Source organism: Canis aureus, chromosome 1, assembly GCF_053574225.1.
Source record: "Canis aureus isolate CA01 chromosome 1, VMU_Caureus_v.1.0, whole genome shotgun sequence".
NCBI lineage: Eukaryota > Metazoa > Chordata > Mammalia > Carnivora > Canidae > Canis > Canis aureus.
In genome coordinates, this window is record NC_135611.1 from 23,818,462 (window position 1) to 23,890,550 (window position 72,089).

Consider the following 72,089-nt stretch of genomic DNA (forward strand, 5'->3'; position numbering starts at 1 on the left):
AAAATTCACCTTAGATATCACTATCCTAAGATTAGACATTAATTACAAGGAACTCTTATTGCTTTTAAGTGTTGGGCCATGTTCCAAGTGTTTTACATGCAATTCCTTAAATAACAATTCAATGAGGTAGGTAATAATATTACTTCAATGGGAAAACTGAGGCCAAGAGATTAGGTAACTTACAGATTGATGAACTAGTAATTACTAGAAATAGAAGTTGGAGTCAATACTTTCTGCCTTGGAGTCAATACTTTCAGCTACCTTGCTGAAATGCATAATACTTTGTTCTTGCAAATATTCTGTTCTGTGTGGATACATGTGCCATTCATCTTTGGGTCTTTAGCTCTTACCACACTGTATGACACAAAGGTCTCCGCAAATACTTGTGGAGCTGACCTGACTAGCACTCACTTATGTTCTATGATCTTACATTGTCATTTACAAGAATGGTATGTGATACAACTGGGTCTCCATTTCTTCAGAGGACAATCCTGAACTAGATAAGTATTTCTGAGTTTGTTTCTACAGGATAAACTTCTATCATTCTGCAGCCTTCAGTTTTGACCTTTGCGTTCATCTTTGGTCAATGAATGCTAATTGCCTATAAACTGTTGCTATGAGATAGCTCATTTCCCCTATATTGGCCCTCCAAACCATGGCTTTCCACCCATCAGCAAGCCCACTCAAATCACACATTATTTGTAAAGTTGTTTTTTATAATTTGTAAAAATTATAAAATTTTGTGTAACTGTGTACAGCATCTACTTGAAGGAATATTTCACATTGTTAGGTTTTCTTTTAATATTGGAACATCCTGATTTGATTTTAGACATATTTCATTGAATACTGTAGAAATTTCTCCCTAATTCTAAATATTGTTTTCAACTCTGGCAGTTAAATATAGATAGATATCTTTCTAGACAATAATCTGTTTGTTATCCTTAATATTTAGATGTGCTAAGAAAATCTATTCTCTAACAACAACTAGATATTTATGATAGTTAACATCATCATGGATAGAGGGGGAAAAAAATCAATGAATTTCCTCAAGTAAAATCTGAGAAGTTTAGCATTTTAGTCCAAGGGGCGGGGGGTGGAGAGTGGGGGGTAATCAAAGGGGAAGTACATGTGGAAATAAGAGCCTTCATCTTTTTACAACTTTTGGAGGTTTTTTTCCTTCCTTATTTTTTACAGTATGTGCATTTTTAAACTAGAAAGTCTAAAACATAAAAATTATGTTATTAAGAATCAGATTAGGTCAGGGAAATAGAGTAATTCTTTTATTGTAAAAGACTACTGTTGCAGTGCATTTTCTGAAGCAGATTGCCCCTGGAGATGCTTAAAATGAAACAAAATAAATACTAGTCATCCTGTCCAAAGTGGAAGAGATAAGGCCTGCCTGAGGAACTGTACAATTGCATATGACAAGCTGGAAATCTACTCCTACATATGCATTTCTTTCAGAAGTGATTGGAGGTATGTGTCACTTCCAGAACCAGGGCCCAGGGAAATGGAAACACAATTCTGACCAGAGGAGGGTACATACACACAAAGAAACGTATAGACCTGGTTAAAGACTGACAAAACGTGGACTTAATGCTAAGGTTGAAATTTGAAGGAAATTTTATTCTAAGGCCTAGAAATCCATCTGAAGGAAGCAGTTGAATAGAAGGATTTGCAGAAGGACTCCACCAAGTTACCGATGGAGGGTGTCCACCCAAGCTGCTCCGGGCAGTTCCCTGGCTAGTATGAGGAAGAGTCACCAGCAGGTACAGGGCCAAGGAATACCATTCTGGAGGAATGAACACTTAAGACAGGAACACCTTTGCTAGAAGGAGGTATAACCCAGTTACTGAACATGGGAAAGGCAAGAGATGGTCACAAGGATAGAGACTGAAGCCCTGGTCCATGGCACTAGAAGGTCCCCAGCACGTGATGAGTGGTAAGGCAGGGCCAGGCAAGTTACTGGCTCCTTCAACTTCAGCCACCCACAAATAGGACTGGGGGGTAAGGGGGGAGGGTTGACACTAAATGGATGTGACTTCAGCAATGGGGGCTACAGGGCCAAAGAGCCCAGCAATTGAACCAAAAGATCTGAAGGACATTAATGACCCAAACTACAGGGCAGTAGCAGCTCTTCCTTTTCCTCCCACTTACTTCCCTCTCCAGTCTGGAATTTACTCCAGTTGTAACCCTCATAATTCAATTCTGAGGTCTACTTCATGTTACTCTTACCCAGCAGATAAGCTGTGTGAGAGCTAGGCCAATGTCTATTGTGGCAACTGTCGAATCTCAAACATCAGTTGAATAAGTGAATAAATCTCCCATGTGAGAGAGTCCTATGGCTAAACACACAGAACTCTCTCACAGTAACAAGGACCCTATACTTTGTTCTACTAGGTACCAAAATGAAAATACACACCAGAACACCTAAAATACAATGCACTGCACTGATAGTATATATGTGCATGTATCCATATGGATATATTAATTAACCAAAAGCTTAAAATGCTGATTATTTCCACGTAGTTTCATAAATTCATCGAGCTGAATGACTAATGTGATATGGTCAAATGTTTAGCTGCCATTCGTACTAATTTGAAGGTCAGAAATTCTATCCTACCAGAGTTTAAGAGAACTTTATGATTAAATCCTAGGGCTATTCATGGTACTGTAGCCACACAATCCTTTGATACACATTTACCCCCTTAGTGATAGAAATGCTCCAAGTAGTTCCATGGAGGGCTGAGGGGCAGGCTCAATGTACATGAGGCATTATCCAATGCCAGAGAAAACTAGCAAGCATTATTCCCACAATGCTTTATAGAAAGGCTGTGTTGGCAGTAAAACCACTATTTAAGGTAGATCTGTATAGTGTATGCATTAAACAGATTCCGGTCAGTTGCATGCTCACCCCTGATCATTCTCAATCTTAAAGGAAAATGAACCCCTAAAACTGAGGTCACACCAACATAGACACAATTACATTAATCATACTCAGACACGTGAAAACAATACTGGAGCTCTCGTAGGAAGACAATCACAGAGCAGAGTCAGCGTACATGTGCAAATTGCTCTGCTGTATACATAAAGTGTCAGGACCGTATAGGCCTTCATTTGGTAAAATCAAATTAAATTTGGCTCTGCTCTCCACCTGCCTCATATCATTACAGTCTCCAGCATGATTAACCCATCCTCTACAAGAGGTCTTTCAGCCTACAATTGCAGTGCTAGCTATTGTTGCCATAGCCTCATGATGCGCCATTGGCACCAGGTTTTACCATCTGCCGGCACTGTTGTTCCATCTAAAGCAGGATCTCACTCACCCAGTTGCTGCCAAAGTCATGGTTGTCCATTTGGAGCTGGGCAGCCTCGCAAATTGCTTGACTTTCTCTGCAGAGAGTCCTCTGCTCAGATTCTCGAGGCAACAGTACTTAATGGATGGCTTTTCCAGGTACCCATGCTGGTTGCCAGCCCTGCCTCGGAGGCATTCTCAGGGGCCTGTCCTCTCATCCTCCGGCCTACAACCGCCTCACCTGAACAATGTGGCAATAGCTGCTGTTCAGCCTGAAGCACAAAGTCTCCCTTTCCCTCCTCCTGAGACTATCCCGTCTAATTGCCCCAAAGGACTTTTCATTTGGTAGGGGGTGGGGTGGGGGTGGCTCATGGAACTTGACCTCTAAGCAGCTTTTAGCAAAAGCTGGTACTTACTATCTTGTCTGAATCAGAATCATTTTCCCCTTCAGCTTTAATGCTACACTCCCCTGGGTTTCCTTCTTTGTGGGCTACTCTTCCTCAGTCTTGCCAGGTCTCTAAGAGTTCAGATCACTTTCATAAACACTTAGACAGCACTTATCAACACTCGCTATATAACATTCTCTCTGAGTGCTTTGCAGAGACCACCTCATTGATGCCTCCAGCCTTTTTAGATTTCTTCCCTATTTTTCAATTCTCTAGGTCATCTCACTCCATCTCACGGCCTTAAGTACCATGGATTCACTGACTCTCAATTTAGGTCTCCGGCCACAGTGTTTCTTTGGAATCCCAGATCTGTTTACTAACCAACTCCGCTGCTCAATGTTTCCACTTGCACATCGTGCACATTTGATAGGAATCTCCAACTTGTGTCCATAGTTAAATTCTTCCCCTGCCCAGCTAGGCCACTTCCCACCACCACCACGCCTCCCACAGGGCAAACAGCAAGTCCATTCATATGAAGATGCTCAGGCCAAAAATTCAGTTATATTTGGTTCCTTTCTCTCTCTAAACCCACAGCTAACTTGTCCTATCCTTCTGGTTCTATATGTTGTCAGAAGTAGACTCTGGCCACTTCACCTCAGACATCCTGATCTAAGTCATCATCATCTCTTGTCTGGATAAATGGAAGAGCCTTCCAGCACAATGCTCACCTTCCACTCTTGCCTTGCCATTGTCTATCTTCCACGCAACAGCCAGAGAGGTCAAAAATCTTCCACTAGCTTATCATCATAAAAGAGTGTATCCAAAGTCCATTCTGTAGCTCTAAGGCTATAGATCTCCCTGGCCACCTCCTGCACCTCTCTCCTGACTCCCTTTGACCACCCTGCTTTACAATTCTTCCCTCTGCTTGGAATGTTTCTTCCTGAGACCTTTGTGCAGTTCACTCCTTGGTTCCATTCAGGCCTCTGCTCATTACTTCTTCCAAGAGCTTCTGTGACACTTTCCAAGACAGCAGCTTCCTTTACACTCTTCTGCCTCCCTTCATACTACTTACTTTAGCCCTAAACTATTACTTTGACTTTCTCTTCCTAATGCTCATCCTGCTCATGTATCTACCCTACTTAGTGTATTTGTTAGGATTTGTATTGAGTCTCTCAATGTCTGTCTTATTATTTTGTCCTCAGTGCTTAAGAACCTAGTATCCATATTTTTTAAAAGATTTTATCTGAGAGCTAGAGCAAGAGTGAGAGCACACATAAGAAGGGCAGAGGGCCAGTGGGAAAGGAAGAAAAGCAGACTCCCCACTGAGCAGGTAGCCGAACATGGAGCTCCATTCCAGGACCCTGGGATCATGACCTGAGCCAAAGGCAGATGCTTAACCAAGTGAGCCACAGATGCCCCTTACTCATAATCTTTTAATGGATAAGTTTTTTCATTAATTTCCCCTTTTGGCTTAAGCCAGTTAGTGTTACTGCCCTCAGAAAACAAAAGATTCAAGCTAAAAAAGAAACATTTGTTGTTGTTGTTGTTCTTACTTAACCAAATGAAGAGATAATCCTAACCCAATTATAACTCCAATAACACAGAGACCAGGTTGGTGAATCTCTTCTAAAACTCTTCTGTTGAATGGGAAACAGATGCAGAGAACAAAATTCCAAGTAATTTTGAAAATAATGGAACAATATAAGGGATTTTAAATTCAGAACTCTCTCCCTAATACAACAGGTGATTGCTATTTCTCAACATGAGATTCCAGCTTTTCTAGCATCTCTCCTTTAGGCTTTATAATTACAGGAGGGATGGAGAGACAGAGGGTGGTTCATCACTCCTTAAAACTGGCCACTTTATCATACTGTGATTCTCTAGAATGGCAAATTAGGAACAGCTAGCATTCATTTATTCAAAGCATATTTAATACTTGGGTACTCAATTCATTCCACTTGGCCTAAAACTTACCTGCGTATAGCACTGAAAGTCCCAGGTCTTGGGAAAACTAGTCAAACCAGGAGGGCTGGTAATCCTATGAAAATTGCTCTTAGGATTTGGGCCTGGACAACAGTGTAAATAGTAGTTGGTAAAACTCTTAGGTGGAGGGCAGCCCGGGTGGCTCAGTGGTTTAGCGCCGCCTTCAGGCCAGGGTGTGATCCTGGAGACCTGGGATCCAGTCCCAAGTCAGGCTCCCCGCAGGAGCCTGCTTCTCCCTCTGCCTGTGTCTCTGCCTCTCTCTCTGTGTCTCTCATGAATAAATAAATAAAATATTTAAAAAAATAAAATAAAACTCTTAGGTGGTAACATAGGTGTGAATTTCATAGCTTTGGATTAGACAATGGTTTCTTAAATATAATACCAAATGCAAAAGCAATCAAAGAAAAAAAAAGACATATTGAACTTAAAATTTAAAACACTGGACTTCAAAGGACACTGCCAAGGAAGTGAAAAGACAACCCAAAGAGGGATAGAAAATATTGGCACATTGTATACCTGATAAGGGTCTAGTATAAAGAATATATCAAGAACGATTACAATTCAACAACGGAAAGACACCCCAACTAAAATGGGCAAAGGATTGAAATAGACATTTCTTCAAAGAAGATATATAAATAGGCAGCAACTACAGGAAAACATGCTTAACACCATTAGTCATTAGGGAAGTGTTCATCAAAACCACAATGAGATATCCACTAGGTTGGCTACAATGAAAAAGACAAGAGTTGGTGAAAACGTGAGAAAATTGGAACCCTCAAGCAATGCTGGTGGGAATATAAAGTGGTGCAGCTGCTTTGGAAAACATCCTGGCGTTCACTCAAACTGTCAAGCATAAAGTTACTACACAACCCACTAGTCCAGTTCTAGGTATATAGACAAGAGAAATGAACACCTATGTCCCACACAAAAACTTGTCGTCAAATGCTCCTAGCAACATTATTCATGATAACCCAAAAGTGGAGGTAACCCAAAGGTCTACAAACTGATGAGTGGATAGACAGAATGTGCATATCTGTATGCGTATTCCACAATGGAGTGTTCCTCAACTATTAAAAGAATAATGTTCTGATACAATCTACAACATGGATAAACCTTGAGAACATTATGCTGAGTAAAAGAAGCCACAAAAACTACATATTATTGGGATGCCTGAATAGCATGGTGGTTGGATGTCTTCTTCAGCTCAAGCATGATCCTGAGGTCCCGGGATCGAGTGCCATGTTAGGCTCCCTGCAGGGAGCCTGCTTCTCCTCTGCCTGTGTCTCTGCCTCTCTCTGTGTGTCTCCCATGGATAAATAAATACAATCTTTACAAACAAACAAAAAAACTATGTATTATTGATTTCATTGATATGAAATGTCCAGAATAGGTGAATCTATAGAGATAATAATTACCTTAGTGGTTGAGAGGAGCTGTAGAAAAGAGGGCAAAGGGTATAACCCCGATGAGTATGAAGTCTCTTTGGAAGATGACAAAAATGTTCTGGAATTTGATAGCTGTGACAAATAGACAATTTCTAATATAATAATAACCATGGAATTATACACTTTTAAACTATGTGAGTTATGTCTCAATAAAGCCAGACTTAAAAAAAAAAAAGAAGATAACATTTTAAAAGAATTTTGATCAAAAAATACCCCAAAACACTAACATATTTAGTGAGGGTAGATGAAGTAAAATTGTGTTCAACTTCTCACAGATTAGCATTTTCCTTTTGATTTTGACATTTGGAGAACGTTTGTAAAAAATAAAGACAATGAGATAAAAGACTCCTCCCCCCTAAAAATAAAAAAGGACAATGGAGAAAAACATAGAAAACTTGTTCCAAAAGTAGAACAACTGTTAAACTTAAAAAAAAAAAAAAGAGAGAGATAAAAATACCCCTTAGTCTTCACCTATTTTGCCCTTCCCACCCTTTGGTTATAAAATAAATAAGTCATAGGGATGAAACTTAAGCATAGGAAATTCTCACCAACAATATTGCAAGAGCTCTATATGGTGACAGATGGTAACCACACTCACTGTAGTGAGCATTTCATAATGTAGATTATTACTGAATCACTATGTTGTACACCTGAAACATAATATTATATGTCAGCTATACTTCAATTAAGAAAATGAAGAGTAAAACAAATATACCAGGGATCCCAATATAGCTAAATTGGTTCAATTCTCCCACTAAAGGCAAACATCCTCAAACTGGGCAAAGCTAAAACCCAACGGTAAGTTGTTTATTATTATTATAGAAACCTATATTCAAGTTGGAATGAAGTGAATTTTACTGAAAAGCAGATTTTAAAATCTATTTCATCCCCCTGTTTGTGTCTTTTTGAGAAATCTTCATTCCTAGAGTCACCTCAGCTTGACACTGACCTTTATCTGTTGCTCATTCTAGACCTCCTGATGGGAAATTAATGTTGCTCATGGTAGACACTATTGGCTGCTTCAACAACAGCCATTGCTTCTCCTCCCCTGATAACCCACCTCTGGTTTTGTTAAGGCATCAACCAGGCCAGTGCTGAGAAGGTCAAACAACTAACTTACCCCATCCCCCAGTCCCTGCCCCCAAGAAGAAGAATCCTGATTATTCTAAGGTTAGAAGTATTACCTGTTTGTTCCCTTTGCCAGTCACTGCTTTAGGAAGAGACAATTGACATAATTCTGGTCAAAAACTTGAGTGAAAATCTACTGGGAAAGTTTTCCTTTGTAAAAAATAGGTTTCATGCCCCTTGAATAATATTGTGTAACACAGGAGGCACCTGAAGTTGCTAGGACACTCCTGCAAACATGGTAGGAGGATGAGGGTATAGAGGACATGTGAAGATTAGGTACAGCAGGAAGATAAGGAAAATCTGGGTCCATTATTTGGGACCATAAACTGAACCCCTAGAAGAGCCATGGTTTGGAATTTGAAAGATAATACATCTTTTTGTTATTATTCAATCACATTTTTTAAAACCTTCCAGACAAAATTATCTTAGCTCACTCATTCTTTACTTGATATATAAATATTCATAACTTAGGATAGTTTTATCCTAAGGTGGATTTAGGGAGGATCCACATGGAATTGAATTATTTGGGAGTTCAACAATGTTGGAAATACTAGAAATAATCTGTCTAATTAGTGGGGTAAAGAGCGTGGGCAATCAAAATAAAAAAGCAACCTTCCAAAAGCAAACCTTGGAGTGTTCCCTAGGTCTTTATTGATTAGTGACTTCAGTTATTTACTGTGGATTTGTGTGAGTTTGTGGTATTTATGACCATGGATTTAACCTTGGGGATGGAGATTAGGAAGACGTTCGAGAAAAAGTAGAGGGGCACCTGGATGGCTCAGTCAGTTAAGCATCTGACTTCAACTCAGGTCATGATCTCGGGGTCCTGGGATTGAGCCCCGAGTCGCAGAGCCCCACAGCCTCCACCCAAGCGGTGTTGCATCCAGCCCCAGCAGCCTTGGGCTCCCTGCTCAGCATGGAGTCTGCTTCTCCCTCTCCCTCCGCACCTCTCCTGCTCGTGCTCTCTCTCTCTCAAATAAATAAATAATTTTTTTAAGTGGAAATATTTAGCAGGTGGATTCATCTATAGCACCCTGTGAAATTGTATCTCTCTCTCTTTTTTTTTTAACGTCTTGAAATTTGGTAGAGTCGGCCCCCATATTTTCTCAAAACATCTTGAAGCCAGTAAAATCCTGTAATATTATGTGACCAGACTCTCCTCCAATTTCCTTTTATATGTTGAGACCCTCATGTATCATGAGTACAATGTAGTTGAACCATGTGATAAGAAAAGATCAACAAAAACAAATTTGATGACATGGAAATAAAGATAAACACACACACATACACAGCAAATGCATACCCCTAAATTAGTTCTGGTTGGAAGAAATAATCTAAACTGCAGTTGCAAACTATTAGAAAACAACATATTGAGAAAGCAGCATATTGAAACTTAAGTGATAGGGCAAAAGCTGCACTGAATAAAAAATCCACAGCCCAAATACTTTCATTATTATTTTCAAAGAATAAAATTGATTCTAGAAGCTAAAAAAAATCACAATAAAATATATCTAAGAGAAATGGAAATGAGAAAATTATAATAGAAAAAAAGAGCAATGAAATATTAAAAGGATAGATTGTATAATTTTTTTTAAAAAATCCAAGATCTTGAGGCAATCCTCTTGGATCCTCTCCCCATTTGAGAGTTTTCAATGAATTTTAAAAAACTTAAAGGATAAATAAATGATAAAGATAAAAATTCAAGCTCTTGGTCCTTTAAAAACACGTAGTAGGGAAATTTTTGCTGGGGATTGATCAGGAAATAAATGAAAGCATAAATATCTAACATGAGAAATGATGCAAATTTTCTAGAAAAACATAAGCAAACAAAATGTACCTAATCACAGGTAGACAAATTGCTTAGAGCAAGAACTATAGAAGAAATAAATTGTTTCCAATGAATTATTTCAATAAAGATTAGTCCCAGACAGTTGTCCTGGTAAGTTGGATCACATATTTAAGGATGAGATGATTCCATTTCAATTCCTTCTCAATTTATTTTGCAAACAAGGCATAACCTTTGCATAAAAATTTTAGAAAGCAAAGCAAAATTAAAACCACAGACTAATTGTACCTGAACTCTAAAACTCAAGCTTTAATAGAAACCATTCTCGGAGTCCTGAGACCCAATAAGCCATATTTTAACCATCCACTTAGCTACAGCGCAGGAGGGATGGCCACCTTTCCAGCCCAGAACCCATCCGACTCTACCTGTTGCTGCGAGCTGACACTTGCCACACTCCACTTCCATTTACCAAGAGCAAGACTCGTTTGATTGTGACCTCTCACTTCCTTGAGCAGAAAGGGAAATTATGGATTCGCGTAATGGCAAAGTCTAAGGATATGGTGGCTGCCGGAATGGCTGGATCCAGGTATGCGAGAAGTGGCAACAGACTGGGTCACCGCATGAGGTCATTTAGTGTGTGTGCTGCACGTATGTGCTCAGTGTTTATTGGTTCACAAACCTGGGAGTTCCCTGGGTGAAATCTGAAGCTGGGCCCCATACATAGAGGGCAAGGACTGGAGGAAGAGGCCGACCCCAGCCAGATGGGTAGGAAGGTGGCAGTTTGAACAAACAAGGGAACTTACATAGAAGCCTGGTTGTGTCCAGCAGCTGCAAGATGAGAAGGTTTCTGTGCCTACCAGGGTCCTACAACTCCACGTAGAGGCCTAACTGGGTGCAGTCCCGTATATGGACGCCGTTTCGATGCTCTCAACAAAGCATTGCTCTTTCAAGGCCGTGTCCTTGAAAACAGTTCCTAGAACTCACATTCCGAGGCCAGGGAGGCTGTGAGTGGCCTCCAGTTGCCTGGGCCCAGCTCTCGGGTCAACTGGAGGTCACGTCCTCTCCGCGACCTCCTCCAGCAGCGTTTCTTTGCCAAGCTTCACTCATCTAAAGGAGACACCTTCCTCTCATTATCAGAAATTTTCCATATAGGCAGGCTAAGGCCACACTTTCAGCAGCCTGACTCTCTCTCTCTCTTCCATTTTGCTATGCTCTCTGGTGGCTTCATGCACCGACAGGCCGACCGTGTACTTAGCAGGAAGATGCCAAGAGCTCTAAGCTTGCTTCACCTTGGTGCCTACACTCGACAAAGGCCAATGTACTCTCTTCCAGATGATTCTATTTTAAATGTCCCTTGATATATTCTCATTGGCTAAACCTGAATCATGATAATTGGTTAGCAACTCATGAATCACGTAGACTCAAGAGCCAGAAAAAGCTTTGAAAACATGAAATGCTGTGACCAAAGATGAGGATAAGGATAGTAGGCAAACAAATATTACAGATGGCATTCCCTTGTTTCTACCAATCATCAAAGCCATTATCTTCTTACTTGACATTTGCACACCCCGCTTTATTGGCTAGGTTTTCTTCACAGTGTTAATGGAAGATCAAAGAAGATGTCCTGCAAAACAAGACTCCGTAACCAAGCTGTGAATAGATGCAAGAGACTGTTGACACGTCAAACCTCCTACACACACACACACACACACACACACACACATATCATCTTGAGTCTTACCATTGCCAGGTATAAAAAGGTACATTTTATATACCAAAAGGTTGGCTGACTATTCCTTCACATCCAAAGACCTAAGGCAGCCAGCTTCTCCTTCTAGATAATCAAAACTCTGCCAAAGGAACTTCATTTATGGAATCAAAATTTGTGGAGGGTTGTGTTTATCCAGCAAAACTCATTTTTATATTTCGAACTGTTTTTTTTTAAAGATTTTATTTATTTATTCTTGAGAGACACAAAGAGGGAGAGAGGCAGAGACACAGGCAGAGGGAGAAGAAGGCTCCATGCAGGGAGCCCAACGTGGGACTTGATCCTGGGACTTCAGGATCAGGCCCCAGGCCCAAGGCAGGTGCTAAACTGCTGAGCCGCCCAGGCTGCCCTTATATTTCAAACTGTTAAGTGACATTTCCTTCTGGGTATGAAAATGTCCAGATCTGTGGTCGTCAGTTCAGAGGACAAGGAAGAGTGCTGTGTAAATAGAACAGTGTTGTGAAAATGGCTCTGTCTTCCTCTGTCCCTGGCAAGCGCGGAGTCACTCGAATTCCACGCTTCCTTCACTTCCTTGGTGAGATGGCCAGAGCTCTGGACCTGAGGTCTGCTCTAAGACCGCAGCAGGCTAATAAATGACCCAAGTTCAAAGTTGCAAGGCGTGAGGTTTGAAGTGGGGCAAATAGCACACTTTTCTACAAATACGCTAAAAATACATCCGTGGTACCGGAGAAACAGACTGAAGGAAGTTCACTTTAAAAAGCTAGCAAAGTAATATTTGTCTGGACACTGTGCATGTTAAGAAAGCACGTAATGTCCCAGCAAGTTTCCATCGGACTCCTGCAGAATCAGCGACATCCGTGTGGCATAAGTCAATTACAGGTGACTCTGGATCAGAGTGATTCCCGGATCCAGCAGGTTCCAGGGCGCCAGGCCCCCCGACCCTGGGCAGGGCTTCATGGGGTTCCCAGAGCATGGCTGGGCCAGAACCTTCTCTTGAGTCACCCATCCTCCCCCAGATGCCCTTAACACTTCTCACGGCACGTCCTGCTGTCCTAAAGGCACTTGCATGAACCCTGCACCGTGACCTTCTCACAGCCGCCTGGAGGGAGAGCTTAAACCCGAGGAAAGTGAGACTTAGAGTAGTCATCCTACGCCCTTCGCCTTGTGTCAGAGCCAGAACTCAGATCCTCTGAGTGCATGTCTCAGGCTCTTTTAGCCCACGAAGGTGCTTACTTGCTCCTAGACTGTAGCATTTACAGGACTAGGTCTCTTTGGGGCTTTATGGAGGCATAACTGGCAATACTGGGAAAGCCCATGTTCTTATCGGTGTTTGCCATTAACGCAGGGGAGAGACACCTTCCTGCGGGGTAAACCAAGGCACGCAGTCTCCAGGTGTGTCCTGGGACACTTGGGACACACTACGTGCTCATCGTGTCAGCGTTTTCAGTGGTCAGCAGTCGCCTGGTCCCCGCGGAGAGCAGGTCAGGCCCACCGAGCGCTGGGTGGTCTCCGGTGGACACTGCAACAGGACATCTGGCCAGCTGGCTTTTTGGGCCCCGAGTTTCCAGGTGGCATCCCCCTCCGAGCATCCTCTCCTCCCTGCTCCCTCTCTCAGCCGCATTCCTCTGACGGTATTTTTCCACTAACAGAAACATCTCTGCTTGGACCATCTTGACTTTGCAGATTTCCTTCCTCTGAGCTGTCTCTTCCCAGTTGCTCTGGGCTGTCTCTGCCTAAGTTCGCGTCCTTGCAATTGTCCCAGGAAAAGAGCAGCCCCAGACCTGCAAGTACGTCACGCTACACTTGCTTCTATTAATGTAGGTCTTTTCCATGTGAGGGTAGAGGCGTAGTTATGTCGACATGCATATGTATGGAAAATGGATTTTCTTCATGCAGATCTGCCTGGCTTTCCATCTCTTCGATGGAGCCTTATAACCTCCAGGCAGATTGTACCCACGCTTCATCCGACTTCCATGTCCAGGCCTCGGACAACAGTCTGAATAACCCAGAGGAGAGTCACTACCTGCCCGTGGGCAGGCGGATGGCGCTCCCAGCTGTCTGGCGCGTTGTCGCTGACTTGTTTGATTCCAGCACCCGGCAACGAAAGTGTTTTGATCCTTCAAAGCAGAATGTGTGCTGCACCAATTGATTCCAAATGGCCTCTTTTTAGATTGAATTTTTATTTTATTTGGTTGAACGATTCTCTTTCATTTAAGCCTGTATTTATGTGGAAAATTCAAATAATGCCTTCCGCTTTGCATTTCAAAAAAAAAAAAAGAATCTACGTGTTTATGAAAGCACTTTTGAGTTGCAATTACAGTTATTTGTCTCTGGGATACACAACATGTAATTGGGTCAACACTGTTAATGAGCGACTAGTGTTATAGTTAATGAGCTACTAGTGATAGTTTCAATGTTTCGTCCCCAGCAGGTGGTAAATACAATATGTTAAGGTAGATAATTACGTTAATGTTTCAAATATCCACAGACCAAGCAAGTCATTAAAAACATAAAACTAAGAGTTTACAGAGGACGAACACATGAAGTGGACTCTACATTTACCCAAAATGCACCACTCTCCCCTGCACAGAAATTTCATTATGTATCCCAGTGTCCGGTCTTGTCAATTCATAGTTCATCAAAATGGCAAGAAAAGAAGGCTAGTCTCAGCGGGTTTGGGACACTGTCAACTTGGACAAGGAATAGACTTCAATACTTTGGGCTTGAGATGCTTAAGTCTGTAGGATAAACATCGTTCAGATGGAGGGATGAATCATTCAGGTGTCATTCCACCTTAAAAGTCATCGCGTGGAACACTTGAAATAACAAATAGACAATCTGGGGATCCCTGGGTGGCTCAGTGGTTTAGCGCCCGCCTTTGGCCCAGGACTTGATCCTGGAGTCCCGGGATCGAGTCCCGTGTCAGGCTCCCTGCATGGAGCCTGCTTCTCCCTCCTCCCGTGTCTCTGCCTCTCTCTCTCTCTCTCTCTCTCTCTCTCTCTCTCTCTATGTCTATCATGAATAAATAAATAAATCTTAAAAAAGAAAAACAAATAGACAATCTGACTCCTGCCTGGAGGAAGCACACAAAACCTTTAGGGAGGCAAGATGTATAGAGGTGAGACGGTTGACAAGACACAAGAACCAAATACGTAGTAGGGGTACAATGGGGCTGGTAAGAAAGAAAACGTGGCCGGAGTAGTTGGAAAAGGTTTTGGAGAGAAGAACGTGTGTGTCAGAAGTTCTCTGGCCCGCTATTTTAGGATGCCTAAGAGTGGTTTAACAATGAAGACATTTACATCTTTCACATATAATGTTGGAAGTTAGGACATTGCAGCACTGAAACAACAACTCAAAGTTGTCATCAAAGACAAAAAGTGCTGTCTTTTCCTCTCTTCCTTCTTCAAAACATCAGTAATATATCATATATGGTACCAGATGGCTGCCACAGGCCCGGCCATCACATCCTCATCCACAGGTTTCCCTGTTGGGAATGAGAGAGGGTGGGAAAAAAGGAAAACTTCCATAGGCCCACAAATCCCCAGCAGATTTCCCTTCACATCCTATTGACCAAAACTGCTGCTCCGCTCCGCCTTCAAAGCATCCACTAGATAAGTAGAATGGACACTAGATAGGCATGAAAGGCTCAGACTGGCCACGGGCACTGGGGCCACACCAGGAAGATTCCAGGTCCATAGGCAACAACTAAATCAAGTGGATTTTGCATAGTACATTTTGACTAGTGGCACTTTCTGTCCCTTAGTGTTTATTGGAGCCCTCAGGAGACTATACTGAAATAGTATTTTTTTTTCAAATAAGTCTCAATTTTAACAAGATCCTCTACATACACATTTGCTACTAAAAATTGAAATAGCACATCAAAAAAATTACAATTCAATTTCTGAAAACCAGAAAAATCTACCTTATGCACACCCTCCCCTAATTATACTCTAACCAAACCACCCCAAGTTTTCTGTGTATTCCTTCTGCACAAGTTACTTGGCTTCCAATTTTTTGATGTTAGGTTTTATCTTAATGACTTTAGGCTTCTCAAACACCTAGGCAACACTCAAAACCTAGTAGTGCTTCCTTAGGTCAAATTGAAAAGTGGACAGTGTTTCATCTGAGATAAACTCACTTAGATGGCTCGATTCTATCAGTGAATCATAGAACTTTGACTTTTCCAGCATCAATGGCCCCAAACCTACATGGTAATCAGATGAACATGGGGCAGCCCGGGTGGCTCAGTGGGTTTAGTGCCGCCTTTGGCCCAGAGCGTGATCCTGGGGTCCCGAGATGGAGTCCCACATCAGGCTCCCAGCATGGAGCCTGCTTCTCCCTCTACCTGTGTCTCTGCCTCTCTCTCTCTCTCTCTCTCTCTCTTGGTTTCTCATGAATAAATAAATAAAATCTTAAAAAAAAAAAAAAGAATTACCAAGAAAGCTTTCCAAAAATAGCTGTTATCAGACCTTACACCAAGGTCTTCTGAACCAAACTTCCAAAAGTTAGGGCCTATGGAACATTGCCCAAAACCCTTTTAGAGCCATAAAGGCTAATAGATGGCTGGTTGAAGCAGTCGGCTTTCACTAGGCTGTGCCATAGAACACCCCAAACCTTGAGTGGATTTCCACTACAAGGGTTTATTTCTCACTCAGGCTACGCGTCGGCTGTGGGTTGACCATGGTTCTCCGGCTTTGCTGTATACATTTTCCCCATCCTGAGGATCAAGTCCAGTGTTTCTCGGCATTTTCTAAATTTATGTTCTGTGTGTATATCTGTGCTCTCTCTCTAAAGGGGGTAAGCTTGTCTGTCCCCCAAGGATCAATTTTACCCCATTGGGGATGATCCTAGCACCCCTGCTGAGAATGAATAACCGAAACTGAAAAATTATGCCCCCCACCCCCCATCATCAGGGAGCACAGTGATAGGCAAGCCCCAGAGCTCCCGTTTGGACAGGGCTTATGTGGTGGCTGCTCACAAGCTACTGGCCAAATCAAGTCACTGGACCACTTTGATGGCAATGGGGTGACAAAGTATTTTCCTCTCCCTAGGAGGAATGGACACTGTTATGTCCAAAACGGCACGTTATAGGGAGAACAGAGAATAATTAGGAACAATAATTTAATCGAACACCCTGGGGGGCCTCAGGTGGAGAAACAGAAACAGAGTAGAGATCATCCCCACGCCCCTAATTATAACTGGCCTCGGGCTGCCTGCAAGGAAGAAGCCACAGAGCAGACCACCAACAAACACAGAAGCAGGGGCACCTGGTGGCTCTGTCAGTTAAGCATCTGACTCTTGATTCTGGCTCAGGTCATCACCTCAGGGTCATGCGAGCAAGCCCAGCATTGGGCTCTGGGCTGGGCACGTGCGGCCTAAGATTTCCTCTCTCCTTCCCCCTCTGTCTCTCCTTCTACCAAGGCCACGAGCCCTGCCCCACAACCACAATCCTGCTTTCTCTTTCTCTCACTCCCCCTCTCTAAAAACAAACAAAAAAAAAAAAAAAGAAAAAAAAAAAAAACATCATTCATTTGGGGAATATAAAAAATAGTGAAAGGGAATAAAGGGGAAGGGAGAGAAAATGAGTGGGAAATATCAGGAAGGTAGACAGAACATAAAGACTCCTAACTCTGGGAAACGAACTAGGGGTGGTGGAAGGGGAGGAGGGCGGGGGGTGGGGGTGACTGGGTGATGGACACTGAGGGGGGCACTTGACGGGATGAGCACTGGGTGTTATTCTATATGTTGGTAAATTGAACACCAATAAAAAATAAATTTATAAGAAAAAAAAAAAGAAAAAACCCCATATAATCAGGGCAGAGGTAGGCAACTAGCAGGCTAATATGGTCACAATTTTTTAGTTTGGGGGAAAAATTTAAATTAAAAGTGTTAATATCAAGGACCAAAAAAATAGTACTTAGAGTTTGGACTCATATAATAGGTTCAAGAAAGAATAGAATGTTAGAACTAAAAAATACCATGAAATTTGAGGGAAAATTATAGTATACAAGGAGGTGGCATTTTGTTCACTTTCTTACTGTTATAGACTAGCTGTGTGCTAATCCCTAAATTCATGACCAACAGGAGAGAACACAGAATTATCAACATGCACTTGATTCCAATAAGAAAAAAAAATGAGTATTTTTTTTCAAAGAAGAAATTTTCAAAATTATACAATTATTTCCATGAATCAATCATTTTGACCCCTCTAAGACATCAGAGAAATAACATAATGTCTGCTCCCTTCATTATTTTGTTTTCTATTAATGAAACCATACAATGAAATGTGCAGTTTTTCACTTGATGACCTTGATTGATTGATCTTTTTATAGCTTGCCTTCAATCATGGGCTGCCTCAAACACCGTTGTCTACAAAAGACTTTTAAAAAACAGATAAATATCCAGGTTTTTAAACCCTGACTTAGTGCTTCTAATGTACGGCATTTTGCAAAGTCACAAATGTCTCCTGTTAGACCTTCACAGTCTCTGATAAGGAAACGCCCAAAGTCGAGAGCAAAATATACCAGAAGGACAAGTGACAGGTCTTCCCTCGTCCTAAAGCCCTGGAGCGTGGCCATTACAGGTGCTTCTTTCTCTTCAAATTTCAGACTCCCTCATAAAGCAAAAAAGGCATGTGTGAATCAGTTTCTTTGTGGACAATACCTACATTGAACAACAAATGCTTTTTTTAGTTAAAATTAAAATTAAAATTTGGAGGCGCCTGGGTGGCTCAGTCAGTTCAGCATCTGCCTTCGGCTCAGGTCATGACCCCAGGGTCCTGGGATGGAGCCTCCTGTCAGGCTCCCTGCTCAGCAGAGAGTCTGCTTCTCCCTCTGCCTCTGCCCCTCCCCTTGCTTGTACTCTCTCTCTCTCATATAATAAAATCTTTAAAAAAAAATTAAGTTAAATTAAAATTGAAATCTTAACATTAGTACAAATCCAAAAAAAAAAAAAAACATTAGTACAAATCCCAGCAAACATTTCTGAAATTCGTTGATAACTTAGGTCAACTGTTGCTTTCTCTGAGACGTAGGAAGTAGAGTGTGGGAAGTATCATGAGACACAAAAAATATTTACCGAATACCTGTTCATTCCTATTTTCAATTAGGAAATTTATCGATCATATGCTTTCTTTGAAATATATCTTGAATTTGGAGCATGTCTTTCTATTCTCACTCCTATCCCTTTATTTTTTCCAGGCCACTATCACCTGCTTGAAAAAAAACAAAAAAAAAAACAAAGTCCTGCCAGCAAACAGTCTTCTGTCTCTGTTCTCTGCTTACTTCACTCCAATCTCTACACAGTAGCCAGAGTGATTTTCCAAAACTATTGAGTCATGTCACTGCTCCTTTACCATCTCCCCAAAATAATTCAATACGTTCCAGTATTGAACATTCCAATATTCCAGTATTTATTTATTTAATAAATTAAAAAAAAAAGGCCAGAGGACGGGTCATCAACCTGACCCCCCAGACTCTTGGCTATTTGTCTTCTGCTTAACTTTATAGTGTTGACCAAGGTGCCAACACAGTCAGTTCCTGGCCACTGCCCCCTTCCTGACTCGCAGGCTGCTGCCTTCTCGCTGTGTCCCCACAACACGGAGACCTCTGACCTCACCGCCTTCTTCACAAAAGCACTCATTCCATCATGAGGGGCCCACCCTCAAGACATCACCTACACCTAATTATATCACAAAGCCTCCACCTCCAAACACCATCACGTGGAGGGTTAGGGCTTCAATATGTAGATTTAGGCTGGGGGCGGGGAGAGGAGAGGTACAAATGCTCAGTCCACAGCAACACATTCGTTTACGCGGGTGAAGGCATCCAGCCCTGCGCACGGCCGCTCAGTGCTTCCTTCTTCCCATCCTCCTGGAGTCCAATTCCATCCTGTAGGCCTAGTGGGTAGACTGGGAAAAAATCTCCTTTTCAGTGGAGTACCGCTTGGAGGGGAGAGTCCTACAGAACATAGTGAGGTCCATCCCTCTCCTCGTACCCAGGAGATGCTTTTTCTCTGTGCAAAATGAGCACTGAGTCATAGCTCTACTCCTCATTCTTCTGCTGAAACTGAATTAGATTTCAAACGGTTCTCAGGTGGATTCTTAACAAGGCCTTACTGCTGCTCATTCCTAATGCCCAACACGTTGCCCGGCACACAGTTGGTGTTCAACGAGTATCTGTGGGATAAGGTAGATGGTTGAATTTCTTATTTTTTAAGATTTTATTTTTTTATTTGAGAGAGTGTGTGTATGTGTGAACAGGGAGGGAAAGAAAGAGGAAGAGGGAGAGGGAGAGGATCCCAAGCAGACTCTGTGCTGAGCACAGAGCCCAGCAAGAGGCTTGAGCTCAGGACCCTGAGATCACAACCTGAACCGAAACCAAGAGTCAGACATTCAATCAGCTGAGTGCTCCAGGTGCCCCAGTAGACGGTTGAATTTCTATAACCAGGTCATTGAAGTTTGTCGTTTACCCACCATGGAAAAGAATATTTCATGTTGGATAAATCTGTGCCAGTGAACATTATTTTCAGAAATGAAAGCTTAGGAACAGCTGGCAGGAGAGGTGATTATTCCAGTGTTACATAGAAAAACAAGGGTAAAAACTCCCAAATTTGACATGTAGTTTAACCTAGCCCATTAGAAAGAGATATTGCGATTTCTTTCAAAGAACACAATCCTTGGGACAAAATAAATGTAACCAGTAGAAACGAATATAATTAGCAAGGAAAAGCAACTTTTCCTTCTTTTCCAGTTAATCTCTACGCCTTATCTGTCTGCATTTACGAAGGTCTTGGCCATTGCTCTGAGCACGACTCATTCACACCTCGAGGTCCTTTGTATTTAGCTTGCTTCCCTCATCCCCTAGCACATTATGTTTTCACGATATTTTAATTTCACAGCAAAGTATGAGAGTGTATGCAGTCCACGGGAGGAAGTCCATCCATGTGCCTTGGATTCCTTACCATGTGAGGGTGCGTTGGCCTCCATTTCAATGGCCAGCCCCTTCCAGGGTACTGGCCTGGGGTTGCCAGAACCGTTTGCATGGAGACAGTGTAGATCTCAAGTATCTGGGATCGAACACCGCCCCCCCCCACACACACAGGGGCATTCCCTGAACCATGATTAACTAGAGTGGACCTAGGCCCCATCTCTCATCCTTGACTTGGGCAATTCTGGGACCTTTTCCAGCGCTCAGCTAGGGATAAAGGCCTAACGTGCAAGTGTGGCTGCTTGGCCTCACTGGCTGTATTCCCTGCCTGGTGTCTTCCTCCCCCTCCACACACTGCATGTGTTCCTAGCACCTGCCAGTAAATCACCTGCACTTGAATCCTTGCATCAGGGTCTGACTCTGGGGGGCCCCAAAGATAAGACACCAGGAAAAAAAGAAAAGAGACACCAGGAGCGCGCCACGCGGAGCCCCTTCTGTGACTTCCTTCCTCAGCCATCTTTCCTGTCCTGTAGGGATTCCTTCTAGATAAAAGCATTTGGGGAAGAGGAATGCCATCAAAAATGACTGATCGTAATTCCACTTGACTCCAATTCAGTGTCTGCAGATATGATGTGTTCAGCCTCTACTAAGTGGTGGGAATTAGAGAAGCCAGAGCTTCTTTTGGTTTGTTTTCAGCTTCTCCTACAGCAACGGCTGATGTCATGGCTGCACTAGACTCCCAGGTTCTTGTCCAATCAAGATGGAAATTAGAAAGTTGGTGAGCAGCTTATAAAGATGGTGAGGAGCCCCATCCAGCCATGAAGCCCAAATGGTCCCTTCCATTCCTTCTTTAAAACAAAATAACAACAATGAAACTGTCACACGAAGATTTTCTTTCTCTTATTCCATAAACAGAGGGACATGATCTTCTTCTCGTGACACTCATCTTCTCCTTGACATACTTGTGGCCAAAAAGAGGGCACATGGTCCACCTGTCAGAGGAGACTGCTCTGTACTCAGTATGTCCCCAGTCACCCCAAATATCAGGTCACACTGGTAGTTTTTAAAGGCCAGCCTGCATGACACGGGAGAGCTTGGTTCTTGTCTCATAAAGTCGAAGAATGAATCTCGCGGACAATGGCGAGGGAGCAAAGTGATGGAGGTTTGTTAAGCAGAGATACAGAGAAAGCTCTCAGGAGAGAGAGGGGTCCTGACAGGGTTGCCACCATGGGCTGGTAGGGCCTGGTCTGTCTTTTAGAGAGAACTGACGGGGGAGCTTGGTAAAGGTCTTATCAATACCAGGTGGATATTGAGGGCAAACATGGTGATCGTAGCTATCATAATAACAAACAAGACGGTTGTGGTAGATATCATGAGCCCAAACAAGAGTTTCCTTCTCTCTGGTTAAGGCTCCTCCATAACATTTCTCTACTTAGCAGCCATTACAGAGGGATACTCCCTAACATTTTGGAGCTGCAGAGCCAGGTTTATTTTTTTTCTATTTTTACTGTCTTATCTCTGTTTTCTTGGGATGGGTAGGAGCCTGACTCTGAGGCCTTTCCCTTTTCATTCCCTGCCTCGCCCCCTTCTGTCCCTAACTTGTTCCTACATCATGCGCGTTGGTGCTACGTGTAATGAAGTCTTTGCAAGTCCGACAGAAAAATAGAATAGAGACAATGCCGAGGGTTCTTCGTGAGACAAGTGTGTTCAATTAAAAAAAAAAAAAACTACGCTTGATCCTGTTATATGTCTCTTTTTTATATGGCATATCAAAATTTCTTACAGAAAATGATAAAAGTTTGTTGCGTTTTGTTATTTGGTCAAGAGTCACTTTTTGAAATTTTACTAATACATGAAATCTGAGAGGTTAGGAAGTAGTAGCCCACAGGACTATCTTTTTTTTGGGGGGGGTAGCTTTTCTCTTTATTTATTTTTTTATAAATTTATTTTTTATTGGTGTTCAATTTGCCAACATATAGAATAACACCCAGTGCTCATCCCATCAAGTGCCCCCCTCAGTGCCCATCACCCAGGACTATCTTAAGACAAAATTGCAGAGCAAAGTTTGACCATGAGACCTCCTTTCCAGAAAGCTTACTCTTCAAGGCTGCTTTGGATTTCTCTCTAATTCCTCTGAAGACTGTCTGCTACCTCTTTGCAACTCCCACTGAGAATCCAATTGAATTTGTCAAGTAATATTTATTGATCATCTACTAAGTATCAGATATAAACAGGAATAGCATCATTCCCTTGTTCTCAAGATGCCCATAACTTAATGAGAGAGACAGATCCCTATAAAATGAACTCTTAGGCAATAAAGGAATTTTTACATGTTTAGAGAGAGGAGGATCCCTAGACTAGACTGGGTGCTAGAAGACCTACATCCAGAAAGATAGCAGTGCTCTGGTTTCTAAGTAAGATGCCCTGGGGAGAAGGGAAATAATGTTCCAACAAAAAGTTACAAAAGCTTTTGACAGGGGTTTGCATCACTGGAATAAGCCTGCAGGGATAAACAGGGACCTGTGTCTAGTTGTCTCCATCCTGACTACTTGATAAACAATGATACCCAGGCTAAGAAAGAAAACTCTGCTTGGACAAAGATGGGTGGCTATTCTTTCTATGCACATAGTGTAGAGTATTTAGGGAAATGCTCGTCAGCTACAACTGGAATAGTTAACAAAGAGGGTAACCTTCAAGTGATTTTAGGCTTCAAGTAACTGGGAAAAGTCACTGACTCAGCCACACGTTACTCTCACAGAGAAAAAAAAATCATGTCAGAGGGGCTTCCGTAGAACTTGGCCAAGTTTTAAGACATCGTTGCTAATGTTCAGGCAATAGTAAAAAAAAAATAAACAAAAATTAAAAATCAATAAATCTAGTATGCTGTTAACTTCTGGTTTGAATCAGTACCTACACAGCATTAGAAGTGTCACTGTCTACATTAGTTCCTTTGTTTCTGCTTAGTTTTTAGTCCCAGAAAGTTTGGAAGAGCAATGCAGTGTGTAATGTGCAGTTGTGTGTCTTGTGCTTACCAAACCAGTTAGTTCATCCTTTGAGCACCCTTTTCACTGGCTCCATGAAGGTCGGCGTGTTGTGGAAAACCTGAGCCAACTGGGCTTCAAGGAAATATTTCTGTCCTGCAAATGGCAAATGAGGAAAACCTGTGTGTAACCTCACCAGTTATCGAAGAATTCAAATTAGAACATTGCATAAAATAGTTTACCTATTTATCAGATTGTAAAAGGAGAATGAAAATGTTAGCACCTGCTGTTTACCAGGTGGGAACAGAATGAATGTGAACAGAATGTGGGAAAAGAATGGTCTGTTATACTCCCAGTGAGATTGAAAATTGGCCTAACCCTCCAGGAGGGCATTTTGGAAATAAAGTATCAAAAGTCTCCAAAAAATAAAAATAAAAAAAGAAAAAAGAAAAAAAAAGAAACCATTGTATCTACTTTGAACTAGCAACTGTACTTGTTGGAATTTGTCCCAGGGAAATAAACGGACATGTGCTGACCCTGGAAATAATTTCAACATACAGCAGTAGGATACTATATTCAAATAGCCTGGTGCATCCATAAAATAGAATGCAATGCAGCCTTTAAAAATACAAAATGGGGGATCCCTGGGTGGCGCAGCGGTTTGGTGCCTGTCTTTGGCCCAGGGCGCAATCCTGGAGATCTAGGATCGAATCCCACGTCGGGCTCCCGGTGCATGGAGCCTGCTTCTCTCTCTGCCCCTCTCTCTCTCTCTCTCTCTCTGTGTGTGTGTGTGACTATCATAAAAAAATAAAAATAAAAAATAAAAAAATCTATTAAAAAAAATAAATAAAAACAAAAACACAAAATGAACTCCAATAAAAAATAAACCTATAAACAAAAAAAAATAAAAATAAAAATACAGATGTTAGTCTATATTTGGTGATGTGAAAATAAACTCATGATGAATGTAGGTGAGAAAAATAGTTTCTAGGGATCCCTGGGTGGCGCAGCGGTTTGGCGCCTGCCTTTGGCCCAGGGCGCGATCCTGGAGACCCGGGATCGAATCCCACGTCAGGCTCCCGGTGCATGGAGCCTGCTTCTCCCTCTGCCTGTGACTCTGCCTCTCTCTCTCTCTCTCTCTCTCTCTCTGTGATTATCATAAATAAATAAAAAAATTTAAAAAAAAAAAAAAAAAAGAAAAATAGTTTCTAGAACAACTCTAACTATGGTTCCATTTGAATAAAATATAAATGTTAAGCTCCCCATAACCATATTCATGAAGAAAAAGTTTGAAAAGATATAAATCAAAATATTAACCATAGCTATACTATTATAGGGATCATTGGTGATTTGACTTTTAAACTTAAATATCTTTATTGTAAATGTGCCAAATCACTAAATTGTATACCAGAAATAAAGTAGCGTATGTCAAGTGTACACCAAAATATTTTGTTTTTATTTTACACGCTTATATGATAAGTGGTGATGGGAGAAATGGGCAACCAGATTTGAGCTTACTGTAGACAGAAGTAGTACAGTAAAGTAGAAACAGGCAAGGGGGCTCAAGCCATTCCTAGATGAAGCATAAAAATGTCACTTTTCCTCTTAGATTCTCAGTTTCCTCACATGGAGTATGAAAAGGTTTAACTAATATTTCCTTCCCCAAATGAATGAGACCATATGATGTTTGTCCCTCTCCGATTGACTTATTTCACAGACTATTTCAAGCAACGAACTAGGGGTGGTGGGAGGGGAGGAGGACAGGGGGTGGGGGTCAATGGGTGACGGGCACTGAGGGGGGCACTTGATGGGATGAGCACTGGGTGTTATTCTATATGTTGGCAAATTGAACACCAATAAAAAATAAATTTATTATTAAAAAAAAAAGAAAAGGTTTAACTAGATACCCCCCAATGGTATTCTAGACCATTTCAGGACCAGGAGATTTGAATGAGTACCATATAGGAATACCAAGAAAGACTCAACCCTTGGATTATACCTACCATCGATAAAGCCAGAAGATTCACCCCAAAGATAGCATCAGGATTTATTTCCTCTATCTCACAATGACCTAAAGAGAGGATTGGTAGGATGGAGAGTGATGGAAGATAAAGCCTCAGGGACTAGGATATGTTTCAAATGATCAAATTGCATTAGGACTAATATTCTTTGAAGTTTTTCTCTTTCTGAGCCAGTCAACTGTCCTAGCGGGCACATGGTGCTGACGGGGCTAAGGACCTAGGTGAAAATCCTGGTGAGCCTATTCAAATCCATGACCAACCATTTTTAAAATACATAGAGTTGGTCACAGGAAAGGAAAATGGGCTGATTCCATGCAACAGAGGATCTTTCTTGGAAAATTAAATACTCTGTCTTCATCGCCTGCATAAGAGACTATCCCAACAGTCCTAATAGCTGTGTAAGGTTTCGTAGGTTGCCATCATTTCCACCCCTGACTTGGGAGTCACAGACTCACAATGAAAAAGAATCTCAGGAGGACTAAGATCAAGTCATGCAGAAGAGGACTACTTAACTTTGAAGCAGTGTTAGCAAAGTAATGAAACCTGAGGGAAACTGAGGACATTCAGCCCTACTCACTTTTGAACTCCTTACAATGTAGCTTCTTATTTCCTCTAAGTATCTTCCCCTCCTCCTATAGAATCTGAATCCAGCTGATGCCAACATACCTTTCTGCTGCAGATTTGTTTCATTTCTTTCTTGTCTCATGAATCTAGCATGTTGGTTGCCCATTTCTGTGTGAGAAATAGATATCCCCCCGTCACGCCCAACACACCCCCTAGGTCATCCGTTTCTTTTTCATGCATTCATCAAGACTGAGATAGAGCCCTACCTTTGGGAGAAAGGCCTGGAGACCTTTTTGGCTTCCATCAGTTCTCCTCTGTCCCAGTATGTTTTCATACATACTCGGTGTATCTACCTCAAATAATATTGTGCCTCAGCAACTCTGGCATGTCTCATATGTGTCCGTTTCATGGCTCCAGATTGGAAGCCTCTTGAGAGTAAAGACCGGCTCTCATAGTTTTCTGTGTTCCCCAAGGTATTTAAGAAACATTCTGTAAGTCTCTTTTAGTGGGTGATTAAATGGATGATAAATAAATATCCGTGGATTAGGAGCCATATATGAATAAGGCATCAAGCCTAAAAGAAAATCAATAGCCTTCAACCCTGCTCCTTGGTGCTCCTTGGTTGTTGGGGGGACACATTGTGACAGCATATGAACCAAGAGTGGAATCTGGGAGCAGACCTGCAGCAGAAGCATCAGGTGTCCTCCAGTTAGCGAGGGTGGGAATCATGCTGGAAAACGTGGGCAGAATGTTACAGACTTGAGGGAGGATCATTAGACTTTTTTAGTCTAACAATTTCTCAAATTGACAGGTTTCCTCTATCCCACACGGAAAGGCAGACGCTGACCCAGTTGATAAGCTAACTTGACTCTTTCCATGTGGTGATTCTATTTCTGCCCAGGCCTGGCTGTTGCTGTAGGTCCTTTCCTGTGGCTGCTAAAAGTAACCGTGCATGCAGTTGACCTTCCTCCATCCTGCTGATGGACATCTGTTAATGGGGAGACAATGGGGGATCTGGCCACTTGTCCCTGATGTCCTCTCCCAACCCCTACTCATTAGCCCCATTCATACCACCTAGGATTGAGCAGGGTGGGCAGAGCGGCGGCTAGATTTGCTTTCGAGCTAATATCATTTGGAGTGAAGATATTTTTAAACTTGTTAGGTTTTCCAAGATGAAAAGCAGAGGGTGTTGGAGATGCAGAAATGAGCACTTTGTGTGATTATTGTGGATGCAAACTTGAAACTTGCCTGGCACAGAAAAGCTTTTAGATGAACTCTGTCTACCCCTGTCAGCCCAGAAATTGTGTGATAATACTGACAACAAACCTCTTTTTTCAAAATGGCTCTAATTAAAAATAAGCACATAGCACAGTACTTACAACACTGTGTGTGTGTGGTGGGGGGTACAAGCGTGCAAGAGAGAAAGAGGGTAATAACACATTTGGTCTTACATTACAAAGCTATTCATAATATTTTATTATTTGAATAAAATTGTGATGATGTTATAAGTAGAAATTCTGCAAAAGAAGAAAATATTCAAAGAATATATTCTAAAATTTAAAGTGATCATTTGTTAGGTATAAGTTTGGATACTTTGAGGTAGGATCCCTTTCTCTGTTGATTTCCTTTTTATTACAAGCATGCATTAATCAGAGAATCAGAGTTAATTAGAAAAAAAGAAAAAAAAATCTTGTCAGTTGGCTCTTTCCTGACACAGCTCTTCTTGGATCTGTGACATCCGCTTTCTGATGTCAGGACATCTGCTGCTCCTGCACACGACAGCTTGCTCTTGAAGCTGGCTGTGGCATTCCTGGGTTTCTGAGTCAGGCCACCAACTTTTTTCTACCCTTCTTAAGCTTTTGTACCTGGAAAAAAAAACAAAAAACAAAAAGAAAGACAGAAATGCAGGGCCCAGTGTCTGGCCAGCCTGGTCTTGAAGTTACATAGTGAGGCTTCTCCTCTCCTAATCTCAGACGTCTCTCCAGGATCCTGCATATTTCAGCAAACAAAGGAGTTGGAATATTGTTTTCACAATTTTCTATTTGTCTAATCCTGGAAGCAAAGTGTATTTGCTTTGAAAACAAAGGGAAGAGAATCGAAGGCACGGGGGTGATTGGCTCTCCTGCTCCATGAAAAGAATAAGGTGACGCCGGGTGACATGTAACAGCAGGGCGTCAGAAACGGTACAGGAGCATCCAATTGTAATTAACCTTTGGAGCTCCCTGCCCCGTGGTGTTAGGGAGGCTAGTATCTTAGCTGGCTTTCAAAAATAGTGTTGGAATACGGTGTGCATTCAAACCAGACCCCACAATTATACCAGGTGTGCTTAAAATTATTAGCACTATCCGTCTCCTCAGATGTGGGCAGAGGATTTTTGGCCAAAAGCTCATTTGTCGGACAAAGCAAGGATGGAGTAGCAGCCAAAATCACTTGTATTGTTTAGCACTTTGCTATTCAGAAATCGCTCTCTCTTACATTTTCGTGTAGTGCCTATAGCCTTCTGTGAGGCAGGTTATTAATCTTCTTATTATACAGATATGCAACCCCCGAGGCGCGGGGCATTTAAACTGACCTGCCCAGTATCACCCAGCCGGCGAATGGTAGAGCTCCAGCTCTGGGCCGTATGGACTGTTCATCTCTGGCCTCGTCCTGTATGTTGGGTAAGTGGCTACTTAGAGGGAATCCCTCCGCTTTTAGAAAACAGTGATTTGGAGGCGCCAATAGCTTCACGTACCTCTAATAGATGCTGGTTTAACTGAGGCCTGGAGTTTGTTATTTTTTCCAGGAGTTGCTCCGTTGACTCAAATATGCAGCCAAGGCTGGGACTCAACCTCCTGGATGAAAATAATGACCCACTTGGGCGTGTAATGCATAGAATAAGCTGCTCCATGACACTAGGAACCTTTTTCATCAGAGAAGATGAAGACTGATGTTTTCAGGCTGGTGCCATGTGTCAGTTGAATGCGTAATTGACTACTTGGTATAATTTGACAACCAATGAAAAATACTCCAAGTCTAAAATGAGCTCTCCTCTGTCCCTCCATTGTGCCTGACATAGTGAAGAACTGAAGACCCCTGTTGGACTGGGCATTGATCACTTAATGACTAGCTTGTGGGCAGTTCCTAGAGGTCTCAACGAAGGGATGGGATGGCAGAGGCAGCTGGGATCCCTTGAGGATCTTGGACGAGCAGGTTTTATTGTCTAACCAGTATAGAAAAAATTTAGCAATCAATATGGCCATATTAGTGTGTATTGTCAGAATATCATCTTTGGATGTGCTCCCATCCCAATGTTGTTCCTGAATGTTTAATAACCAGGGAAGGGGCAAGAGTAGAAGCCATGAGTTATAGTATTTTCCAATTCCTATGGTGTAAATACTCTCACTGTGGCCAATTTTAAGCAATCAATGTGATGTCACTAAACATGGAGCTAGGAAAAAATACCCAGTGTCACACCATTATATTTATGCTATATACAGATGGTAAATATACGATCTAAGAGTATAGAACATAGTAAAACATAGTACAACACTTAGGAAGTGATGAGGTCTTACCACCTTTTAAAATATAATTTGTTTTATAAGCTTACATAATTTAATTTTTAATAAAGGCTGCGTTTAACAACCAGCTCATAAAATTCATGAAAATTTAACATTCAACTCTCAGAAATCAGTACAGTCTGACTCCAACACACCACTGACCCACCTGCAACTAATCATTAGCATCACTATTTGAGAGAAAAGCTTGGAACGTCCCTAATGAATAGCATACATTGTGCCTGAGAAGAGCAATACAATCACCCAATAGACTCTATAAACAATTTATGGCAGATTAATTTGTGAGATTGACTGATGAATCACTTTATAAGAAGAAGAAAAGGCAAATAGAAAAGCAGCCTCAATATCCTTCCAAAGGATATAGAGATAATATCATGAAAACTCAATAAGGCATATAAAACATAGTGACTTAAACCTACCAATCCCTAAATAAATGACAGTCACTTTTACTTTTTTGGAATGGACCAGAAAATGAACATTTAGTGCACATTTTAATATTTTTTAGGTATATACCAACACTTCTGAAGACTAATGGAAAAGCAAGAGAAATGCAAAAGGAATATAAGAGTTACAAGATTAAGAACAGTCCTTGCTATCTTTACCCTATCCATTGGCTATGAGTTGAACAAACATAACAGTCACTACATGCAGTACCGACTGGTAGAGAACGTCGCAGAATGGACAAGGGCCTGTCGGAACACAGGGGTAAGCCACAGATGTCTGGGAGAGGGAATAAGGATGAATACATAAGAAGGGAAATTGTTGCATCTTGGGTTGCATTTAGAAGACTAAGGAATCTTCCAGACATAACAGGTAGGCCTTTGGGTTGCAAAACAAAACAAAACAAAACAAAAGCTTTCACAAAGGCTCAGGAAGGCCCAGAAAGTATTTTAAAAGATCCCTTGATGCAGTCCAAGCTGCCTGACAGACAGGTGTTCTAAGCAAAATCTGAGAGAGAACCTTGCCGAGGAGTTGGCGACATTATCTGGTTGACTATAGGGATTTTAACAAGGGAATTACATTTCAAAATACACATTTTAGAAGACAATCTTGACCACCCTGGAAGCGGTGTAGCAAGCGCACTTGTTGGATTTGTTTGGCAGGTGTGGTAGGTGAAGACCCAGGTAGGAGACCATTCTAACTGTCTGGGTAATATATGGGGAAGACTAGAATTACTCCCTTCCTACCTTCCAAAGAAGAAGAACAGGAGCAGACTGGAAAAATATTTAGAGGATAAAATCAATAAGACTCAGTGACTGATGGGTGTGAGTGGGCAGACAGAGAGGAACAGAAGATGAGTCAGAGGTTTCTAAGTTGGGTAATGCGGTAGATGGTGATGATATTATCTGAAACAAGGAACACAGGAGAAGTAACACGTTTTCAGAAATACAGCATGAAAAAGCCCAGTGTGAAGCCTCTAAGCTCAGTGAGTGCAAACACCTAGATTATTTCTCTTTCATCTCCTACCTTGCTTTGTAATTTTTTTTTTTTTTAGTCTGGGTTAAAAGGGGCAAATAAAATTATGCCTTTGAAAGTGCTTGAGAAAAAAAATAAGAATATATGCAAATAAGAACCTGCATTACCCTTTATTCAACACAAATATATTATGTCGTGATCTAGGATTCCAGGAGCCTATACCAAAGTGCTCCCAGGTCTAGCCCTTTCTCCTGAGCAGCAGCTGGGATGGAACACAGGGGCGGGACTACAGGGTAGTCCTCTGCCTTCTTTATTCAGGAAAGGATTAGAAAAAATATTTAAAGGATTGGAAATGAGGCTAGGGAATGAGACTCTGCTTTCTGTGGCAAAGACAAGCTGGTCAGGGTGGCAACTGAGAGGCAGGTAGGAAGGCAGGGAAATATCTTCAAAAATGGTGACTCTACTGTACCAGGACATAAGATGGACTCACCAGGAGCACAGGACTAGGCTGGGACACGAACCAAGGGACACAGCCAAGAATAAGACAGGAAAGGAAGGAGGAAATAGGAACTTAGGTAGAACAGACTTAGAGGATGAACTCGCTAACTGAAGTCAGGCTAAGGCTGATCATAAACTCACAGAAATAGTGGGCAAAGAACAGCTTGGCTGAGGTCCGGGGCAACCTTCAGAAAGCCTATTCCCCCAAAGGTCGTTCTCAGTGTTCATTCTTCTCTTTTTAGCAGAGCGCCATGGGGTTCCCTGAGATGCTCTCCGAGGTTCCTACTGACCAATGATCATCCCAGGTCCTGTTTCTAGAGGAGAAGAGGCTTCACCTCCAGCTCAGGAGTTTCACTGGGTGCGACAAGTCACCTTGGGATGCGTGGACTCCCTGGGTGGCTCCAGTCACATTTGCTGAATTTATTTCCCAGTGTTGGGCCCGGAGTCCTGGCACTGGGGTTTTTGATCAAGACTGAGGTGTCGATTAAAGTAATGGCACCAAGTCGGGTTTATAGCCCCAGCAGATTGTTTCTATTGCAGGGGCTCCCTGAAGGGGGGCAACCTAAGAAAATTTCAAGCAAAAGTCCTTTCCAATTTTTGTAGGATGACTATTAACAATATTCTACACTCCTAATCAAATATATCACACATTTAAGGATTAAGAAAATCAATCAAATACAGATCAATCTTGAGAATGAATCAACTAAAGTCAGGCTCTGTAGGGACCTGTAGGGACCAGCCATCCAACCCCGACCCCGAACAAGGCATTTCCCTTCCCTGGGTCTCACCCACAGTTGTTTAGAAAATGAAGACACTGCGTCACAGAATCCTCGAATGCCCTCCTAGTTGGTTTAAAGAATGTAAATAAAGCCAGAAGGGTGTGAAACGAAAGCAATTATATTTTGCTCCTTCAACTCTACCTATAGATGCTGAACACATGGCCCTGTGTTGGGAGAGATGCTGAACCTCTCCCAAGAGCCAGCATTTCTGTGGCAGGATAAAGAGTCGGATCTGAAAAGAGAAGCCCTCCTCCAGGCCTGGCACACATGCAGTTCCTTGAAAGGCGGCTCCCACAGCACATATGCTGGCCTCACCCATGAGGGCTCGGTGCCGAGCGCCACGGACCAGCGAGTTCTCACGTACCCAGTGTCTTCTCAGGAAGGTGGGAAAGGGTGCAAGAGGCCACGGCCTTGGCGGTGTCTTTGTCAACCGCGATGCCTTTGCTCCAACAGCCGCGGCCGACACATCCCGAAGGGGCAGCCTGGCGCCACCAGGCCCGCAGCCTTCCCTCTACACCACCCCGGAGGCTGAGCCTCACGATGGCCTGTCACCGTGCACACATGGGGACGTCACCTCGAACAAGCAGAAGAGGGAAGAACAATTCCAAACCATCAGACTTTGTATGTTCTCTGGAAACAATATAGTTGTGTAAACTAGAAACACAAGTTAGCGAAATTCACTTTTAAGGAAAAAGCACATGTGGTTTCTAAATACCGCAGAAGTACTAAGCCCTGTGCTAAAGTACTACTCGATATGGTAGCCTCAGGGCCCCATGGGGTGCTTTAGACTTAAATTAAATAAAATTAAAGTGACACCTCGGTCCTATCACACGGCCACATTTTTGGTGCTCGATAACCACACGTGGGTCGCAGTTACCATGTTGAAAAGCACAGTTATAACACATCTCCATCATCTCGGAAAACTCTACTGGCCAGAGCGGATCTAAAAAGCCAAATAAGGGGCCCCGGGGTGGCTGAGTCAGTTAAGCGTCTGACTCTTGACCTCAGGTCATGTCTTGATCTTAGGATGACGAGTTCAAGCCTTGTGTTGGGCTCCACGCTGGAGCCTACTAAAAAATGATAATAATAATAATAATAATAGAGGTTTTAAAAAAAGCAAAAAGCTAAATAGATCAAAGAACAATAATCCATGAAACGAGTCTGCCTCCCTGCCACCTTTTACTAGGACAAAATTTTAACTTTTATTGTTCATTGGCCAATCTTCTGCCTCTTCTGTTTTCTTGAGCTTTGGTATTTTACCTCACAGCTTACACTCAGCTGTTAAGCAAGCAGAGCTCCAGGATTAAAACATGAGGGCAGCACTTCCTCAGTGTCGGGAACTCCTCTTAGTGGGCCACACAACCCAGTTCACGCCCAGTTCACGCCCAGTTCACGCCCAGCAAGCTCCACAGCCCAGCACCTCGTGGGTCCTCACGTGGAGTCCTCACTTCAGTCCTTTTCCTGCTAGCAAATCAAGTCATCCTCTCTCCCTGTCTCCAACACCCACTCTTTAATTACCTCCCTCTAGTTTTCACTGAATGAGTGACGCAGCGGAATGACTTTTTAAACGAGCTTTCATATTTAGCAAGGCAGCCCACATGCAAACTGGGGCAGGAGCTGATTTCTCAAGTAAACACACCAAGACTTTTATATCAAATTAGCGTTTTTATTCAAAATAACCACCCTGGCAGGTAATATACTTCTGCCAATTGTGCGAGCCATTGCTCAAGTCACAGCTAGAACATTCCTCAGGGACTTGGCTAGGGCACGTGTAAGTGTAAAAAGGAATTATCTTTGAGGGGGGATGTGGCTACCTTCCTGCATTCACTCCTTGGGGATGTCTTTTTGAAAACTAAGAGGTCACAGAACTCTTGAGTTTACAAACCAAGGTCACAGGTCTAGTGACTCTTGAAGATACAAGCACACACCTCCAAAATTAAGAGTCTCTCATAAGGTACATAGGAGACAATCATGAGATATATTTGTTTGCCTTTCATCAAGATGAGATATTTTAGTTATTCTTCCGTTTACTGTATAAATATGTGAACTTTTCTCTCCAGACCCCATGGCCACACCCATGCTGCCTTATGTACACGTAAATCTGATAATGCTTACCCAGTAATAGGTTCTCTTTGTAGTTACAAAGGGTCTTCTATTGGCAGGATTTCATTGACTAGGAACCAAATGTGTGCCCTCGTCCCAGAATTCATACGCTGAAATCCAATCCAGACCATGTGATGGTGCCTGTGGGAGGTGATTAAGTCACGAGGGAGGAGCCCTTATGAGTGAATTAGTGCTCTTGTAAGAAAAGACCCAAGGAAGATGATCTCTCTCCACCACCTGAGGATACGAGAAGACAGCCGCCTGGAACCCAGGGATCAGGCTCTCACCTGACACCGGAATCTGGACTTCTCAGCCTCCAGAACCAGGAGAAATAAACTTCTGTAAGTCACCCAGTCTACGAGACTGAGCTAAGAAACTATTATTTCCCTCAATACTCATGACACATGCATAGAAGTATTTTGAACTCGTATGTTCATGGGAACATAGGTGACTGTTGGTTTCTTTGTAAACTGTGATGTGTTTGCATGATGATTCTTGGAACCCCTTCAAAATCCACTTGGAATTTGAGAAGCACAAAGACTGACCATTGACAGTACCCTCTCTCTCTCTGTCTCTCTGCAAGTACAAAGGATTATTTCAGTGCCATCTGCACAGCCCTCTGAGGTGGGACAGCACCGTTTGGGCGTAGAGCATTCCCCAGCTGCCTGTTGGACACTACTGGAAAGGAAAATTCTCTCAAAATAAAGCATTGCTGTTGCTCCTTCTGTGGTCTCCATGAAGATACTGAGCATACCTCACACGTGAGTCCATCCGGGAGATCCTGAGGTAGGGAGTATGATGGGCAGGAAGAAAACTCAGCACCCCACCAGTAGTGTGGAAAGCCAGGTTCTCAAGACAGCTTCTTTGCCAATAAGCAGGATGTTCCTGTTCTGTGCAAAGCCCAAGTGCCCAGCATGTGCATCTGAAAAATGAGGGAAGTGAAGATCCCAGGATTATTCTATCTCGACACTACTGCAAATTCTTAATAAGACTCAGGCTTAGTTCCTTTAGAACAGTGTTTTAATAATTGGACAGACCCCAAAAATCATGTGGGACACTGGTTAAAAAAAAATACAGACTGTTGATCTTCACTCTATGCTCAGAGGACAAGCCAGGGAAACTGAATTTTTAACTAGAGACTCAGATGACATTGCTGTAGAACATAATGAATAACAAGTCACCCAAGGCTCCCCTAATGTCAGGATGGAAAGCACAAAGCCATGTCTATATTCCTATTTTGCAAATATACCTGGATATGAGTATTTAAGCACCTAAATAACACAGCTATTTTGCTCATTGTTATTTTTTTTCTGTTGAATAAAGCAGTGAATCTCTATATTTATCTAGGGGTTTTGTTAAATCTGTTTTCATCTTAAATGAGAAAAAAAATGTGGTTTGCAAGCATTTTGAATTCGTTTGCCTTTATATATATTTGCATTATATATATATATTTTTTTTTAATTTCCCCAGAAGAAAGGAATGAGGACGATATAAAGGAAAGGAAATGGAATTCAAATCTAGCTGAATAACTTCTGTTACCCATGATCCGAGGGATGCCATATAGACAATCAATTGGGTGCCAGTCAAGTGGATTACAGTCTGCCCCGTTTCTGTCACTGAATGATGACTCATTGGTTCTGTCCCTAATTATGAGGGCTGCCAGGACCTTTGCAAAACAGGCAAAGTTTCTTTCCTCTAGAGGGAAAGAAAGGAAAGCTGGAAGGGGCAGGACTGGGAAACCAGTCCAGCTCTGGCTCACTGGTGTAGCAGCAGCCAATGAGTGGTCCATATCAGAATAAGCAGGGATCTGGCCAATCTGGGCTCATACTCAGCCAGTAGTTGCATCCAATGAGGACCCAGACAAAGACCATAGGATAACAGTTTTCCCAGACAGTAACAAGAGTACGCATTAAAATCCTACAGCAGATTGCAAGGGCTCTTTCTAACGTGGAACATACACGGGCACATGCACACATATGCCTTCTTCTATGCCTGAAGTGATATCCACTATACCCTTCAGGGCACTAAATTAGCTTTTGAAAACAGATAAATGAGTCTGGTTCTCATAGAGGGAGATATTGTGGAGGCATCTCAACTAAAGATTTCTTAAAAAGGAATGAAACATCCAGATCATTGGATGACACAAATAATCTTACTTGTTCGGGAACTCCATGGCCACAAATAATTTCAGATTTTAATTGGTACCTGAAATACAACCCATATGTGATCTTATTACTCCCTCTTTGCTTTCTAATAATTTGAGAAATATTTGAATCATATGCTCAAACCGACCAATCAATGGATGGCTAAGAGCCGCTTTGAATGGCAACAAAACTGGCCCATTGAACGGCCTTGCATAGGAAATCGGCTGGAGTAGCAAGAGGTGATCTCAGCAGATGACTGTGGTGTCTGACTGCCCTTTCGTGATCATGTTCTGGAGGGTGAGAGCTGGACCCATAGTCACTTTACAGTGGTGGTAGAGGAAGAGATGTCCAGGGAGGCACTATAGATGACTCAGCCATAGCTGGGACAGCACTTCTGCCGATGCATACAGTATTACTGTGGAAACATCTTATCCTTTTGGTTAAATGTAATAAATCTTCTCTTGTTAAGTGGTAAGTGGTTTGCTTTTGGCAAAGCTTGAAAGGGAAAAAGTCAACACCTATGATCCATGGAGAAGGAAGAAACCGCTCAAACACTAATGTATAGATACTATCTTTCAAGTGTGGCAGTCGGTAGAAGAGGGGAGAGCCCCATGCTCTGGATAAAGACCCTTCTGCAGACTCCAGTGGAGATGGCAACCCAAGCCAGGTACTGGCAATGTAAGGTGCAAGAACTAACTCTGGGACAGAGGGCTGGTAAGAGCTAAACAGTATGTTTAATCTCCAGCTAGGTTCAGCTGATGGCAAGACCCAGTCCAAGAAAAATACATTTAAAAAGGAGTCCAGTTATATAAACATGAAAAAAAATTGGTATGCCTGGGTAGCTTAGTTGTTTAAGCGTCTGACTCTTGATCTCAGCTCAGGTCTTAATCTCAGGGTGGAGAGTTCAAGCCCCAGGTTGGGCTCCATGCTGGGTATGGAGTCTACTTCAAAACAAAACAAAACAAAAAACAATAAAGCAAAAACATGACAAAGACTGAGTTAAGGACTCCATGAAAGGAACATGTCAGTGCCCAAGGAGCACACGCAGGCCTGGGGCAGAAATGGCCAGCGGGTGGAGCCATATGCATCGCTGCATTTAGGGCCAGCCTTGGTGACTTACTGGCAGTTGGATCCCGCAGTTGAAAGCATCAGTACAACTGGGTAAATAGGGAAGAACCAATAGAAGACCTTTGAAGCATCAAGGCTTGTTGCTTAAAAGCTGCTTGGGATAGCAACACTCTGCAGCCTCACTTCAGTTATTTTCAAGGCCAAATCTGATTGAACGCTATTCAAGCAGGGCTATCTCCAAGGGAGATAGTTATATAAGTGGTCATATAAAAAAAATGAAGCATTTTCTTTTCACAAGGAAGCCATTGCTCATTGTTCAATTTTGCCCCACATCATTGTCAGTATCTTTACAAATGAATAAAGATGGTGAGATTCAGACCATAGGATTGTTAAAGATCTGATATTCTAAATTATCAGTGACTGAAGATTAGACAGTAGACCAAAAAAAAAAAAAAAAAAAGACAATTTGGTGCCCAAAAGAGTTTCTATGCAATGACAGCACTGGGAAGTTAATAAAGCCAGTGGCATATATACAAATACAGTTGTCCTTATGCCATTATGTATAACCCCAGATGAGAAATTCTATCAATTGTATCAATGATATTTATACCATATAAGAAGCAGCCCACAAATGGATGATGTCAGGCCACTTCTTAATATGCTCAGGACAGTTGAGCTCTATCCCCTTAGTACCAGCCTCTCGGTCCCCAGTCTCCTGGTAGCACTTTGCATAACATCTCTGGAGCCTTGGATTCCTGGTTTCAACCTCCATGCAAATTCCTTCCCACAGGACCACACAGAGAGAACTGGTTTCTTAGAGCTCATCCCGTGATACAGACAGACCAGCTGCAACAGTACAACTCAGAACTAAGTAGTGGGGTTTGCAAAATGGTGGACCTCCCTTGGAAAACTGACAGTTTCTTATAAAGTCTACACTGACCACATGATCCCGTGGTTTCACTCCTAAGTAGTCACCTAAGAATAATGAAAACTTATACTCACACAAAACCTATACACACAGAAAACCTGCATAACTGCCTAAAACGGAAACAACCAAATGTCCAATTCATGAAAAGATAGCTTAACTGTGGTATATACTTACACCTGCTGGAATACTACACAGCAACAAAAGAAGAAATACACGATGGATCACACAGCAACATGAATGAATTTCAATATACATTATGTAAATGGTACAATCAGATTCAAAAAGCTACAGTCTATATGATTCCATTTATAAGACCACCCACCACAGGCAAAATTAGAGGAACAAAACCCAGATCCTAGTTCCCAGGAGTTGGAGGTGGAGCAAGGAGTTGACACAAAATGTGAGGGAACAGTTTTGTATATTGATTGTGAAGGTGTTTATATAACTACATACACTTGCTGAAACTCATAGAACTGTACGCCACAAGGAGTTAATTTTACTGCGTGTAAAAAAATGAATAAAAATAGCAAGATTTAAAATTTTATTAAAATTGTTGATAAAAGAGATCAATATGCAGTCATCGGTTTGAAAATTCAAATGAGGCCACGTTTCATCCTGCATCGACATTGCTCCTGTTCAGGGACCAAAGGTTAATTTTCCTTTTTAGAGTCTCCATCCTAAAGAATCTTTGTTTAAGTTATCAAAATCTCAAGTTGAGAAGTTGGGCCAATCCTCAGCATATCTCAGAAGAGCCTTGGGGCCCTAGATGCCATGAGGAGCAATGAAATATCTCCCACCAGTATTAGAGGTCCCTGCCTCAGTCTGCCTGGAACTGGTCCAGTCTGATTTCCACCAATTGAAGACCAAATGCATAAAGTCCCTGCATGTGTTGAAGCTTATCAAGAGCTTCTGATCCCTTATTATGAGTAATTTACAAATTAAAAAAGTAAATCCTCCTTTGGAGTAAAAGAATAAATAGAATTAGCCCCTGGTTCTTAAGACTTATTCTCAAAGTAACCAAAAAAAAAAAAAAAAAAAAAGGCACAGAAGGCCTGCAAAGATTTAAGCATTTAGAGGAAATGAATTCCAGTCCAAATGCACTGGAAAGAAGACATAATTTTTTACACTCTGTATTTATGTAATAAAAACACAGAACAAAAACAAATATCCAAGAACGTATTTCTTGGGGAAAAGAACCTAAAAGCCAAGGTTTTCCCAAATATATCTCAAAATTCAAGGCTAGTTTTCCATCTGGTTGAAATAACCCCAGCCTCCCCCACACTCCCAATACTCAGCCACGTTCACCTGCGAAAAATCTTATCCATTCTTCAAGATTCGATTCCAAAGAAAGACATTCAACCTGAAATCACTTTGGAATTAGGTTTCCTGTAATTGCTTTAGAAACCTGGTAAAATGCAACTTCAGTAATTCTTAATTTCTATGGGAAATCAAAAACATACTCTGAAATCAGAAGGATCCTCCAGCAGTGGTTCTCAGACTTCAGCTTGCATTAGAATCAGGGGAAGGGCTTGTGAAAACACAGATTGCTGGTGGGAATTGGAGGTGTGCCACCCCCAGAGTTTCTGATTCAGCGGGTCTGAAGCGGGACCTGAGAATGTGCATTTCGAACAAGCTTCCAGGAGACGCTGACGCCGCCAGTCTGAGGCACGCGCTTCTAGAATCACTCACTGCCCTCTGTATTGCAGAAGTCAAGCAAGCTAATACCTGTAAAAGTGCTTCATAAGGTGTAAGTTGCCATATTCATGTAAGGGAGTCTTGTCTTTCTTGTTACATTTGCACCGAATCCTTTAAGGAGGCTTCTCGGTCTCCCCCAACTAGATTATAGCAGTTTTTCCTTTGAAAACCTATAATACTTTATACTTCTGATGCTGCCAGTAGTCTGCCTAGAATTGAAGTCATTTTTATTCTATTTTTATTACACCAACTAGACTTCATTGAGATCATTGAGATCGTTCAATCCCCTGCAGTGCACAGCAGACTGTCTTACACACAATGGGTATTCTGGGCAATAAGCTGCTGAACTGAGTTGAACATCCCTTATTATAAGAATACCGCTTTGCTTTCTGGTGGTTATAATGAAAATGCAGAGGGAACATATTACAAAGCACAACAATATATTACTTTCCCGAATTGGATGTCTAAGATCACATTGAAACGGAGACCCTTATTGTCTATTTGAACAAATTATGGACAGTGAATAAACTGCATACTGTATTTATGTAAATGGTAACTGCTAAGTGTAGTGTTTATGGGCACACATTTTAGAAGTTGGATGTACGTTTCTTGATCAGTAGTGTAAATTTTCCAAGTATGACCCTTATTCCGTAGGCAAATCTGTTTTCAACTTCATTCCTTCTTCCGGGAATGGAATCTGCTACAGGTAGAACAGTGACATTGCTTCTATACTAAAAGAGCAAAACTCCTACATAAATACACACACGAGTCCTGATTGCAGTGATAAAGTACCATGCTTGCACACTGCTGAGAAATTGGACTTGCCCACTCTTAAGAAAGAACAAGTAGAGCAAGGGTTTTAAGCTGTAAACGGCCGCTAAGCATTACGGTGTTAAATCATCCATTGTTGTTTGCATTTTAACAGCAAAGCCTCATTCGTTCAAGGCAAAGGAATTGAATCATATTGTGAAAATGCAGGCATTAGTGACCCCTTGGGTACATACGTGAAAGGATGGGAAGCTTTGCCCAACACCTTGACATAATTCACTTGTTGACAGTTACGTATTTTACCCCCCTATAAAGTCAAACTCTGTCTACCGGGACTGGCAAACTGAAAGACCTAAAATCCTAAAAAGAACTTTTGCTCACTCATGACCCATCCGGTTGGCATTATTCTTTAGATGTTACAATACATTTTCCAAAGGGGAAAGTCAAAAATCTACGCCTGACTTATCTTGAAAGACTGCTGGGCCCCCATCACCTTCTGGACAGGTACATTTGGGTTATTTATTGCTGTGAAATAATCCATCCCAAAACAGTTTTAAATAAAACCGGTGTTACTTATTCTGATTTTACAATTTGGGCCGGGCTGAGCAAGCATGGCTTGTCTCTGCTCATGTGTATAAACTGAGGCAGCTCCACTTTGAGGATGGCTCACCCATGTGGCTAGCAAGTTGGTGCTCATTACTGCCCCGGAGTAAGAAGCCAAGGTTGAGGCTAGCGGCCTCAACCCTTCTTAATGTGGACCTCCCAGCCTACGCTATCCAAAAGCACGGGAGTAGGGCCCAACAGGGAGGAAGTAGAAGCTGCCAATCCTGTTAAAGAATCACTTTCTCCATATTCTATTGAGTAAGGAATCACAGAACTAGTTCAGATTAAAGGGAAGGAGAAATAACCTACACCTTGCAATGGGGACAGTGACAAAAATGTGTGGCCATCTTCAAACTATTACTGCAGATTTTACCTAAGGCCAGACGTTAAATTAAGGCAGAGGAAGTCAAAGTCTTCCATAACCCCAAAACACGACAGTACTTGACATCCGTGCTTCTCAGTGTGTGGTCCCCAGACTGATGCGTCCGTCATCCAAGAACTTGTCAGGTCCCACCCCAGCCTTAACTGAGTAAGAGAGTCTGCTTTACATTAAGGTTGAATATTTTTCCCTCTTCACTCTGAATTTTGTTAAACCAATTCTATAAGATGAAAATGAATGTAGGTGTAGTAAACAGCTATCTTTACTTAGAGGAGAGAGTAACAAATGAAGCTGAAGATCTGGATTTCCTTGAAGTGATACACAATGTTTACATATGGTTTAGCATTCTAAAAATATTTATTGGGGTTTCTACGTAATAGATTTGTACCTCCATGGTGGTTAATCTTCAGTAAATATGTTTTTAGTATCATGTGGTTTTTACTTACTATGTGCTGTCTTATTAAATTCCAATTAAATCCATATGTGAAAAAAATAAAAAAATAAATAAAATAAAAATAAATAAATCCATATGTGAGAACATTAATTTAAAGTGCCACCAGAAGGACTGATTACAAAATCAATTACTGGCATGAAGCCTTGGCGTTAGTCAAAGAAAAAATGGCGCCTCCACTTGTTGGTACCAAAGGAAAAGTAATTAAAAAGTTGCAGAGTCACCAAGCAGTCTGTAAACAATCTTTCAGATTGTATCTGCTTGAAGAACCGATAAGAAAAGGAGGCCATGAAGCTCATTTACAATTTCAAGAAAAACACGTTATTATAATAAAAATATGCCATTAAAATTCATAGCAACATGCATTATATAGATTTCTCTATCTACACACTCATGCACACCTATTTACACACTACACAGAGCATGACCACGGAGAGGAGATAGAAAACCACAAAAAGCTGACACAGAGCCAAATACTGCTTCATAGCCCCAAACCTTAATACCCTTGAGATGCGCCTAGTTGGATTTTAATGGGAATAAGGAGAATCTTGGTCCATAAGTGGACCAAGAAAATGTTTGTTTAGGTCTACTATGCTTCTGTCAAGAGAAAGTGAAGTTGCCAATGTCTTTGAAAAATATTTTATCCAAACATGTTGATTTTTTTCAAAAGTTGGTGCTTAACAGACAAGTCATTAATCATCTGGGTGCACAGTCTCTCCTCCTGGTGGTGTGGGGGGTATTTGCTGTGGTTTTGGTGCGATCTTTTAAAATAAAACTTCCCTAAGTCTCTTTATACAGTCCCCCAGGGAAGCTGGGTGGCCTCGTCTCCTCGGAGGTTTAATGCTTCCTACATTAAATAGCTCACTCAACCCACAGCCGGGGCCTCCCTTCCAAGAGGCACAAAACACCGTCTGGGTTAAAGGGTTAAAGACAGGTATTCAAATGAAAGGAGATCCTTCAAGAAACTCTCCTTCAAGAGGCCCTCACTGCTCGGAGGAAACAGAAGCCATGAGACACTGAACTCCCCAACTTCTTTCTTCACGTATCCCAACAAAATTTTCTGCATTTGTCCCAACTTGTTCTCTTCCGTCTTCCCTCAGAGAACAAGATTCTTGGTCCCAGGTGACCCTGCATTTCTGCTGCTCCAGACCCTTGAGACTTTCCTCCATGGCCCTTTTATGCTCCCACTGGCCGTCCTTACTGAGACCCCTGGGGCCCCTGGGGCCTCTAGGTTTGCAGCTCACCAGGAGGGCCCCAGGAGAGGAAGACCCAGAAGGGGAAGGGGGGCCGCTAAAGGGGGATCCGAGGAGCTCTGGGAGAGGCCAGCACAGCTTAGGGAGCCTGGAGGCAACTGGGGAGAAGCAAACCCTGGGTGGGACCTGGAAACACCCTCGAGGCCAATCAGCACAGGGGAGCTGGGGTGGCCCAAGGCCCTGGGGCCCTAAACGCAGCCTCCACGCGCACTAGCTGGGCCCTGAGAAGGTGCTCGTCTCTCTGAACTTCTGCTCTTCTGCAGGAGGGCGCAGCTAAGGACACTTCCCTCCTTGACACCATGCAGACCCACCGGGCTCTGCACGGCGCCTCGCAGGATGCCCCGTGCCGAGCTGGGCCTCCCCCCGCATTGCACATCCCATGGGGATAAAGGACCAAGGGCACCCACGGAAGCAAACACTGCTCTGCCCTGCGCAGCACCCAGGAAGCCTGGCCGCCAGCAGCACATCCGCCCGCGTCCTTATCATTCAGCCAGGGCCTGGGGGGCGCACAAGCCACCAGCCCCAGCTGGGAAGGGCCAAGCTACACCTGCACCTGCAGGTGCTCATCTCTTCGGGTTCCAGGCTGGCTGCTTTCAATTGCCTCAGAAAGGGGGCGGGTTAGGGTGTGTGTCCTGAATGATAACCTACAAACCAGGAATTCAGGATAAGCAAGGGTGCAGATTTCCCGCCCTGGGTCTCCCGCTTGAGGCCCTCCCCCTCGGGCCACTGACATATGCTCTGGGTAGGGACACAGTGCTGTCACCGGATTGTGAACCAGCAGCGGCCTGCCTGAGCATCACGACAGTTACTTGGTGCATAAAACCGAGTGCGTGTCTCCTCCGTGGGGAGACTGAGGCGGGAAGGCAGGCCGAGAAAAGAGGTGCCCAATAAAGGAAGCCAGAGTGGACTGTAAACCGGGGGTGGCCTTGGCTGGGGCAGCTCTGGGAGGCTGGGCTGGCCTCAGGGCCTCGTTTGCACAATCCCTCTGAATTTCAGGGGCAGACCCAGGCAGGGACGGGGTTCGGGGACAGCTCCTGATTCGGGCTAACATCCCCTGGGAAAGGAGTGCTGGTCCCCAAGCTGGTAGGACCCCCAAATCCAGCGCTCAGGACCGTGTGATCCGAAGGCCTGCTGATGGGCCTCCTCCTGCCTTAGGAAACAGAAGGATTTCTGGTGAGAGGAAGGAAGCGTTGGGCCACCAGCTGAGCCAGCTTCCTCGCGCCAGGGTGCTCGGAGCCCCGAGGGGAGAGGCTCAGGTGCTGACAGGTGGCAGTGAGGGGGAGCCAGGGGGCAGGAGAGGAGGTTGCGGGGAGCGAGGGGCCCCTTCCCGGCAGGGTGGCAGGAGGCACAGAGGCAGGACTGGACTCTCCCCAAGGGCACCCCAAGTGCCAGACCCTTCAGCACCACCCACCTTGCGGGCCGCCTCCAGCTGATGGTTCTCTTACCTGCGTGGATGCCCCTGGAACCTTGGAAGGCAGATCTCGGGCCCTCCCTGGCCCTGCCGGATCAGAAGCAGGGTGGGATGCAGCCATCCGTGGTGTGACAAGCCTTCCAGGTGATTCTGCTGCTGGTCTCACCGGGGAAAGGGGACTTGGGCTGACTTCCCTCGTTTCTCCTACAGTTAGTTGTCTGTCGGGAACTCCTCCTCCTCCCCAGGACCAATTACTTCGTCCTTGGAAGCCACTTTAGACCAGAAGGTAGGAGCCGCTCGGGCCCTCACATTCCACCTACCACTTGGCCTGCCTCACCCCAGGCCAGAGCTGAACCTTCACCGTACTAAGGCCACTAAGGCCGGGTCGCTGTGCTAAACTGGAGTGTCCCCTGCATGGCTTGCAGCTCTTCTCCCCTTCTCCTTCTCCCCAGTTCTCTCTGCTTTACCCTTTACTGATGAGACGTGCAGTGCACTCACCTACCCCTCTCCTCAAATTAATCAAGGCCTCCCCACCCCCTGACTCCAGGCAGCCGAAAAATGCTTCTGCCCCATACATTTGCAGAACGGCTGAGGCTTTGCTCTTCTGTCCGGGTTTCTGCTGATCTCCCAAGACAAGAAGGGTGATCTCTGGTCTTCCGTATTGCTGGCTTCGTCAGCGAGGAACTCCATCGAGTCCCGGGGATGAAGACAAGTGGTTGGCTGGGGACCATGTCGGGGCTCCCCATCTGATGTTTTCTTAAAGTCTCTGTGACGTCTCATCTTGCTACCCAGAGGGTCACGGAAGGGAAAACAGTTTTAGTTAGGGTCTTGGAGGGACACCACCTCAACTCAAATCCCAGTTTTCTCACTTATTAGGTCAGCAGGGGTTTAAATAGCTTAAACCCCATCCCCCAGGGCTTTAGTGTCCTCCTCTGTAAGATGGTGGTGAGAAATGCTCACCCCATCGGGCCAAGAATTGAATGTGATAATCTGTGTAAAGTGGAACGTGCGTCTCTGTGCCATATAAACATTTACAACTAAACGTTGCCTTCAGTAGACATTTCCACTTAGCGAAAATGAAAATTTTACATTTTTCCTACTTCTTGTGAAGTAATAAGCCTGGCTTAATATATGAAAGGCTAACCCACCTGATAATGGCAGGCTGTTGGCAATGAATGTCATCACCAAAGTAATTTCCTCCAGGTCACTGGGTCTCAGCCTTGGCCTTACACTGGAGTCACCTGGGTGGGGAGCTTCACAAAGTACTTATGCCTGGGACCTTCCAAAATGCAGATTACATTAGTTTGGGGCAGCCTAGGTATCAGCAGTCTGAAAAGTCTCCCAAGTGGTTCTAATGCATGGGAGTCTCCTCCTACCTCCAGACCTCCACATATGGGGGTAAGACAGGGTGGGATTTGACGGTTAGATTCACTCACCATAAGAAACCAGGATGCTGGTAGCTGTTTCCTGAAAAAGTGTTTCAATGCTAATTAGAGTTTGAGATTTCTGGATTAAATAATAGTAAATAAACAACTTTTCTTTGCAATGGGACCTATGAGATCTTTGGTATATTAATGGACATTATCACTCTCCATGAAGACGTTTGCACATCAGTGTTTCCCAAACTAATATGAACACAGACACTTTTTGAGGGTGGACTACCTTGGGGATCTGGCAATCTGAGGAACACACTTTGGAAAACACAAAATTGATGACCATGCCAAAAGTATTGTGTGAAAGCTGGGGAAAGCAGCTAACTTTTCCTTTCCAGAGCATTCCAGCCTGAGTAGTCCCACCCCCCCATGACTGGGAAGGAAGATAGCACCCAAAAGGGACACTGCCAGGGAGAAAAAGACTACACACCTGATTGGAATCATAGGAGATCCAGTCTTGGGCTGACCTGGAAACATGAACAAAATAGAATTTTTGTTGAAACTTGAGTTCCTGGTGTCTAAGAATAGGTGTGGATTGGGAAACAGGTACATGATAAAACGGTGAGAAGAGCCTGGATCTGGGTCCAGAAACTGGACAGTAAACTTCAGAACACTGTCTCAATGCTCTGATTTGATTTTCTTAATAAAACTGAAAGCGGGACTGAAAATACTATGTAGTCCATAATTCCCATGAGCCAATAGTATGACTGATAATTTTATGTGTCAATCTGACTGGGCTAAGGGATGCCCAGATAGATGGTAGGACTCCCCAGCATGGGTGGGCATCAACAACATGGGTGGGCCTGGATAGAACAAAAAAGTGGAGAAAGGGCAAATTTGCTCTCTTTAGAGCTGGGACATCCATCTTCTCCTATCCTTGGACATCAGTGCTCCTGTGCTCCTGCGCTCCTGGTTCTTGGACCTTTGGATGCTTACCAGGACTTTGACCATCTCTTGATTCTCAGGCCTTCAGACTCAGACTGAATAGTACCATTAGCTTTCCTGATTTTCCAGCTTGCAGATGGCAGATGATAGGACTTTGTGGCCTCCATAGCCACATGAGCAAATTCCTATAATGTATCTCACGTGTGTGCATGTGTTTGTACCTCCTATTGGCTCTCTTTCTCTGGAGGACACTATTACCAATAGAGCATGCTTTCTACTTCAATGTGATCTTACATAGCACTTTATAATGTTCAAAATGCTTTCACCCATACTGTCTCACTGGACTCAGATCAACCGTCTTTGGTGGATAGCGCAGTTGGGTTATCTACATTTTTCAGATTAAACATGAGGCTGAGAGAGGTGAGTTGATCTGTCTAGGGTTACAAAAATTAGTAATGGATCCAGTCTGAAAGCACAGGTCTTGCCATGTGTTCCTTCCACTGTGCTGTACTGCTTTAGGATCACAGACTCAGAATTCTCTCAGGGCAACCCCATTTCCCGTGGATGCATGTTCCGATGTGCAGAAAGCCCACCCCTAAAGTACCACCTCTGCATCTGTCTACACTAACTCACTGTCCCCCACCGGGGGTGCAAAGGGTGACTTGACTCATTGGAAAACCTGGGAGCAGAGGTTGAGACCCCTGGGCTTACTCCCTTCGGACTCGGCCAGGTCTACAGGCAGCACACATCTCTCCCACTCTCTCTCTCCCATAGTTTGGGGAGAGCAGTGAAATTCAGAGGAGAGTTAGCTGGTTCTTTAGCTGCACGCTGAGTCATGTCCTCCAGTAGAGCTTTTTTCACAATTTTCATCTCCATCGTTTGTAATTCCTGAGTGTGGCTCTATTACAACAGGTTCCAAACACAGGTAGGGAAATGGAGCATTGTTAATTTGTCCCCCCACCAAATCTTACACGTTTTATAGCTGAATCAAATATAAATTCATAATAAAAATATATAATACTAAATTATAATAATTTTTAAGGTGAAGTATCTGAATAACAGGTTTTATTACTTGTCAAAAAGCACAGAATTGATTAATGTATAAGCTACTGAGTATCTTGGCTTTCTGGGAAAGGTTCTTTTAGTCCCCGTAAGCATGGTTTCTTCAAGATTACTGAAGAGGAAGACTGAGCTTATGCTTGGAGTACCGTACAACCATGAATCATTTTAAAATAAGGAAGCAAATCTTAAAAATAAATTTGTATTAGATGATTCCAAATAAGCCATCCTAGTCAGGGGAGGGAAATTATATTTTTTTGGGCCATCTCCAACCTTTGATATAGTTCTTATTTCAAGTTATAAATGGAGTATTTGTTTTATTGCAATAAGAATCCCAAAATTCCAGTGGTTTGCAATAACAAGCATTTATTTTCTGGCTTGTATTAATTGTTGGCAACTGTAGGTCACTTATTATGGTTCTGCCCAGGCCTGCCTGATTCCAGCATCTTCCCTTTCTGGAACCCAAGCTGAAGAAGCAGCCATGGGACATGCTACATGGGACATGCTATACTTACGGAAGAGGGAAAAGAGTAAGAGGAACCAGTGGAATCCACAGTGTCTCTTACAACTTCTGCTCACACAAGGCATGTGGCACTCTGCCATATTCTACTGGCTAAAACATGTCACATGGCCAAGCAAGGGAGGAGTGTAAACTGCTCCCAAAGGAAGATCACAAGTCACATGGCCACAGGTGGGCATGTATATCATTTTATAGGGGAGGAGAGAAAATGCTTGGGAACAATACAATCAATCATGGAGTATATTTTAATGCACATTATTGTCTGTAAAAGTTTTAATCTGTCCATGTCCTTGAAGTGTGACTCTATCACCTTTACTATACTCTGAAGAAAACTCCCTGGGGTTGGAAGGGAGTGGAGAAGGTTGAAATGCAAAAGGAGGAGAAAGTAGAGTGCAATGGAGGAGGGAAGCCCAATAAAATGTGCTAGAGGACGTCTCTCTGTCCACCAGCACAGTGCTTTGGATATCTTGCAGGTTATTCATGTAGAAGAGGGGGGTTGAGGTGTGCAGTGGCACAGATAATCCGAAACAAAATAATCCCTAATTCATTTATATTTGGCTACTTAAGGTTTTTGTAAGTTTTGCAGCCAGTAAAGTTCCTTCCTGATTATGCATCACTGACATCAAAATGAAGATTGGTTACCATTCCCTCGGCAAGTAGCAGCTGATGGGAAGAAGGTAGTGCCAGTGACTGGTAGGTAGAAGTCAGCTAAATAAGATGAGGTTGGTCCACACAAGTGAATAATTTGCATATAGACAATTGATCCCTTACTCCAGCTGACTTCTAAGCTTTGTGCAGGGATTGAGGGACAGCAAATCCCACGAGATCATTCACTTCCTTTCTATTTATTGATTCTGCAGTAGTTCCATCCATGTCTCCCAGTAAGCACACTCAAGATTGGCCAGGAGAGGCTTTGCTTTACACAAATTACAGTTCTGCTTATGAGTTCATTTCTAAAAATTCACTAATGTACTAAGGAGTGATTGAAGACCTACTTGCTGTAAATGTACAGATGCTACAGGAGGAGTCAAAAATATTAAGGAGACACCATCTCTGCCCCTGACCCCCTGCCAAAGTTATGGCTAGTGGTGATAATATTTTACAATTTTAAAACATTTTGAATGTTTTTAAGTGCTTCATAGTAGGAGGTCAGAGCTGTAGAAGCAGAAGCCACTGTGGCCAAGAGGATGCCACAGGTCTGCTCCATGATTTCTATCTGTCCTCAGGGACTTTGGTCATTTTTTTGAGCTTGGAAGATGTAGCACCTAAGACTGGAGTAATGCTGAGTCTAGGAGGTGGTGTTTATGGACTTACGAATTTAGGAAAAAAAACTCGGCTAACGTAGCGAAGCTACCAGAAAGAAACCTAACAATAAAAATACCAATTCTCTTCTCTGGACATTATTTTGCGTTATTTTTCTGTCTGAAATATAGTTCTAGAGAGGCAGGATTTCTGGCTGGCTAAGAGCTCAAATTCTTACAACATATTGTGTGAGTTCAAAACCTGGCTCCTCCACTCAGTATGTGACCCTGAAAAAACTGTCTTACCTCTGTTTGCCTCAGTCTTCTCATCTAGAACTAGAGTTGCCATGAGAATTTAAAACATTCTGTTTCTAAAAACACAACATTGTTTACATTAGCACCCCTCAAAATGAAATACTTAGGTATAAATATAACAAAATTTGTATAAGATCAATACAAGGGAAGGTATAAAACCCTGATAAGCAGAATCAAAACACTAAATAAATGGAGAGGTATTTCATATTCTTGGATAAGAACATTCAATATTTTCAAGATGTCAGTTGTTCCCAACTTGATCTACAGATTCAATATGATCCCAATCAAAATCCTAGCAAGTTATTTTGTAGATATTTGCAATCTGATTCTAAAGTTAAAATGGAGAGGTAAAAGGCCCAGAAGAGCCAACACAATATTGAAGGAGAAGAGGATGGACACTACCCAGCTCCTAGACTTATTAGAAACCTAAAATAATTACAGTAGTGTGGGGTTAGTGAAAGAATAGACACAAAGATCAATGGAACAGAAGAGAGACCCCAGAAATAGATCCACATAAATATAGTCAACTGATCTTCAACAAAGGAGCAAAGACTCTACAATGTAGCAAAGATATTTTTTTCAACATTTGGTGCTTGGACAACTGGACATCCCTATGCCAAAAAAAAAAATGAATCTAGACACAAACCTTACACTCTTCACAAAAGTTAACTCAAAATGGATCATAGGTCTGAATGCAAAATGCAAAACTACAAAACTCCAAGAAGATAATACAGGAGAAAAACTGAATGACCTTAGGTATAGTGAGGCCTTTTTAGAGGCAGCACCAAAAGCAGAATCCATGAATAAAAATCATTGATAAGCTGGACTTCATTAAAATGAAAAACTTCTGCTTTGTGAAAGACATTTTCAAGAGAATAAAAAGACAAGCCATAGACTGGGCGAAAAATATTTGTAAAAGATCTTCCACATCATATGTCATCAGTAAAATGCAAATTAAAACAACAGTAAGATACGACCACATATACTAGAATGGCCAAAATCTAGAATACTGACAACACCAAATACTAGTGAGAATGTGGAACAGGAAATCTCATGAATTGTAAAACGGCACACCTACTTTGAAAGACAATTTGGAGATTTCTTACAAACTAAACATACGTTTACCATAAAATCCAGCAATCGTGCTCCTTCATATTTGCCCAAAGGATTTGAAAAATATACCCACACAAAAAGTTGCACATGAATGTTTACAGCAGTTTTATTCATAATTGCCAAATCTTATTTTTTTAAGATTTTATTTAGTTAGTTAGTTGAGAGAGAGAGAGAGAGCATAAGCACTAAGCAGGGAGAGGAGCAGAGGGAGAGGGACAAGCAGACTCCCCAGTGTGCATGGAACCCCATGCTGGGCTCGATCCCATGACTCAGAGATCATGACCTGAATCAAGATCATGACTTGAGCTGAAAACAAGAGTCAGATGCTTAACTGACTGAGCCACCCAGGTGCCCCAATAATTTCCAAATCGTAGAAGCTACAAAGATATCTTTCAGCAGGTGAATGGATGAATAAACTATGGTAGATACAGACAATGGAATGTTATTCAGCACTAAAAAGAAATGATCTGTCAAGCCATGAAAAAGCATGAAGGAAATTTAAGTGCATATTGCCAAGTGAAAGAAGCCAATCTGAGAAGGCAACACGCTGTATGATTGCAACTATATGAAATTCTGGAAAAAAGAAAAACCGTGGAGGCAGTAAAGAGACCAGTGGTTGCCAGAGATTGGGGTTAGAGAGGGATAAATAGGTGGTATGTGGAGGATTTTTAGGGGAGTGAAAATACTCTGTATGACATCATAACGATAAATACATGTCATTAAACATTTTTTCCAAACTCGTAGAATGTTTAACACCAGAAGTTAACCATAATATAAACTATGGACTTTGGGTGATTATGTCAATGTAGGTACATCAGCTGCAAAACATGTACCACTCTGGTGGGGGATGTTGATAACGGGGAAGGTCATGCACATGTGGGGGCAGGGAGTATACGGGAAATCTCTGTACCTTCCCCTCAATTTTGCTGTAAACTTTAAACTGCTCTAAAAGAACAAAGTCTTAATAAAATTTCTTAAAAACCACATTGCTGGGATCCCTGGGTGGCGCAGTGGTTTAGCGCCTGCCTTTGGCCCAGGGCGCGATCCTGGAGACCCAGGATCGAATCCCACGTCAGGCTCCCGGTGCATGGAGCCTGCTTCTCCCTCTGCCTGTGTCTCTGCCTTTCTCTCTCTCTCTCTGTGACTATCATAAATAAATAAAAATTAAAAAAAAAAAAAAAAACCACATTGCTTCATGTTCTTGCCGCTGTCTGATTACAAAGATGATCAGCCCTCCTCTGAAGAGCACTAATGACATGATGGCCTAATAATATAATAAATACAAGTCTTGGCTTCCTGGGCTACGAAGGTTCAGACATGCGATTTAAGTTCCTCCAATCAGACCCACATGCCAGAGATTTTGACTTGGAAGCGAGAAAATGAGCAAGCATGCAGCTTCTACTTTGTAGCCTAGGGGAGCGACAGAAGCTTGTTTCTATGACTGGAAGTAGAGGTGGCAGCAGAAGAGCCCACTTGGGGATCACGTGTGGGGCAGTGTGGTTTTGACAGTGGCAACAGCAACAGCAGCTCCTTCACCAGGCCACTTCTGCGGGATAGTTCTAGGAATTGCTCTGGAAATCAGCCTAGAGTTTCCCTCTGGCCCTTCCAATGCCTCTGGGAGTGACAGAAAGCAGCCTGGGCTGCAGCCCCACCTCAACCACTGGCTAAATGTGTGATCTCGGGCAAGTATCTAACTGCTTTATGCATCAGCTTCCTTGTCTAAAAAATGGAGCAAATAGGTAGCTATCTCACAGGGTTCCTGTGAGGCCTAAAGGAATCAATATATGCAAAGTGTGTAGAATGCAATCTGACCCACAGCAAACGCATTATTAGTCATTATATGATTCTAGTTTCTGCCGTTATACATTGTCTTTTATTATAACTCTAACTACCTCAAGTGGATTCACCTTGTTTACAACTAAGTACACTGATTAATACAGAGAGCATAGGCTTTGCATGTACTTGATTCTTCAGGTAAAGAAGCATTAGCATGTATATGGGTTTGTGCCAGAAAAGACCAACAAACTTGGAATGAAAACATTTAGGAAATTAGCAGTTTTTTGATAGGTATTGATAGGTATCATACAGCATTGAAAGTATAAAATTGGATGAAGACAAATATTAAAAACTCATTAAAGGAGCCAAGAGATCACAGGAAGAAATGCAGAACGTAGAGCAAAACAAAACAAATCTAACTGTAATACATCTGTCTTCCCAAAGGAGGTGGGGGAAACGTGTGGATTTAAGCAACTTTGGAAATAAGCAAAGATTAAAAGACTAAAGGCAAGAGAAACTGTATATAGATAAGCACTGTATTGTGGTTGATAAGGTTGTTCCCACAAGAATAGGAGTTAACAATTCTGATACTGCTGTACATGTGTATTGGAATTGAGCAATTCAGGAGATAAATGGCACATGGTAGGAGTCAAGTTTCTCATTGTTGGAGTGGGAGATGAAAGGTAGGAAGGGGAGAAGTCTAGAATGATCCCTGTGGTAATAGATTAGAGTTGGGGACATCAGTATAAAGTCCTGTTTAGCTAAGATAGACACAGAGGGCCAAATACAGAAATATTTATAAATAAGTTTATATACATTGCTTTTTATATAAAAACATAATTCTTTGTTCTGTCAGCAGAGATGCTCTAAAAGAAACAACACCCTATCAGTATAGCTAGTATACCTTGCCAGATCTTGGTTTCTAATACCATTCTTCAATAAATAGAATGAAGCCTCCTTGGAAAAATGGCTAATTCTAGGGCTTATGAGGGAAATATAGAAGGTGAACCTGGATTCGCTTGTAGTGCCAGAAAATAAGAAAGGGCATTAAGAGAAAACAAAACAAAATGATAGTGGTTCTTTCAATAGGACACAAAAGCCAACTTTAACAGCACCCAATGGCCAAAGCTGGGAAATGTGAGCACCAAAATAAATAAAGTCATGGATTTATAGCCCAAAATGTAAAATAAATATCCATGAGCCCACACTGACATAAATGATCAAATAAATACATAACTGAGGGAGAAAGGACAAATCTGCAGTGTTGAAGAATTCCAAATAATGTGTGTACATACTCCCCCTCAAGGAGATAACAAGTAACTGTCTACTCTCTGGGATGCCTGAGTGGCTCCATGGTTGAGCGTCTGCCTTCAGCTCGGGGCACGATTCTGGAGTCCCGGGATCGAGTCCCACATCAGGCTCTCTCTGCCTATATCTGCTTCTCCCTCTGCCTGTGTCTCTGCTTCTCTCTGTGTCTCTCATGAATAAATAAGTGAAATCTTAAAAAAAAAAAAAAAAAAAAAAAAAAACAAAAAAACCTCTCTACTCTAAGTGTAGGCTGCATATAATGACTTCCTTCCAAAGAATCCAATATGGAAACAGGAAAGAGAGAGAGAGTAACTTTGTAGTGGAAACACTTGACAAATACCATCTCATCCAGGCGGTCAAGGTCAATATCAATAGCCATAAATCAAATTGATAGTATGTACCCTGATGTGATGAGAATGTCTGTTACCTCTGTGTCTCCCAAAAACCCATAACTTCATTCTAATCATGGGAAAAACGTCAAACAAATCCAAATTGAGGGATAGTCTACAAAACACCTGATCAGTACTCCTTAAAATTGTCAAGGTCATCAAAAATAAGGAAAGTCTGAGAAGCTATTACAGTCAATAGGAGCCCAAGGAGATATGACAACTAAACATAATATGGTATCTTGAATGGGGTCCTGGATCAGAAAAAGAACATTGGTAAAGACTAGATAAATCTGAAGAAGTATGGATTTGAGGTTTTTTTTTGTTTGTTTGTTTTTTGTTTTTTAGTAGATGAAGAAATTTTGGAAGAGAGGACAGCCAATGACAAAAGCCTTACTGGGATCAACATTTTAAAGACACAGACCCAGCCGCTGGAAGAGACAGCTCCACCTGGCAAAGAAGCTCTTTTGGATTCTACCCCAGATTTACAGAATTTTATCTGGTGGTGGACTGTGTGCTAATCACAGCTAAAAGTTGTGATTTGAACTGGCAATTAGACCTAAAAACAAAAATCTATATTGACCAAATCCTCCAACACAAAAGTGGAGCTCAGTCTGCTTTTAAAGGAAAACTCCAGAATTTGGCAAGGTACATTTCGTAACAAAATTAGTAGAACCCCAAAAAAGATTAGCAGCTGAGAAAATGCGTCAGCGATCACCTGGAACATTTGATTCAAGACTATCATGCTACCCAATCCCGGCTGCGTAGGATAAGAAAAGGAAGAGCAAGGGGTGAACCAGAATTTCTAAAATCATGGAAGGGTAAATTAGAAATGGAATAAAAAAAATTAGCAGGATTTCTTTTTTTTTTTTTTTTTTTTTTTTTTATTGGTGTTCAATTTACTAACATACAGAATAACACCCAGTGCCCGTCACCCATTCACTCCCACCCCCCGCCCTCCTCCCCTTCTACCACCCCTAGTTCGTTTCCCAGAGTTAGCAGTCTTTACGTTCTGTCTCCCTTTCTGATATTTCCCACACATTCCTTCTCCCTTCCCTTATTTTCCCTTTCACTATTATTTATATTCCCCAAATGAATGAGAACATATAATGTTTGTCCTTCTCCGACTGACTTACTTCACTCAGCATAATACCCTCCAGTTCCATCCACGTTGAAGCAAATGGTGGGTATTTGTCATTTCTAATAGCTGAGTAATATTCCATTGTATACATAAACCACATCTTCTTTATCCATTCATCTTTCGTTGGACACCGAGGCTCCTTCCACAGTTTGGCTATCGTGGCCATGGCTGCTATAAACATCGGGGTGCAGGTGTCCCGGCGTTTCATTGCATTTGTATCTTTGGGGTAAATCCCCAACAGTGCAATTGCTGGGTCGTAGGGCAGGTATATTTTTAACTGTTTGAGGAACCTCCACACAGTTTTCCAGAGTGGCTGCACCAGTTCACATTCCCACCAACAGTGTAAGAGGGTTCCCTTTTCTCCGCATCCTCTCCAACATTTGTTGTTTCCTGCCTTGTTAATTTTCCCCATTCTCACTGGTGTGAGGTGGTATCTCATTGTAGTTTTGATTTGTATTTCCCTGATGGCAAGTGATGTAGAGCATTTTCTCATGTGCATGTTGGCCATGTCTATGTCTTCCTCTGTGAGATTTCTGTTCATGTCTTTTGCCCATTTCATGATTGGATTGTTTGTTTCTTTGGTGTTGAGTTTAATAAGTTCTTTATAGATCTTGGAAACTAGCCCTTTATCTGATATGTCATTTGCAAATATCTTCTCCCATTCTGTAGGTTGTCTTTGAGTTTTGTTGACTGTATCCTTTGCTGTGCAAAAGCTTCTTATCTTGATGAAGTCCCAATAGTTCATTTTTGCTTTTGTTTCTTTTGCCTTCGTGGATGTATCTTGCAAGAAGTTACTATGGCCGAGTTCAAAAAGGGTGTTGCCTGTGTTCTTCTCTAGGATTTTGATGGAATCTTGTCTCACATTTAGATCTTTCATCCATTTTGAGTTTATCTTTGTGTATGGTGAAAGAGAGTGGTCTAGTTTCATTCTTCTGCATGTGGATGTCCAATTTTCCCAGCACCATTTATTGAAGAGACTGTCTTTCTTCCAATGGATAGTCTTTCCTCCTTTATCGAATATTAGTTGCCCATAAAGTTCAGGGTCCACTTCTGGATTCTCTATTCTGTTCCACTGATCTATGTGTCTGTTTTTGTGCCAGTACCACACTGTCTTGATGACCACAGCTTTGTAGTACAACCTGAAATCTGGCATTGTGATGCCCCCAGATATGGTTTTCCTTTTTAAAATTCCCCTGGCTATTCGGGGTCTTTTCTGATTCCACACAAATCTTAAAACAATTTGTTCTAACTCTCTGAAGAAAGTCCATGGTATTTTGATAGGGATTGCATTAAACGTGTATATTGCCCTGGGTAACATTGACATTTTCACAATATTAATTCTGCCAATCCATGAGCATGGAATATTTTTCCATCTCTTTGTGTCTTCCTCAATTTCTTTCAGAAGTGTTCTATAGTTTTGAGGGTATAGATCCTTTACATCTTTGGTGAGGTTTATTCCTAGGTATCTTATGCTTTTGGGTGCAATTGTAAATGGGATTGACTCCTTAATTTCTCTTTCTTCAGTCTCATTGTTAGTGTATAGAAATGCCACTGACTTCTGGGCATTGATTTTGTATCCTGCCACGCTACCGAATTGCTGTATGAGTTCTAGCAATCTTGGGGTGGAGGCTTTTGGGTTTTCTATGTAGAGTATCATGTCATCGGCGAAGAGGGTGAGTTTGACTTCTTCTTTGCCAATTTGAATGCCTTTAATGTCTTTTTGTTGTCTGATTGCTGAGGCTAGGACTTCCAGTACTATGTTGAACAGCAGTGGTGAGAGTGGACATCCCTGTCTTGTTCCTGATCTTAGGGGAAAGGCTCCCAGTGCTTCCCCATTGAGAATGATATTTGCTGTGGGCTTTTCGTAGATGGCTTTTAAGATGTCGAGGAATGTTCCCTCTATCCCTACACTCTGAAGAGTTTTGATCAGGAATGGATGCTGTATTTTGTCAAATGCTTTCTCTGCATCCAATGAGAGGATCATATGGTTCTTGGTTTTTCTCTTGCTGATATGATGAATCACATTGATTGTTTTACGGGTGTTGAACCAGCCTTGTGTCCCAGGGATAAATCCTACTTGGTCATGGTGAATAATTTTCTTAATGTACTGTTGGATCCTATTGGCCAGTATCTTGTTGAGAATTTTTGCATCCATGTTCATCAGGGATATTGGTCTGTAATTCTCCTTTTTGGCGGGGTCTTTGTCTGGCTTTGGAATTAAGGTGATGCTGGCTTCATAGAACGAATTTGGAAGTACTCCATCTCTTTCTATCTTTCCAAACAGCTTTAGGAGAATAGGTATGATTTCTTCTTTAAACGTTTGATAAAATTCTCCTGGGAAGCCATCTGGCCCTGGACTCTTGTGTCTTGGGAGGTTTTTGATGACTGCTTCAATTTCCTCCCTGGTTATTGGCCTGTTCAGGTTTTCTATTTCTTCCTGTTCCAGTTTTGGTAGTTTGTGGCTTTCCAGGAATGCGTCCATTTCTTCTAGATTGCCTAATTTATTGGCGTATAGCTGTTCATAATATGTTTTTAAAATCGTTTGTATTTCCTTGGTGTTGGTAGTGATCTCTCCTTTCCCATTCATGATTTTATTAATTTGAGTCTTCTCTCTCTTCTTTTTAATAAGGCTGGCTAATGGTTTATCTATCTTATTAATTCTTTCAAAGAACCAACTCCTGGTTCTGTTGATCTGTTCCACAGTTCTTCTGGTCTCGATTTCGTTGAGTTCTGCTCGAATCTTTATTAACTCCCTTCTTCTCTTGGGTGTAGGATCTATTTGCTGTTTTTTCTCTAGCTCCTTTATGTGTAAGGTTAGCTTTTGTATTTGAGTTCTTTCCAGTTTTTGAATGGATGCTTGTATTGCGATGTATTTCCCCCTTAGGACTGCTTTTGCTGCATCCCAAAGATTTTGAACGGTTGTATCTTCATTCTCATTAGTTTCCATGAATCTTTTTAATTCTTCCTTAATTTCCTGGTTGACCCTTTTATCTTTTAGCAGGATGGTCCTTAACCTCCATGTGTTTGAGGTCCTTCCAAACTTCTTGTTGTGATTTAGTTCTAATTTCAAGGCATTATGGTCCGAGAATATGCAGGGGACAATCCCAATCTTTTGGTATCGGTTCAGACCCGATTTGTGACCCAATATGTGGTCTATTCTGGAGAAAGTTCCATGTGCGCTTGAGAAGAATGTGTATTCAGTTGAGTTTGGATGTAAAGTTCTGTAGATATCTGTGAAATCCATCTGGTCCAGTGTATCATTTAAAGCTCTCGTTTCTTTGGAGATGTTTTGCTTAGAAGACCTATCGAGTATAGAAAGAGCTAGATTGAAGTCACCAAGTATAAGTGTATTATTATCTAAGTATTTCTTCACTTTGGTTAATAATTGATTTATATATTTGGCAGCTCCCACATTCGGAGCATATATATTGAGGATTGTTAAGTCCTCTTGTTGAATAGATCCTTTAAGTATGATATAGTGTCCCTCTTCATCTCTCACTACAGTCTTTGGGGTAAATTTTAGTTTATCTGATATAAGGATGGCTACCCCTGCTTTCTTTTGAGGACCATTCGAATGGTAAATGGTTCTCCAACCTTTTATTTTCAGGCTGTAGGTGTCCTTCTGTCTAAAATGAGTCTCTTGTAGACAGCAAATAGATGGGTCCTGCTTTTTTATCCAGTCTGAAACCCTGCGCCTTTTGATGGGGTCATTAAGCCCGTTCACATTCAGAGTTACTATTGACAGATATGCGTTTAGTGTCATCATGATATCTATTCAGTCTTTGTTTTTGTGGACTGTTCCACTGAACTTCTTCTTAAAGGGGAATTTTAAGAGGCCCCCTTAAAATTTCTTGCAGAGCTGGTTTGGAGGTCACATATTCTTTTAGTTGCTGCCTGTCTTGGAAGCTCTTTATCTCTCCTTCCATTTTGAATGAGAGCCTTGCTGGATAAAGTATTCTTGGTTGCATGTTCTTCTCCTTTAGGACCCTGAATATATCCTGCCAGCCCTTTCTGGCCTGCCAGGTCTCTGTGGAGAGGTCTGCTGTTACCCTAATACTCCTCCCCATAAAAGTCAGGGATTTCTTGTCTCTTGCTGCTTTAAGGATCTTCTCTTTATCTTTGGAATTTGCAAGCTTCACAATTAAATGTCGAGGTGTTGAACGGTTTTTATTGATTTTAGGGGGGATCTCTCTATTTCCTGGATCTGAATGCCTGTTTCCCTTCCCAGATTAGGAAAGTTTTCAGCTAGAATTTGTTCAAATACATATTCTGGCCCTCTGTCCCTTTCGGCGCCCTCGGGAACCCCAATTAAACGTAGGTTTTTCTTCCTCAGGCTGTCGTTTATTTCCCTTAATCTATCTTCATGGTCTTTTAATTGTTTGTCTCTTTTTTCCTCAGTTTCCCTCTTTGCTATCAACTTGTCTTCTAGGTCACTCACTCGTTCTTCCACCTCGTTAACCCTCGACGTTAGGACTTCTAGTTTGGATTGCATCTCATTCAATTGATTTTTAATTTCTGCCTGATTAGCTCTAAATTCTGCAGTCATGAAGTCTCTTGAGTCCTTTATACTTTTTTCTAGAGCCACCAGTAGCTGTATAATAGTGCTTCTGAATTGGCTTTCTGACATTGAATTGTAATCCAGATTTTGTAACTCTGTGGGAGAGAGGACTGTTTCTGATTCTTTCTTTTGAGGTGAGGTTTTCCTTCTAGTCATTTTGCTCAGTGCAGAGTGGCCAAAAGCAAGTTGTATTGGGAAAAAGAGAAAAAGAGAGGAGAGAAAGAAGGAAAGAAAAGAGAAAGAGAAAAAAAAAGGGGAAGAAAAAGAAAAAAAAAACGAAAAAAAAAAAAAAGAAGAAAAAGAGAAAGAAAAAGAAAGGAGAAAAAAAGGGGGTGGGGGAAGGAAACAAATCAAAAAGCAAAACAAAACAAAAACAAACAAACAAAAAAAGAACCACCGGGGAGTATCTTCTGATTCTGTGTTCTTTAAGTCCCTTGGCTTCTCCTGGAAGTTGTCAGTCTAGCTGATCTTCTGGGGGAGGGGCCTGTTGTGCTGATTTTCAGGTGTTAGCAGTTGGGGGAGCTGCTGTGCCCCTGCCTGGTGCAGGGCTCAGTGGGGGGTGTTTACCCCGTGAGGCCGCAGGAGGAACAGCCCCAGTGGCGGGGCCAGCTCTGCAGCCCTGGATTCATCCCCCGCAGTAGCTCTGGAGCTCTCCGTCTGCAGGGCCTGGAGGCTCCGGGGCGGGGCCGCTGATCTGCTCAGCTGGGGCAGGAGCGTCCTTGGTGTCCTGGGCCCTCCCGGCCTCTGCCTGTCCCGGGGGAGGCGGGATCCTGGGCTGTGTCCCGGCGCCCTGTGCTCCGGAGCCTGCGCTGTTGGATTCGCGCTCCCGGGCCGCGCAGCCCCCTCCGCGGAGCCGCCCCCGAGCCCCTCCGAGCTGCTCCTGGAACCGCGCAGGCCCCTCCGCACGGAGCCTCTTCCTCTGCCCGAGCCCCCCGAGCTGCTCCGGTCCCGCCGGGTCCCGCCGTGCGCGCTGCAGCCCTTAGGGAGCTCGGCGCACTCTCCTGGGCGCGCAGTTGCTGTTACTGTCCCAGGGAACCCGAGGGCATCCTCGCCCTCCTGGGTCCTGCTCCACCTCCCTGCGAGCCCCTTTCCCCCGGGAAGGTCGGTGCAGCTCCTGCGTCTCCGGGACGGGGCTCTCCTGTCCTGGGGACACTCGCCCCGGCCTCAGCCCGGCTCCTCGCGGGGCCCCTCCCCCTCGGAGGCCTTTGTTCCTTTATTTCTTTTTCCCCGTCTTCCTACCTTGATAGATGCGCGAACTCTTCTCACTGTAGCATTCCAGCTGGTCTCTCTTTGAGTCTCAGGCCGAATTCATAGATTTTCAGGATGATTTGAAGGTTTTCTAGGTAGTTTGGTGGAGACAGGTGATTTGGAGACCTTACTCTTCCGCCATCTTGCTCCTCCCACCAGGATTTCTCATGATACCATGAAATATAACACAGAGATCAATTGAAACAATAATTTGGAAGGACATGAAAACTTCTGCGAGGCAGTTCCAGTCAAAATCTAAGGCAAAGGGTAATATTGACTAGGGGCATGCATGTAACAATTATTCCAGAATATGCAACGGATGCTTTTAAAAATGCATTATTACTTTTGCTTCTAAACAGTTGCGTTCTCATTCCAAATTATAATTCATTTTGCTTTGTCTTCCAAAACAATTGTACCTCACAGAACTACCTCAAAGGATATAGGAATATATATTTACCTAAATATATGTGTACACCTGTATATATACATATATTATGTGATGATTAATAAAAATGATACTTCTGAGCATTAATCAGATAATTTTTAATGATATTTTTAAAGATATTATTATATTTCATTTGCTCTTCTAAGGAATTTTGTAATGCAATAGCCCCGGGTATTAGAGTTCTCACTTTTACAGAAGAAGAACTAGGCCCAGAGAGGTTAAGTGACGGCTCAAGGTCACAGAGTTAGTTTATTTGAGTCGTTTGCAGTACAGTTAGGCTAATAAAACACAGCCAGGCACATAAAACATCCTGAGAATAATTAGAAGCTTGTGATTCTCTGAATCAAATTCTCAAGAATTTGAAAGAGTTCCACACAAACAAATCATCCTTGTCTGCCTAAGAAATACAGTTGGTTCTTTTCGAGGATGAAAAACAAACTTGCGTTCTTCAAGCTTGCAGATGTAGTAGAAATATTGGTGCAAGACTTTTACAGTTCATTAACTGTCATCCCGAGCAAGGAAGATTTGTGGGTTGCTTAAGGGATCGTTAGGCAGGAGTATGACAAACTTGCCAATAGGGTTAACTCTTTAGCAGCAGGCCATGTCAACAGACCAGGGGGCCACCAGCACCCAAACAAAGGCAATGAAGATGTCAATCAGCCTCGGTAAATTTCTTTGAGTCCTGAAATTTTAAAAAAAAAATTTTTTTTTCTAGAAATTTGTGTTTTTAGATTGGTTCTTACACGCTTTTTGGTGATTTCCGTTTAAAATCAATATTTATAAGCCACCTCTGGAAGACCTATGTTGTTAGTATTAGATGTTATAAACTGAACCCTCAGCTCCACATTCCTAGTTCTTTAGATTGATAACCAGCGTTTCCTTATGTGCCAAAGCAAAGGACAAAAACTGAACTGAAATCTATGGTATAAAAGAACAATTAACACATATGTTTGATGACCAAGCAAGGTGTTCTTCAAGTTCAGCAGAACTGCTTGGTATTCCACCCATGGCATGCTGTTTACTCCAAAATAAATTTCACAAGAATTGACGGATTCAGATCAAATGTGTAACCCCGAAGAGCACTGAAAAAAAGAAAAAAAAAAAACCTGAAATGTAATCTGGGGGTTCAATTGGTCATCTTGAAAAGAAATGGTAAGTCGAACTTCTCAAGTCAGCTTATCTTCAAATGAGCTCCATCTTTTTGATAGTCATACGGTGAAGTTCTGGCTCACAGAACCAGAGTTTCGAGGTCCCTGTGTTCTTCTATTGATGATATTTGCTGTTTATTTGGGTGAAATAAAGTCTTCTGTGTCCATATAAGTAATCAGTGATTGATATTAAGTGATATTGTGTTAGATTTATTCAAGAGTGAGTCAAGAGAGCTTGTATCTCACAGAAGGGATATAGACAGTTAACATTTCTCCAAGCTGAAACTGCAACCAAGGCATAAGCTGTTACTTATGGTAACAAACAATTTTCCATCACAATAGAACTAAAAACAGAAATCTGATTCATGAATATGCTCTCACTTATTCCTCCCTGCTGTGGACATTATTAGTCTTTTTCAGCCCTGGAATATATTGAGAAAAAGTATTGTATACAGGCACACGAGTGGGGAGGGGTGTACATATGTGCATGTGTGTGTGAATGTAAATAGTCAATAACATGTAACTCCACTCATTTTTTTATAATAACTACCAAAAAATAGCATCTAGTGTTCAGCAAATGAGTAGGACAAATATTCTGAAACTTTTAATCCAGCGCAAGGATTATGCCTAACGTTATACTCTTCAGATAAGATTACAAACATAATCTCTCAGTGAGTGATATACAAATTACATTGTGACAATCTTTTGAGGTCATAAATAGGTTGTCAATGATCAATAAGTAGGTAGTCACTCATTCATTCGTCTTTGACTCAAACTGGTGTAAAGAATACTTGCGTTACTTTCTGTCATACAAGTATATGTCGTTGATACTGACCCCGTATTTCAGAATTCTTTTAGATCTCTGATCTTACAACCAATGGTAAAACCATCAACTGGGTGGCAGTTGCAGCTGCCATTAAATGCTCATTCATGAACTTGGTCATAAATGTTCTAGTGCCATTACTTCAATTAAATAATTTGAAAAAAAATGAATAATTTGTTAGGCCTGAAATGAAAAGCATGCCATTAAAAGACCAAAAATGCCATACAGAATTTCTTTCTTGAATTTTTATGTGGTCTAATTACCAAGCATTTTTTTAGTACTTCGTGAGTATTGAATTAGAATTAGAGAGATCTTCCCCAAGCTGAGATTAAAAATGTTCCTACCTTTTACTTTTTATTTTTATGGTTTAAAATCTTATTTTTAAATCTTCGATCTTTTTGGAGTTTATCTTGTATTCTATCCTTTTTCCCATTTATTGTATTCTAAATTTGTTCATATTTATTTTAAGCCATTCCTGGACTTTTGATTATTTTCCTTTGGTCTAGTTGTCAATTCATGCACTGGTATTGCATGATTTTAATCATTGGGACTTAATAATAATGTTTTAATGCGCAGTAAAATTATGTATACCATACTTATCTTTTTTCAGAGTTTTTCCAGCTGTATTTATTTTTTGTTTTTTTATAAGAGCTTTAAAATATGCTGTTTCAAAAAACATTTGTAACGCTAACTGCCTTAGATTTAAAAATTATCATGAGAGAATTGATATTTTTATAATGTTGAGTCTGCCTATACAAGGATATGAGTGTCAAAGATGGTTAGCTAGTCACCAAAATAGTTCCAGAATTGCTACTAGAAAGTGGCTGCCTAGCGAGGACTACATTTTCCACCTACTCTTACCTGTAGGTGGTCAAGTGAAGGTGGGTGGAGAGAAGCACTTATTAGGTTTACTCAGATATTTTACCACTTTACGTACTCTTGTAAATGGGATATTTCTGCCATTATGTTTTCTAACTGGCAATTGTTTATATATATGAAAGCTGTAAATTTCTGTACGTTATCTTTTTACTCCAGTACCTTAGGGAATTTTCTTATGTTTATTGCATTTCTGTTAATACCTTGGATTATTCATCATATCAAATCCAAATTTTTATAGGTTTATTTTCCCTCACTATTAGATTTCTAATCTATCTTATCAAATTCCTTTGACTAGCACCTGCCATAATGTTAGATAATACTCCTAGTAGACATCCAAGCCTAGTTTCTGACTTCTGCAGAAATATCTCATGTGTTTCCCTCATTAAGGACTATGTAGTCTTTGGGCTAAGACAGATGTACTTTATCATGTTGAAGATGCCATTGGCTGATTATCTTACCGTTTTGAGCAATAATAAATGTTAACTTTTATCAAATATTTTTCAGTGTCAATTTTTCTCCTTGGGTCAATTATTATGATAGGTTATTAACGTGTTATAATACTGAGGATGCTGCATTAATTGCATTGCTAGAATAAAATCTATTTGTTCATATGTTTGGGTCTTTTAATGTGGTATTAAATCCCTACTAATGATTTATTTAGGATATTTACTTTAATCTTCATATGTGAAATTTATATAGAAAGTTACTTATAACTTTCTTTTTAAAAGATTGTATTTATTTATTTGAGAGAGAGAGTGTGAGCCTATGCATGAGTGGGGAGAGGGGCAGAGGGAGAAGCAGACTTCCCACCGAACGCAGTGTCCCAGGCGGGGGTTTGATCCCAGGACCCAGCAGGACTCAATCCCAGGACCTGGAGATCATGAACTGAGCCTTAACTAAGCCACTTAGGTGCCCCTATAGTTTTCTTTTCTGTACAGTTCTTATCAGGGTTTGATATCAGTAACTTTCCCACTTCATTAAAAATATGTGGATTTATTCCTTCTTATTCTTTATTCTTGAGGAGCTGAAATAACATTCTTTAATGGTTTCATAGAATTCTTCTATGTAAAGAAAAAGAACCTCATTAGTTTATCTACTTCTGTTCACATTAGCATAATAATATATGTTCTACCTCTCCTGGGTTCAGTTTTGATAAATTGTGCTTTCCTAGAAAACGATGGATGTAAACCAAATTTTCAAAGTTATTTCTACAAAGTTAGGCAAATAGATTTGGAACTTTCCTATCATTCTGTAGTTAATTTCCTTTATCATTTTTTACATGTTTATCTGTCCTTCTAAAAAAGATATTGTCCCCCCTTTGTTTGAATGACCTACTATATTTATTCAACTTTTTGTAATTTTATCCTATTTTTTGTATATAGTTCTAGTCCGTTGATTTTCAGTTACCAACTCATTAATTTCTGAATTTATTTATACTAAATGTTTTGCTTTTCTTCAGTTTATTGCTGTTTTACTCACTTTTTGAATTGGATATCTGATTTATTGTATCATTCTTTTTATTGATATAAATATTTAAACTATGAGTTTTCCTTTGGTCACTCCTTTGGCTATATTTCATGTGTCAAGCAGTCTGAATCATGGTGCTTTAATTATTATTAAGAAATTATGCAATGTTTATTATATGTTATCATTGATCTTGAAGTTGTATGACACCATTCATTTTTTTAAATTTTCCAGTTGGAAGATACTGTTTTGTTGTCTAATTTTTTCCTAAATCTTATTATTTTACATTATGAAAAATTAGTATTTGTAAATTTGGAGAAAAATATTTCCCTTCTGTGTGTCTCCTTTACTGCTCATACTACTACCATTTTTACAGTATTTTTAATACTTCTTGTCACCAAATGTGTGGAGTTTTCTCCCCCATCAAGCAATCCTCTACAACACCAGTTGGGTGTCCTACAACTTAACTCCATTCTGACTCTATATACCTGGAGACAGAGGTTAAGATACCACAGGTTAAGGGCTCAGTCCTATAAGACTATCCACCCCCCACTTTAGATGCCGATCTGAAGGGGTCCAGGTTGGCACCTATGGTTCTGACCAATCGGCTATAAATCAGAGGTTCCCACAATTCCTCCTCAGGTTTGATTAATTTACTAGGGCAGCTTGCAGAACACAGGGAAACACTTATATTTACTAGTTTCTTAAAGGACGTATTAAAGGTTACAGATGAACATCCAGATGAAGAGATACGTAGAACACAGTCTGGGAGGGTCCCAAGCTCAGGAGCTTCTGTCCTCATGGAGTTGGTGTGCATCACTCTGCACAACCTGGTATGTGAATGTGTTCCCCAGATTGGAAGCTCTCTGAATGCTACCAGGAGGATTTTTATGGAGGCTTTATCATGTAGGCAGAATCAATCACTAACTCCATTTCCAACCCTTCTCCTTTCACAAGAGGATGGGGAGAACTGAAAATTCCAAGTTTCTAATTAAGGTTTGGTCTTTCTGGGGATTAGCTCCCATCCAGGAGCCCATCGGGAGTCACCTCATTAGAACAAAAGACAATGCTATCATCTAGGAAATTACAAGGTTTCAGGAGTCTTCCATGGGTCAAAAACCAAACAAAAGATGCTCCTTGTGCTCTATCACTTATGAAATTAAAATGACTTGTCAGATAAAGAATTACTATCCAAAATCTACAAACACATTCTCAAACTCAACATCCAAAAAAAACCCCCAAAAATCTAGTCAAGAAATGGCCAGAAGACATGAACAGACATTTCTCCAAAGAAGAATACAAATGGCCAACAGACACAGTAAAAATGCTCACCATCACTGGGCATCAGGAAAATGTAAATCAAGACCACAATGAGATACCACCTCACACCAGTGAGAATGGGGAAAATTAACAACTCAGGGAATAGATGTTGGCGAGGATGTGGAGAAAGGGGAATCTTCTTCCACCGTCAGTGAGAGTGCAAACTGATGCAGCCACTCTGGAAAACAATACAGATGTTCCTCAAAAAGTTAAAAATAGAATTACCCCATGACCAGCGATTGCGCTACTAGCTATTTACCCAAAGAATACAAACATAGTGATTCAAAGGGACACCTGCACCCCAATGTTGATAGCAGCAATGTCCACAGTAGCCAAACTATGGGAAGAGCCCAGAAGTCCACTGACAGATGAATGGACAGAGAAGATGTGTGTGTGTGTATATATATATAATATACATGTACAATGGAATATTATTCAGGCATCAAAAAGAATGAAATCTTGCCATTTGCAAAGATGTGGAAGAAACTAAAGGGTATTATGCTAAGCAAAATAAGTCAGTCAGAGAAAGACTGGTATTTACCATATGATTTTACTCATATTTAGAATTTAAGAAACAAATGAACATGGGGAAGGGAAGAAAAAATAAAATAAGATAAAAACAGAGAAGGAGGCAAACCCTAAGAGACTCTTAACTCTAGAAAATAAATTGAGGTTTGCTGGAGGGGCAGTGGGGTTGGGATGGGGTAACTGGGTGATGGGCATTGAGGAGAGCATGTGGTGTGATGAGCACTGGGTGTTACATACAACTGATGAATCACTAAATTCTACCCCTGAAACTAATCATACACTAAATGTTAACTAAATTGAATTTAAATAAAGAAATTTTTTAAGGGAATTATAAGGATTCTGGACTTCTGTGCCAGAAACCAGGGGCAGAGACTAAATATATATTTTCTATTATCTCATAGTCTGTATTACTTATACTTTCTGGAATATATTCAAGTTTTCTCTATAATCTAGTATATGGCCAATCTTTATTACAATTTTCCAGGCACATAAAAAATTATTTATCCTCTATTTTCATGGAATAAAGTTTGAGATACATCCATCTCATCTACATGTGTGTGAATCACACTATTTTTTCTCGACGTTTTTGATCACTTGTACTATCAAAGATTGAAAGAGGTGACCTAACGTCCCTTATGTTTCTCCTTTTCTTTTTATTCCATGTAATTTCTTTATAACTTGAATGCTATGTTATGTGACGTGTGGGTAAGCATAATTGTTCAAGATTCAGGAGTTGCACGCTATAGGATAAAACTGCCTTTATTTTATTTAACCCCTTGATTTTGCCTGAATTCTACGATTTCTAATATTAAAATCATGACGTTTGTTTCACTTCCCCTTTTGTTCCTTTAGTTTTGGGGGTTTGTTTTTGTTTTAGGGAGTTTGGGGGAATTGTTTCTGGTTGGTTCTTCTTTGGGGCATTTTTTAGAGGGGGGAGGCGCAGAGGGCCAGAGAGCAAGAGAGGCTCTTAGGCAGGCTCCACATCCAGCGTGAAGCCCATGCAAGGCTCTACCTCACGACCCTGAGATCGGGACCTGAGCTGAAGTCAGGAGTTGGACACTTGACCAAGTCACCGAGGTGCCCCTGGCATTTCTTTAGTTTACTTTTGCTCACCTCGTATCTTCAACTTCACTGATATTTTGTTTGGGTATGTTACCCATACACCATATAGCTTGGTTTGCTTTGCTGACCCACTCTGAATTTTTTTTTTTGATAGTGACTTAAACCTATTTACATTAATATGAAAAGTATATTTATCTTAGATCTTCCATTTTATGTTCTCTCTGTCTATCTCTCTCTGTGTCTCTCATTTTAATTTATGGTATATTTTCTTTGCTTCAGTCTTGGGGCATGTTTCTTCCAACATATACAAATTTCATTTATAATTATATATAACCCCATTAGTCTTTTGTTTCTTTAGACAGTGTATGTTAATTCCTGGCTCTGAGAAACTATAAAATTAGCACACTTCCTTTTCCCTGACCACCATTTTTCAGTTGCTGGTATGTTTACCTTTGTAGAGTTAATTATGTCAATTTTCTAATAGCCTGTAATAATAGCTATTGACTATTATTTAGTGAGACAGTGAGCAAAACTATTCTACTTCCCACCTTCTTTTAACTTTTCTCTAAACTTTTGTTAGTATTTGTTAGTTGTAACATTTCCACACTATCAGAACACATAAGACTTATGTTATGGTTCATTCCTCTGGTCTCCAATTGTGTACCAGTGTTGATTCTAGAGGGAAGTATATTCACTGTTCCTTGCCTTTTGCTATAATTTTCCTAGTCATCTGTTGGTTAACGTAAGTTCATCCTCTAGAAGTTTCCTCATAAAAGGGCTCCTAATACTTAAATTTTCTTATTTTTTGCATAGTCATAATTTGTCACATACCCTTTATACTTAAAGGATAGTTTTGATGCATAGAAAATTGATGACTTATGCTTTCTTCCCTTGAGTTTTTTTTTTTTTTTTTTAAGTGTTGCACTATGATCATTTGTCATGGAATTTTGCTGTACTGGACTTTAAAGGCTGCTTAATTCTTATTTCTTTATATAGGCTTTGATCTTTTGACCCCAATGCCCAGAGAATGTTTTAAAAATCTTTACATCTAACGAATTTACTTGACTCTGTCTCAATATTGACCATTCTAGGTCAATGTTTCTTATCTCATGGTGTGAACTTTTGACATAGTAAAATTTCATTAAATTACTTGCCTAAATATTTTTCTCTCTTCCATTTTTCACTCTCACCATAAGAGACCTCAACTACGCAAATGTTCAGTCTCTTTGGCCGTTCCTCGTTAATCATAATATTCTATCTACACCTGCACCTATTCCTTAGAGTTGCACTCATGTTCATGACTTCTCTAATTCCTTCCTCTTCGTCTTCAATTGTTTTGCATGGGGTATGTTCTCCACTGTACTTCTTACAATTTTGTCTCCATTCCCATGATGGCTGTTCGTTTTCTACTTCTCTCCTGAGATCCGACTCCTCATGTTTTGTCTTATTACCTGGCCACTTCTTTCCCAAGTTCTTATCTTTCGCATTTAACTCTTTATTTGTAGAGGTGATTGCTTTGTTGTGGGTCTCTCTCTATCTCTCTCTTTGATTTGTAGTGAAATGCAGTGGTCGCAATTTTACTCTACTTTGTGGAAACATTTTTCTGGTAAATGTTCATTTGTTTGTAAGTTTTGGTGCTCTTTTGCTTCTTTTATTCTTAAAATACCTTTGCATCGACTTAGTACCTGCTCCTCTTTTTTCTTAGTCCTCACTGAATCCTGGGCCAGCTATTTGCAGGAAGTCCCTTTACTGGAGGGAAGAGCATACTTTAGGGGAAGGGGTAGGCTAGCAGACATTTGTAACCCAATCCATGCAAAGGTGGCATGTGGGTGCAATCGTCTACGAAGCCTCCATCCTCTGGTTCTCTCTACCAAACCCATTTTATGACAACTTCTGCTAACACCTCTGATTAACCCAGATCCCACCTCTATTATTGTAAACAAAACACACAGTGTCTGCATTTGAGGACGTGTTCCTCTGTTCAGAGATGCTGGTCCCTCTGAAACAGCTACCACCTTGTCCATGCTTCTCTTCACTTCATGCACCACTTCTCCCCGTTCTCAGCTTGGGATCTGTGAACTATACAGTTCTCCTAATTTCCAAAAACAATTTCCAAGTCTTTGCTTTTCTAATTTTGCT

At 41.6% G+C, this 72,089-nt stretch overlaps 2 long non-coding RNA genes across 2 annotated transcripts in view; both read right to left on the reverse strand.

Annotated features, from left to right (window-relative positions):
* Window positions 1–27,650: 27,650 nt before the first annotated feature.
* Window positions 27,651–47,260, reverse strand: LOC144281531 (uncharacterized). Its single transcript, XR_013350027.1, has 4 exons — window positions 47,162–47,260; window positions 46,735–46,765; window positions 45,333–46,082; window positions 27,651–28,110 (listed from the first exon to the last, which is right to left on the reverse strand). It is a non-coding gene; the product is annotated as an uncharacterized LOC144281531 (long non-coding RNA).
* Window positions 47,261–71,952: 24,692 nt separating this feature from the next.
* The window catches only part of LOC144281609 (uncharacterized), a 7,087-nt gene continuing 6,950 nt past the window's right edge, over window positions 71,953–72,089 (reverse strand). Inside the window, exon 3 of the long non-coding RNA XR_013350079.1 lies at window positions 71,953–72,089. This exon is cut by the window's right edge and continues 19 nt beyond it. This is a non-coding gene — a long non-coding RNA (uncharacterized LOC144281609).